Source organism: Aotus nancymaae, unplaced genomic scaffold (assembly GCF_030222135.1).
Source record: "Aotus nancymaae isolate 86718 unplaced genomic scaffold, 86718_ANA_hifiasm-v0.15.2.pri h1tg000012l, whole genome shotgun sequence".
NCBI lineage: Eukaryota > Metazoa > Chordata > Mammalia > Primates > Aotidae > Aotus > Aotus nancymaae.
This window is the reverse complement of record NW_026988423.1, coordinates 39,601,985-39,674,073: the sequence shown is the minus strand read 5'-3', so window position 1 is coordinate 39,674,073 and position 72,089 is coordinate 39,601,985.

The following is a 72,089-nucleotide window of genomic DNA, read 5'->3' as shown; positions in this document are numbered from 1 at the left end:
GAAGCCAGGATCTACATTTTTAGAACTTCCTGAGTAATAGATGTCTTTTTGTTATTTGTGGACCCCCCGGACTATATGAATTTATGCTACTGAAGTGGGCCCCCAAATAGCTTCAGGCTAAAGACCAAGAATTGGACCTTCGAGCCAGCACAGCCAATGCATAGAACATATTGCTCAGCTGAAGGAGTCTGTCTGAAAGTGATACACAGTTTATGATTCCAATGAGAACACTTTCTGGAAAAGGCAAAACTATGGAGACAGTAAGAAACTATGGCTGCTAAGAGTTTCATTGTGGGGGGATAAAAAGTTGGAGCCAAGACATTTGGGGGATTAAAATCCAGGATGTTTTAGTGTCCTGAAATTATTCCTTAGGATACTGCAAGGTGGGTAGGCACCATTATGGCTTTGTCAAAACCCAAAGCACGAGAATCCTAATGTAAACTATGGACATTTTAGTTAATAACGATGTATGGACATTGGTTCACCAGTCGCAGCAAGCATACAACACTAATTCCAGATGTTACTAACAGGAGAAGCTCTGCATGGGGAAGAGAGGACATGTGGGAACACTGTCTTTTCTGCACAATTTGTTTGTAAACTTCAAAATGCTCTGAAACCATAAAGACTAACATGTTTTCTAAAAGCATAATAACAAAAGTAATACATAACTTAGCATATGGAGGCTGTAAAGAAATCGTAACGCTTTTACACTGTTGGTGGAAGTGTAAACTAGTTCAACCATGGTGGAAGACAGTGTGGGGATTCCTCAAGGATCTAGAACCAGAAATACTTTTCGACCCAGCAATTCCATTACTGGGTGTATACCCAAAGGGCTATAAATCATTCTACTATAAAGACACATACACACTTATGTTATTGCAGCACTGTTTACAATAGCAAAGACTTGGAAGCAACCCAAATGCCCATCACTGACAGACTAGCAAGTGGGCTATCCTGTAGAACATGCTACATGTGTGTGAGGAAAGTGTGTATTCCGCTGCTGTTGGGTGGTTGTTTTCCTAATATCTCCCAGGTCTAATTTTTGTTCACGTTTTCTAGATCCGTGTTAATCTTCTCCCTAGGTGTACTATCTGCTATTGAAAGTGAACTGTTGAAGTCTCTAACTAGGAATATTATAATCGAAGGGTCTACTTCTCCCTCCAATTCTGTCAGTTTTAATGTCATGAATTTTGGAGTTCTGCTTTTAGATGAATAATGTTTATTATTGCTATACATTTTTGTTGGTTATCTCGTCATTAGGAAATGTCCTCCTTATCTCTAGTGTAATTTTTAAGTCAATTTTTGCTGATATTAGCATAACCACTCAGTTCTTTTATGATTGCTGTCTGCAAGGTATACCTTTTCCCATTCTTTTAATTTAAATGTATCTTTAAACCTAAATTACATCTTCTATAGACAGCCCGTCGTTGTGTCTTTTATTTAAAAAGGAACTGAGTCTGACAATCTCTGGTTTTTATAAATTGTTTAATTTATTCTCACTTAATGCTATTATGATACTGTCTGGCTTCTCACCTGCCATTCTGTTTTTTGTTTCCTAGTCCAATGTCACTTTGGTTCCTCTGTTCCTCATATATATTCTTCTATTATATTAAATGGATAGGCTATAATGTAATATTTACATTGTTAATGACTTTAATCTTTTTTTGTGATTGCTCTAAGGCTTACAATATACACATTAACTCTCAGAATCTCCATCAGAGTTTTATCAACTTATTGCCAATAAACTAGAAATTTTGCTCCTATAGAGCTCTATTCTCTCTCCACTTGCTTATATAATTTCTGTCATACATATTAAATCTACATACGTAACAAACCCAAGAATACATTGCTAAAACGATAATCTTAAGTCTTTTTAAAAAGTCAAGAGAAGAAAAAGAAGCAAGTATATACAGAGAGATGATCTTAACTTTGGTATTTGGCTATTCTGGTTCTCTTTATTAGTTCCCCTGAATTCAAGTTAGCATCTGTTGCCCTTTTCTGACTCCAATACGGCTCTGCTTCTGCCTGCCTTCTGTGAGCTGCTATTGCTAAATATATTATATTTCTATGTGCTATAGGCCCAACGCCTAAGAATACAATTATGTATATCTTTATACTATTGCCTTTTAAGTCAGTTAAGAGAAGAAAGGAGAAAAAAATTTGTATTTATTGTCTTTTAATTATATAATCACCTTTACTGATGCTTTGTTTTCTTATGTGTGAATTTTAATTATCATCAGAGCTCAATCGCATATACAAATCTAATGATCTTTTAATTTTTTTTTGTACAATAGATCTGCCAATAATAAATTATTTCAGTGTTTGTTATCTAGGAATGTCTATTTTGCCATCATTTCTGAGGGGTAGTTCTGAAGAATATAAAATTCTTGGTTGACAGTCGTTGGAGGTTTTCTTTGTTTTATTTTTCTTTTAGCCATTTGAACATGCCATCCTATTGCCCTTCAGTCTTCTTCATTTCTGATGAAAAGTTAGCTGTTAATCTTATCAGGGCCCCCTTATTAGTGGTAATTCAATTTTCTCTTGCTTTTTCAAATTGCTCTCTTCTAAGTTTCAATACTTTGACTATAATGTGCCTAAGTGCTGAGGTTCAACTTATTTGGAGTTGGCTGAGTTTACTCATCTGTGATGTTTAGATTAAGGTTTTCCTCAAATATGGAAACTTTTCCTCCATTATTTATTTTGATATTTTTTCACTTACCATTTTCCCCTTTAGGTGCTTGACTTTGAATACCTTGCTGCACTTAATGGTGTCTCACATTTATCTGAGTCTTTGTTCTCTTCTGTCCTTTCTATCCTCAGATTCCACAATCTCTATTGAGCTATATTCAGACTCACTGACTCTATTCTGCCAGTTCAGCTGAATGTTGAACTAGTGAATATTTATTTTGGTTATTACATTTTTCAACTCCAGAATTATTATTTGGTTCCTCTAAAGTAATTTCCAGTTTTTATTAATATTCACTAACTACTGTGATCATATTTTGTTAAATTTTTTTCTTTTTTATAGATGGGTCTGGCTGTCATCCAGGTTTGAGTGCAATGGCACAATCATAGCTGACCACAGCCTTAAACTCCTGGATTCAATCGATCCTCCCATCTCAGTCTCCTGAGTAGCTGGAACTACAGGTATGTACCACCACACTTAGCTAATTTTTGTTTTGTTTTGTTTTATTTTTGTATAGATGGTCTCAATCAATCCTCCTTCCTCAGCTCCTGAAGTGCTGGTATTACAGGTGTGAGCCACCACGCTTGACCCTTTCTTTAATTTTTAAGTATGATTTTCTTTACTTCTTTGAAAAAATATACATAGCTAATTGCTTTGAAGTCTCTTTCCTCTAAGTTCACCATCTGGGCCCTTTAAAGGCAATTTTTATCACTTGCTTATTTTCCTGTGTATAAGTTACACTTTCTTTGTTCTTGACACGTCACTGATAGTGTTGTTCGAAATTGGACATTTTAGATAATATAGTAAAGCAACTCTGAATATGGAACCTACACCCCCCAAGGGTGTGGCATCATTTTTGTTTCATTGCTTGCTCATTTGCCTAGAGATTTGACTGAACCAGTTCAGAGGCTTCTGTTCTCCTTGCAGTGTACAGCATATGATCTTTCCTCAGATTTTCCTTCTTATTTTTATCTTTTAAAACCTGGGTTTATAAACTCAATTCTGGATCAACAGAAGCCACTGACAGGTCAAATGTTGTGCTTAGGTCCACTTCGTTACATGTTTACCTTTTATTGTTTGCTGTGTGTGTGTGTGGGGGGGCTTGGAAATTAATTACAACACAAGGAGTTTATTTTTTGCTTCATTTTTTCCCAGTTACTAGAAGTTGGAGGTTCTTTCTCTAATTGCCCTGACAGGCAAAGCCTTGAACATACTCACTGTCTTCCAGACTTCTAGGGGGCCCCTGAGATGCTATTTTTAATTTGGCTTCCTGTTCAGTCTGTGTTTAGCCAGAGGTTGTGCTGCGTGGCTTTCCCGGTGTGTTGATGGGTCTGTGTGCGGCACACGGAATGCCTTCCAGCCTCGAATCCATCTGCTGTGATCCCTCCTGTGTTGCTGCTGCCTAGAGCCCACACACAGCATTCAACATGCAGAGTTCACTGTTGTCTCAGGAGGGCTCTTCTCCTGTCTCTTTTCCTAGTTCTCTGTTAAACTTCTGGCTTCTCTGCTGTCTCACTTGTATGGAAGCTCCCAGCCTTATTATTGCTTTCCCCAGTGGTACCATTGCCTGTTCTGATGCTCCCAGATGTTAGCCCTTCACTTTCAGTCCCCTCAGGAACAGCTGCTGAGCTTTTCATCCTCATGCACTGCCTTTCCCCATGTTCGGATCCCCTTCCTCTTTGCACTGGAGTTGGTGGTGGACACCTTCCTTTCTTAGAGTGACAGCCCTGCTCTACTAGAGTGATTGGCAGTTCCTGGTCTTCTTGGAGTGCCCCTATTGGTATGGACTTTTCATTGTATGAGTCAGCTCAGACTGGGCCCGTAGGAACCTAGTACTCTCATCCTGGCATGCCTGGGTTAGAGTTCCTGCCTAAGAGTAGGGGCTGGTTTGGGGAAAAGAGGTTCAGTCCTTTCTCCCATACCTACCTGGAATACAATTTCTGCAACACAGAGCTAAGGGAATGAGAAATGACTGCAGCCTGCCCTTCCACTGTGAAACTGTAGTCCTAGACTCTGGACTGGGGAGTAACAGCCCTCATCTTCTTGACTGCACATGCCCAGAACAGAGGTTCTGCAACATTGGTTAGGGCTTGGATAATGGGATCGCAGCTCAAATGCCACAGACTCTCACTGTACACCAAGATTTAGTAGATTTTCTTAAATGCATTTCTCCATTTCCCCTAGGTCCCTAGGACAATTTCCAGAGTTGTTAAGTGATTGTGTTTCTATTTGTTTGTTTTAAATAACTTTCACCAGTTACACTCTTTGGCTGGGCAAAAGGCCTGCCAAAATCTTTATTCTATTATTCAGAAGTCCTGACTTCTCTGTTTTAGAGCAGCTTCTCCAATAGCAATATTTTATTATCTAATTGGTGGAAGCACTGGTGCTGATGAGTGGGTCCTGGCTTTCTGGAATGCTTGTTGAGAAAATGCATAACAGCATCCAGGTGGGAAGTGGGCTGAGATGGCTCGGTGCTGTCGGCCGTGGGTGCGGCAGGAGAGGTTGCTGTGGACTGACCATCCTGGTGCAGGATAAAGTAAGAGCACACACTTGACCCCCTCTTGAACACAAGATTCACTTTTCTAACATCATGAGTTTCTTTTTCTGTTTAAAGAAAATTTTCATTTAAATGATTTGGAATTGGGAGGGATAGAAAGTGAAATGATATTTTCCAATTAAGTTCTGGAAATAAACAATAGTTACAAACTAAAACCTGTAAAATATGCTTCTGCCTCAAAGATCTCTGCTCCTCTGTCCTCAATTCCACATTGACAGCATCAACAGCACTAAGTCAGGGTTGAAGGTCATGGACGCCAGGCTCTGGGTTTGTGAGGCATGGATGGTATGCAAATGCTAGAGTTCTGTGTTTCTTTGGGGAAAATAGAACAGACTGACTCTTCTCCCTTTGACTGCAGAGCATATTTGTATGTTTCACTTAAATACCACTTTCTGGCTTATCCTAGTGGAAGATTTTTCCCTACTGCTCACAATAGATGGGCAATCATTTACTGTTCCCTGAAGTGACTGAAATTAAGAAAGCTGTTCACCAACTGAAAGGAAAATGAAGACCAAGAGAAGAGAAAATAATTAGGAGAAATATAAATCATTCTATTATAAGGACACATGCACATGAATGTTCACTGCGGCACTGTGTACAATAGCAAAGACTTGGAACCAGCCCAAATGCCCATCGATGATAGACTGGACAGGGAAAATGTGGCACATATACACCATGGAATACTATGCAGCCACAAAAAACTATGAGTTCATGTCATTTGTAGGGACAGGGATGAACCTGGAAACCATCGTTCTCAGCAAACAGACACAAGAACAGAAAATCAAACAACGCATGTTGTCACTCATAGGTGGGTGTTGAACAATGAGAACACATGGACACAGGGAGGGAAGTATCACACACTGGGGTCTGTTGGGGGGAAATAGGAGAGGGACGGTGGGGGGCGGGGAGTTGGGAAGGGATAACATGGGGAGAAATGCCACATATAGATGATGGGGAGGAAGACAGCAAACCACACTGCCGTGTGTGTACCTATGCAACAATCTTGCATGTTCTTCACATGTACCCCAAAGCCTAAAATGCAATAAAAAATTATTAGGAGAAATAAAAGGAAGTAAAAAGAGCTTTATCACTTCAGGTGATAAAGATTTTAAAGCTCTCAGCATCTAGTTCTCAATTAACAAATTCACAATTCAGTTCTGAAGTTAGGGTTTTCTGTGGTCAAATGGAGCAGAATTATTAGAAGTGCTAAAAAAATTGTTTTAGAAGATTTTGCGACTGGGGAGTAACCGTTTCTCATCAATAAACCAGAGCTGGCAGGCCACCAGCAGCAGGGAATTGATAACTCTGCTTCCAAAGAGGTAAGTTTTTTAAGAGGCTCTCTCCAGCCCTCCAGGCAAAGAGGATATTTCTCTAAGGCTAAGTAGTTCTTTAAAAATGAAATGAAACAGCCATCAAGGTTAGGTGCTTGGAGGGAGGAACTATAAGTGCAATGAACCCAAGGACTCTGTGTGTGAGACTAGCAAATGCATTTTCAGAAGTGCTTTTCAGAAACACACACACACACACAAACACACACACACACACAAACACACACACACACACAGAGTAAACCAGAACTGCAGTAAAACTTGTCTTTATGATAACTCATTCAACTGTGCTATTTTGATATAAACAGTTCAGAATACGTCCTATATTTTCAATAAAGTGTTAAAAATATAGTCTTTTTAATATTTTACTTTTTTGTCTTTGTGAAAAGATTCATACTTGAATATAAACATATGTATGTATCTGTCTATTCCTGCACAGTGTATACAGTACACATAAACACATAGCATAGTTACCAGGAGGCTGACTCTGATGCCAGACTGCCTGTGTTAAAATGCAGCTCCACGTACAAGCTGTGTGACCTCCAGAAAGTTATTTGAACTCCCCATATCAGTTTCATGGTCTTTCATACTCATAGACCCTGCCTCATATGATTCTCGTGAAGATTAAATGAGATAGGCTGGAGAGCAGTCAGAATCATGCGGACACAGCCAATGTTCATTGTCAGCTGCTGTTAGGTATAAACAGACACACGTGACAAAATAGGCAAATATGTGAGCATGTACATAGACACACATGTGCAGTGACACCCAGGCACATCAGCATTTAGCTGCACACACAGTCACAGACATGCTCATACACATTCACATCTGTGTGCATATAAGTGTGTTTACTCAATGCATTTATAGTTAAAGTAACTGAATAATATAAGAGGCCAAGGATTCCCCAACTTTCTTCCCTTTTTCACTGGGTAAACACCCACTTCTTCTTTGAGTTCATTTTTGTGCATAACTTTGACTCTCCCAGACAGAGTGAGTTTCTCTTTTGGGTAGAATTTATCACAGTGCATTTAGTTTTCAAGTGTTACTACAGTGTGAATTCCTCCAGGGAAGGAATTTTTTTTCTTTCTCTCTCTTTTTTTTTTTTTTTTTGAGTTATATTTTAATTTTCACTCTCTGTTGGTTGTTACCTTTTTTACAAAGAAACACACTCAATATAATAGCAGTTGGAGCAGAAGTTATAAGATCTAACAATTATTGAGCACTAGCTACCAGCATCCTATTTTTTTTACGCATGATCTTTTTCATTCATTATAATTCTTTGACAGAGGAAAGCGGATATAATTATTATCCTCAGGATTCAGATGAGGAAATAGAGACCCAGAGAAATGACTCGCTATTAGAATTCAAACTAATAAGTCTGTCTTCAGGGCTGTGCTTCTGATTTCTGCCAGATTACCCTCCATAGAGACATGATTTGTTCACCAAACAAATATTAACTGAAAACTTTCTGTGTGCAGAGTTCTCCCTATTAGGCACATCAAGGGAAAAGATTGAGACACCAAAGTTCATCATCTCATGACAAGGAAGTTGAGTACATGGGCATACAAGAAGTTGGTTTAGGAGCAGAGGTTTTAATATGCAAAAGAAAGACATAGGAGAATAGCTCTCTCTCCTGAGAAACAGTGGGGCATCCGAGTGGAACTTCCAGCCCACAGCAAAGCACATTGGCTTTTACAGACTGGCTTCAGGAGGTGGTGTCTGATTTACATAGGGCCTAAAGATTGGTTGGATTAGGTGTGGACATTTACACAGCGCACAAGGAAGCTGGCTGCCCCACATTAATCTTTTATTATGCAAGTGGAGCATTTGACAGCATCACGTTGCCAATTTCTTCCTCCTCCTCTTCTTCTTTCTTCTTCATCTTCTTTTTCTTCTCCTTCTCCTTCTCCTTCTCCTTCTCTTTCTTTTTTCTTCTTCCTCCTCCTCCTCCTTCTTCTTCTTCTTCTTCCTCTTCCTCTTCCTCTTCCTCTTCTTCTTCCTTCTTCTTCTTCTTCTTCTTCTTCTTCTTCTTCTTCTTCTTCTTCTTCTTCTTCTTCTTCTTCTTCTTCTTCTTCAAATTATACTTTAAGTTCTGAGGCACATGTGCAGATCATGCAGGATTGTTACATATACACATGCCATGGTGGTTTGCTGCCTTCATCCCCCCATCACCTAAATTAGGTATTTCTCCCAATGTTATCTTTCCCCAATATCCCCCTGCTATCCCGCCCCTAGCTCCCCCACCCCCTAAAAGACCCCAATGTGTGATGTTCCTTTCCCTGTATCCATGTATCCTCATTGTTCAATGCCCACTTATGAGTGAGAACATGTGGTGTTTGGTTTTCTGTTCTTGTGTCAGTTTGCTGAGAATGATCATTTCCAGATTCATCCATGTCCCTATAAAGGACATGAACTCATCCTTTTTTATGGCTGCATAGTATTCCATGGTGTATATGTGCCACATTTTTTGTATCCAGCCTATCATTAATGTGCATTTGGGTTGATTCCAAGTCTTTGCTATTGTAAACAATGCTGCAGTGAACATATGTGTGCATGTGTCTTTAGAATAAAACAATTTATTATCCTTTGTGTACATACCCAGTAATGGGATTGCTGGATCATCAAATGGTATTTCTATTTCTAGATCCTTGAGGAATCACAACACTGTCTTTCACAATGGTTGAACTAATTTACACTCCTACCAACAGTGTAAAAGTGTTCCTATCTCTCCACATCCTCTTCAGCAACTGTTGTCACCAGATTTTTTAATGATCGCCATTCTAACTGGCATGACAGAATTGGAACTTCATATAGAACCAAAAAAGAGCCTGCATAGCCAAGACAATCCTAAGCAAAAAGAACAAGGCTGGAGGCATTGTGCTACCTGACTTCAAACTATACTACAAGGATACAGTAACCAAAACAACATGGTACTGATACCAAAACAGAGATAGAGACCAATGGAATGGAACAGAGGCCTCAGAAGTAACACCACACAGCTACAACCATCTGATCTTTGACAAACCTGACAAAAACAAGCAACAGGGAAAGAATTCCCTGTTTAATAAATGGTGTTGGGAAAACTGGCTAACTGTGCAGAAAGCAGAAACTGGACCCCTTCCTTACACCTTATGAAAAATTCACTCCAGATGTATTACAGATTTAAATGTGTAAGACCTAACACCATAAAAACCCTAGAAAAAAACCTAGGCAAAACCATTCAGGACATAGGCATAGGCAAGGACTTCATGACTAAAACACCAAAAGCAATGGCAACAAAAACCAAAATAGACAAATGGGACCTAATCAAACTCCAGAGCTTCTGCACAGCAAAAGAAACAATCATTAGAGTGAATTGGCAATCAACAGAATGGGAAAAAAATTTTGCAATCTACCCATCTGACAAAGGGCTAATATCCAGAATCTACAAAGAACTAAAACAAATTTACAAGAAAAAAAGAAACCCCACCAAATAGTGGGCAAAGGATATGAACAGACACTTTTCAAAAAAGACATTTATGTGGCCAAGAAACATATTAAAAAGTGCTCATCATCACTGTTCATTAGAGTTTTCATCTTCGTTCCTCTAGCTGGGGCCTAAGACCTCCTGTCCACCATTCCCTAACACCTCACACATTGAGGTTTGCCTTTCAATCAGAATGTAATGCATTTTTATGAATGAACAACAAGCAAATGAGTAAGAGAAGAGTTGAGTGGGCTTCAGTCCCCTCATGGAGGATGCTTCTCCTCCATGGGACTTGTTGGGTGTGTCAAGAGAATGCCAGTGAAGTCAGCAGCGCTGCAGGGCCCATCAGTGTGGCTGCTCCCCCACTGCTCACTGGCCCCTGGCTGTGCCTGCTGTATTGAGATGTGGGGGACAACCCCTTATGTTTGCCAATCTAGACCTAGTGGTTTTCATACCGTTTTCCTCCACAGTAAAAATTATACTTTCATTTGACACATCTGAAGAAAAAGTCATTTGTTGTGTATGTCAAATTTCAGAATCACAGTAGGCCAGAAAGGTATGATTCCAAGCAGAAGCTCACAAGAGGGGAGCCCAGGACAAGAACCCCGTGGAAAAGGATGAGGGACGGCTGCACACATGTGATTGAAATGTTTGGACACAGGCAAATTGCACCGTCATTTCTTTTTTTTTAATACAGAATTTGGGGGTGGTATTTTTTTTTCAGCTATACAGAAAGGTAAAAAGTGCATTGTGAGGGGGGAAAAAGCAGAAATTAAGCAAATTGTACATACAAATAATCTGTAAACTTGTCTAAGAAAAACCAGTTCAGATTCTGCTATTAGAAATTCTGATTTTATTAATCCAAGTGGTTTTTACACCTAACATGCCATTTGCATCTCACAGGATCCTGGAGAGAGAGAGAGAAAGTAAAAAGGGAAAGAGAGAGAAAGGGGGGAAGAGAGAGGGGGGAGAGAGAGAGAGAGAGAGAGAGAGAGAGAGAGAAAGAGAGAGAGAGGATTGCTGTTCAAAGAAGTTGTATCCCTAGCTCCTAACATAGCATTTGGCAAAGAGTCAAAGCTTAGTAAATAGATGCTAATTGACTGCTTACAGAATAGTTTTTAGTACTTTTGAGTCCACAAAACACTCTTGCAGATGCAGCCCTCACTATCTAGATCTATCTGGCTTTTGGTTCAGAGAGTGAAAGTTAGGGTAACAAGAAATGCAATATCATCATTTGGTTTCTGAGTTTCATAGGGAAACACACATTCAGAGAATGTAACAAGCCATGCCCAAGTCCAGAGATCATGTAAGTGTCCCCCACAGCCCAGGCCTTACTCTGACTTTCCCTGCTGGTGTCTCTCTACCTAAAGCAGAAATTTGCCAGCCCTTATGATCACTTTCCTCACTTCCTCCAGGGAATGAAAGGCAGGGCTGGAACAGTTTCAGAAGTACAGGATGGTAGAGCTGGATGTGCCTTCAAAGCTGAAGGGCACCCACAGCCCACACTCACCATTCAGGTGAGAAATTTGCTCACCTCACGTGCTGGTCAATGACCTTGAAAAAAATCTCTTCTCTCTGAAGCTCAGTTTCCTCATCTGTAAGGCTGTCACTATAGTATCTAATTCATTGTGTTGCTGCAAGGAATAAATAGGACGCACATGAACATAGCACCTGACTCAAGGTAGATATTCCAAAGTTGTGAATGTGAATGTCAGGGATGAGGTTAGAACACACTTCTCTGATTGTCAGCCCAGTCTATTTACTACAGCAAGCTACTTCTGGAAAGAAATCACTCCCACAGCACACACACCCATTGCTACATAGTGAAACTTGGCAGGAATCAATGTTTTGTAAAGAGCAGTGGCTCAGACCTTCAACACAGCAGAGGGGGGCACTGGGCAGGAGGCGTAAGACCCAGGCTCCAGTTACAGATCCACAGGGGGTGGTCTGCTGGGCGACTTGGGCGGGACTCTTAACCCTTCTGTAACTTCCGTTCTCATTTGTCAGACAGGATCAGAATGTCTGCCTTGATAACTTCACAGGGAGGGCACCTCCTTAGACCTAAGACAGTGGAGCCCTGGCCCAGAACTCCATGCCTCAGGGACCCAGCCTGGAACTGCCTTGAGCAAAATTTTCTCAATCTTCTCTCTGTAGTTAGGACCTACCAGGGTTGACAGTGTCTTCTGAACAGGATGCCCTGAACGCATACCAGGACCCACTTCTTCCATGGGAAGGCAAGCTCCAACCCTTATGTGGTTGACCAGATGCCTCAAGGAGGAGCTCTAGGACTTGTTTAACGTGGTTATTCCAGGTCCCCAGTCTAAGAGGGTAGCCTGGTGAAGAGATTTCTCATTGGGTAGATTAGAATTTCTCGCAAAGAATCACATAAGACTGGGCTACTAGAATGGTAACATACTAATTTTGGGTGGCTGTCACCTTGGGCACAGGATGAGTTGGTTCACGGCTCCAGCTGCAGATGCCCCACCTCTAATACTTGGGGTTGAGTCATGTGGGAGCCCATGAGTGGGCTCTGGCCTGTCTGTATTCTGACGACAGTGCTTCCTCTAGACTACAGTTGTGAGGGTGGCCGGTCTGGTGGCAGGCATCCATTACCCTATGCATCCTCTCCCTCTAGTATGCAGGGACATCACCTTCTACATGGAGACATCAACTCATGCACCATGGAGGTTTCTGGGGGTGGCCACAGTTAGCTCCTCCAAGGACTTTGGAGGTTTTGGCCCCATCATACTTATGCATCCTTTTGATCAATGTCCTCTCTTGCTTCTCATTGCTACAGTGAATTTGTTCTCTTCCAGGCTGCGCCCAAGCCCTGCTTGAACAAGAAACATGCATCTCACGTGAGAGTGGGTCCACAGCTCTCACTGCTGCATGGGCCCCGCCTCGCCTCCCTGCTGGTGCTGAGTGGCAGGCAGGACCACAGCCAACACTGCAAGAGATTACATCTGGCAACATCATGACTATGGCCTAAAGAAATAAAAGAAAAATGTGTTGTTCTCCATGTGTGCTGTAAAATTCTGGGTTAAGTTAACGTGGCCAGAAATTAAATCATCGTTCACATCCTGCATACTCTGGATACACTTGAATCTGTGGTCAATGTGAATAAAGCAAACAACAAGTTTTTGGAGAGTTACTGGCATCCAGTGTTAGCAGCAGCATGGTGGGTGACACAGCAACATGAGTGAGACTGACCCAGCATCAGATAAATGGCATTGGAAGACTGCAGAGGCAAGGCGACCTGTATCGTTTCCATACAAATAGGTTCTGAAGAGCCACAGCACTGTGAGTAATGACAGTATTGCTGCCCTTTTCTCCCACTGGGACATATGAAATTACCCAGGAGTGACACATCTGACAAGAAAGAAGATAATTGAGAGGAAGAGATGGTGCTATGCTCTACTAGAATCGTCACACACACAGTAAGACATGAAGCAAACATGCAGTGTCTCTCATCTACCTCATTGCAAATTCTTTTTGATAATTCCCTCTAACTCACACAGGCACGAAAATTGCACAATGTATCCTTTAATTAAATGTTTATGCTGACAGGGCTCTGGACACGAGGTGGCTGCTCTGCACAGAGATTTTGAATATCGAATAGGGAAGTAGATGTGAATGGTTATAGAATGTAAACAATGCTGACAGAATTATCAAGATTATACAGTCTGATCTGATGGACACAGGATACAGAATTCTGACTTCTTCTTGGGCATTTTCCCTGAGTCTTTCTGAGGGCATATCATATTGAAAAACAAGAGACATAGACAGGCTCCCAGCTGGGCTGTTTGCCTGCTGAAAATCCTTCTGTTACAATCCCACTTAAGGAAATGGCTTCCATTTGTCAGAAAGGGCAACTTTGTAAGGTAAATTACATTGGCATAATCACTTTTTTAAATAAACCTAATAAGGTTCCATTTTTACCTTAAAAATGAGGATCATGATGGCTGATCTGCCTTACAGGAAAACTGTTAAACTCAGTAATGATTATGATGATTATAATAATGATAATGCAAGTAGTGGTGGTAATGTTGGTTATGGTGATGATGATGGTGAGGATGATGATGTTGCTGAGGATGTGTGTTGGTGGTGGTGATGGTGATGATGTTGGTGAGAAGGATATGCTGGTGATGGTGATACTGGTGAGGATGATGATGTTGGAATGGTGATGATGTTGGGAATGGTGATGATGAAATATTCGTGATGGTGATGAGTGATGGTGATAATGCTGGGGATAGTGACGATGTTGGTGAAGATGATGATGTTGGCAATGTGATGATGTTGGTACTGGTGATCATGTTGGTAGTGGTGATGATGAAATGTTCATGATGGTGGTGAGAGTGATGGTGATAATGCAGGGGATAGTGATGATGTTGGTGAGAAGGATGTGCTGGTGGTGGTGATATTGGTGAGGATGATGATGTTGGTACTGGTGATCATGTTGGCAATAGTCATGATGAAATTTTCATGATGGTGATGAGAGTGATGGTGATAATGCTGGGGATAGTGACGATGTTGGTGAGGATGGTGATGTTGGGAATGTGATTATGTTGATGAGGATAATGATCACAGCAACAGTGCATTTGTGAAAACACCATTTATGGGGAGATACGCAGTGATAAGGGCTACTGAAAGCACTATTTAGTCCCCACAACAATGCTAAAAAGCAGGTATTAATGTCTCACTATCTCAGACGAGGGCAGTAGGTGCAGAGGATCTGAGCAGTGTGCCCAAAGTCACCTCGCGGCTGGGATGACAGCAAGTGCAAGGCAAGTATGTTGTGTGAGAACAATCGAAACAGAAAAGTCCCAGCAGATGTGATGTTGTCCTCCAGGTGGGTCACGTGAACCACATAGGAAGCTCTGACTGCCTGCTGGTCTACCTGCCTCATCCTGCCCTGAATGTCTCCAGAAGCACTGGTTCTTTTGTGCACAGAAGGAGAGTAGCCCATGCCCTGGATAACTATGGCTTCCCTCCTGGATTAGGCACTTGTGCTTAGGATGCCTTGGCTCCGGATGGTGAAGACAGTGCAGAAAGTGGTGAAGCTCAGCAGAAGCCCCTGGCAGAGTTCATGAGCCCCCCATGAGTTCTGACTGCACAGTATTATTGCTGTTGGTCAACATGTTGCCTCTGTCACCAGATGGAGAACTCTGCCAAGTTGGCAGTGGTTTATTTACCATTCAAGCCCACTGAGTGCATAGCAACTCAGTGCAAGCTCTGTGTAGCGCTCAGAAAGAGAGGTGGAGTTGTCTTCTGGAGAAGCTCAGCTGCCCTAGCCCTTGTCGTGAGGTGGAGATGATGGTTTCAAATAGGCTCCTATGAAAATGGAAGGAATTTTGCCCAGCTAACAGGAGGGGCTGCAGGAACCCAGGCCCTGCACTCTTCTGGATAAGGTGATACCTAGAAATCCAGCTGACTGGCTGGTGCCCCCTTGACACCTCAAGAAGCTATGCCAGAGTCTTGTGCCTCCTCTGTGCCTCCCCTGGTAAATGGGGCTGATCACTTCCTTTGCCCCATGGAAACAATGGGCTAGGCAGTCTGATAAAGGGTAAGGGGTGAGACTTGGGGGCTCTAATTTTCGCTTTCAATAATTGCTTCAGCTTCTCACTCACTGCCTTTTCTTTGTTCCCTTCAGAGCGGTTCCAGAGTTGCATGCCATGGTGTCTCTGAAGCCCCCACCCAAGCTCCAGCAACAACCTTGTTCACCAAAGGGCCTTCTTCCCCCAGTTCTTTGGGCACTCCTGTGGCTGCGTGGACAAGTCCTGAGGCCAGTGGTCACCAGTTATGCCTGTAGGTTATTCCCCATGCCCCAAGTCCACCATGCCTCCCCATCAAGGCACAACCCCTTGGCTTCATTGTGCAAACTGAGTGGGGCCCTTATGTGAAGTGTAATGAAAAATAAAATCTTAAGCGCCCCAGTTGACTGAATGGACTCTCTCTAGGCCGGGGGAAACCTGAACGACTGAATTCCCAGCCATAATGTGAAGTGCAGTTGGACATGCCTTGTTATGCCCTTGTAAAGCATAGGCACAACTGACCAGTATTAACATTAAAAGAGAGATCCTAAGACTGACTAAACAGAGGCTTTGTGGCAGTGAGATACCAACTTCCAGCCTGATTCTGGTATAGCATCCTATGTCAGCTAGCAGACCCTAGAGGAGATGAAATAAAAATATTTTACCCTGAGATAGATTTCTTTTATGTATTTTGAAATGGCCCTGCAAAGCTGTCTTTTGTGGAAGAAATTTGCATCTGTAGAGAATCTCCATTCATGCAGCCAGGACTCTCTTTCTAGGCATTTCCCAGATCTCAGAGAGATTAACTGAGAGCCTCACACCTCTAAAGTCTGAAAGAGACATTCGCCACCTATTCTCTCTGAGGGCTGTCACCTAGCGGTTTCATTTCCATAACAACATTGGCCTCCACTACCCCCTTATTTTAGCTCAAGCATTCCTTCCTACGACTTCAAGTCTTTAGACAGTTTCACTCTTTCAACCAGTTGCCAATCAGAAAATCTTTAAGTCCGTCTATTACTTGTAGGCACCTCTCTACAAGATATCCTATCTTTTTAGGCTGAACCAATGTACACTTTCCATAGATCATAGATTGATTTATGATTTTAGCTACAATTTCTGTCACGCTAAAATGTATAACCCCCTTGGGTTACAGTTTGGTGCGCCCTGAGCATACTTTCTCAGGATCTCTTGCGACTATACCTCGGGCCACGGCCACTCACATTGGCTTGGAATAAGCCTGTTTACAATATTTTACAGAGTTTATTTTTTTCCATTAACCAGAGTGAAGGTCCCATCTCTATCTGATCATTTTAATCTTTTTAGTTTTTTTATCTCTACCCACTAAGAGGCAAATAAAAGATTTTCTACATTACTATATCTATAATTTAGTGTATACTTTAAAAGATGATAATTTATATGAAATAAATGCTCTATAAAGCTATATTTTAATATGCCTAAAGTGGTGGGAAGTGGGCTTATTGGAAAATTCTTATTCCATTTGATTATCTGAATTTTCTTATGTCTCATGAATAGGGATGTATATTTCTTACAGTAACCACAAAATAAAACGGTTGGAGAGAACATCCAATGCAAATTAAATAAGTGTGTTAAAAGCTTTCTGGGTCTCTTCCTGTTAAATGATCCTCATGGGAGTGACATGAAAGCCCTATTCTTCCGTGTCTGTCTGTTGGCTGAGTTTCAAGTCTAAGGGCAACATATGAAAGATTGGGTTAGATTCTGAAAGGACCTCAATGCCTGGTCTGTATCTCCTTCCTTGACCTGCTCTGTCCCCAGCAAACCGAGAATGTGGTTTCTGTGCAGCACTGGCATTCCCAGGGCCACCACCTGCCCACCTGCCCTGAGCAATCCTCTGCTCAGCCACAAGGGCTGGGCTCCCTGGCCACAGAGAGCATCCTGGACAGGCCAAGTGGGGCACCAGCAAGCCAAGGAGGAGGCTGTGTTCCTTCTGACAGGCGAGAAAAGGCCTTCAGAAAATCATCTGGTAAGAAACGTCAGTCCCAGGGCTGAGGCAGAAGGAAGGTGTCAGCAGCTCTTGCTGCATCCAGGTCCTAGAGACAGAGAGCCCAGCAACTCCCAGCATCCCAGTGCAAAGAGTCCACAGAGGCCCCTGCAGAAGGAAGTGGCTGGACAGCCCCTTGGGGCCTTCCCCATTCTGTCTGCATTTCATCTTCACAAGTGGGCATCAGCATGTCAGTTTGAACAATCAGAGCAGGGAGAAATGGAAGGAGATCTTCTGTACTGAGAGAAGCAGGGCACCATTCAGCTTGGGGTTTTCACTGTCCTTTGCTGTTTCTGTTTTTGCTTTTGCTTCTATTTATTTATTTATTTTTTCCAAACAGACCAGGATGCTAGGCACTATTATGTGGCCTGCAGATTGTGGGGAGGTGGGGAGTGGAACAGGCCTCAGCTCAGACCTACTTGGGGTCATCCACCCCTAGCCTCATGAAAACCTTGGCCTGGGGCTTTGGGCCCACACCCTGCTATCTTAGAAGTCACAGTGAAGCAGGAGTTCAGCAGGACTGGTTTCACAAGATACAGGTCACAAAGACACCGCTGACAAATCGGGAGGCAGTGAAGAAGCTAGCCAAAACAGTACACAGTCTACAAAGGGCTGACCGCTTATAAATGCCATGGCAATGACTGGAAGCCACCCCATGTGGTCTGAAAGAGACAAGAAGCCTCAGTCCCGGGAATTGCTTACTCCTTTCCCAGAAAATTCATGAATAACTCACCCTTGTTTAGTACATGATCAAGAAATAATCATGAAAATAGCCAATCAGCAGCCCTCAGGGCTGCCCTGACTGTGCAGTCACCACTCTTTCGTTTCTTTACTTTCTTAATAAACCTGCTTTCACTCTACTCTAAGCTCACTCTTGAATTTCTTCCTGTGTGAAGCCAAGAACCCACGTGGCCTCTCAGGCCAAACCCTGATTACGGGGTTCACACTGTGACAGGAAGACCAAAGGCATGTTCCTGGGGGTTCTTCAGGACAGGCCTTCACACAGCCAAAGAGGAGCTAGAGACAGGAAAACCTCAAAAGACGCTTTTCAAACAGAAAGGCAGAAGGAGAGCAAACAAAACAGCAACGTGCAATTGAGTCATTGAACCTCTGTGCAAACTAATGAATAAACCAGCCCTGACAACCTTTCTCAACTGCCTTTGACATAGTTATCATGCTTAATATATTTATTGTCATGTTCTTGTCATGTCTGGCTTCTGCAAATTGGATGAGTTACAGTCCTGAGGATTTGTTTAACTGCAGGTTAGCTAAACTACAATTAGCTGGGAAGTTAGTCTTTTTATTTGTTTACTTTTACTGTTGTATTCCCCCACAGGAAAAAAATAAACTTAGAAATTTATTTGTATGGATTGTCTTTATTTTTTAAATATTTTTCTGTCCTCTGCAGAAAAAAAAGGAAATAGTGTATTTTCTGAGAGGTGATGCTCTTATCGACAGTGGGAATGAGGGAAGAGCTGGTAGAGTTTGGGGCTTCTGGAAATCTCCTTTCTTCCGAGACCGGTGTGCTGCCTGTGTCCCTGGTTGGCCAGACCGATCTGAAACATGCCCATCTCAAGATGCCCATCTCATCACTGAGGGAACATGAGCTTGCAGGACTGGGCCAGGATGTGGTCTGGAGCAGTAGGTGGGGTTCAGACCAAAGACACATGTAAAGTAACAGTCACTCCGCAATAGGGTTGGGAGAGCCTCGAGCAGGGCCTGGGTGGGAGTGGTGTGCTGAAGGTGCCTTGGTGAATGGGGCAGGCCAGCTCCCTGGTTCTAGGTTCTCAGTGAAGAGTAACAGCCCGGCACTGGGGAGGGGTGGAGGGGCCAGGATGTGGAGTCGGGAGCAACCGTCCCTGTTTCCAGACCTCCCGACACTTGTCAGGTACCTCTCTGGGTACTGGCTTTCTGAATCTGTAATAAGGTCTCAGAATTCCTGCTCAGGGGGCTGTCAGGTTAATTCATGCACATGAGGTCAGACTATGAAATGTGTCATCATTTCCACACACAGGAGATAATTCTCACCGACACTGAGACCAGAAGAAAGTGTCCATGTCGAGGACTAAAGCAAACAGCCCCCACCCGCAGCCACGTGGGAGATCTGGAAGTGGGTCCTCAGCTCCTCGGGCAACTGCAACCCTGGACACCAGCCTGACCATGGCACCAGGAACCCCTGAGCCAGAGCCTGGATCCTGGCCTGCAGAAACTAGGGGGTAAGAAATGTGTGTTGTTTTTAGCTGCCACATATTGTTACACCAGAGTCAATAGTTAATGATGGGAAATGACAATAAAATTTCAGACATTTTGGTTTCTGCCTGCTCCTGACTCAACAGCTCAGACAGCCTAGTCTGCTCAGCAACAGCCCACCCTGGAGTCAGCTGGCTCCTGACCTCAGTCACTGAGTGACCTCTGGAGTGATACGATGTAACACAGTGTCCCCACCCAAATCTCATCTCAAATTGTAATCTCCATGGGTCGAAGGAGGGACCTGAGATCTGGTTGTTTAAAAGTGTGTAGCGGGCCAGGCGTGGTGGCTCATGTCTGTAATCCCAGCACTTTGGGAGACTGAGGCGGGTGGATCACGAAGTCAAGAGATCGAGACCATCCTGGTCAACATGGTGAAACTCTGTCTCTACTGAAAATACAAAAAATTAGCTGGGCTTGGTGGCACTTGCCTGTAATCCCAGCTACTCGGGAGGCTGAGGCACAAGAATTGCTTGAACCCAGGAGGCGGAGGTTGCAGTGACCCGAGATCGCGCCATTGCACTCCAGCCTGGGTAACAAGAGCGAAACTCTGTCAAAGAAAAAAGTGTGTGGCACTTCCCCGGGCTCTCTCTTTCTCTCTCTCTCCCCTACCACAGTGTAAGATGTGCCTTCTTTCCCTTAGCCTTCCACCACTATTGTAAGTTTCCTGAGGCCTCCCCAGTCATGCAGAACTGTGAACTAATTAAACTTCTTTTCTTCATAAATTACCCAGTCTTGCGCAATTCTTTATAGCTACGTGAAAATGGACTAATCCATGGAGCATGACCCATGTGGGGGGTGAAGGAGAGCAGGAGAGGAGTTTAGTTAGCCCCAGAAACTGTCCTGCTCTGTGAATGTGCCTGGGAAATGGTAAGACATGAGCTAGCAGAGGAGGACTGCACAGGCCTCACAGCAAGATGGGGGATAGGTGGCCATCTAGTGAGCCCCTGTCTCAGACTCAAACACTAGCACTCTCCCCAGCTGCCCTAGGGTTGAGACCTCCAGGAAAGAGGCTCCTTAGGGGCGCCTTCAGATAGGCCCATTCTGGGGACCCAGAGCCACCACTGGGAGCACAGGGGTAGCTTCTGAGAGCATCTGGCCTCAGCCTGCCCTTCTCAGTGGTCAGGCTAACCTTATGTCTCAGTTCCAGAGAGGGCCAAGGCTCATCCTCAATGCTAGGAAACTCCAGCAGGGAGGAGGCTGTTCTTCCAGACAGAAGGTCCTCTCCTTCAGTGCCACACCTAGCCTTTGGCACTTTGGGCCCTGCCCTCAGCAGGGAGGCTTCTGTGCTCAGTGATTGCAGGGCCACCTCAGAGGCACCTCTGGCTCATGAGATTCAAGAACTGATTTGATGTGTGCTACTCCTACTCCAGGAAGACATCCAAAAGATTGTCAGCTTTTCTTTTAAACCTTCAAATTATAACGTACTGGATTATGCATCCATTTTCATAGAAACTAGAGCTACTTGCCCACACATCCTAAGTGATAACCTCCAATGGTTCCAAAATAATGTCTTACACGTGTTTTGCTGTTAAGGCAATATTCAGTCTAAACTGCACGTGAGACTCATCTGGGAGCTCTAAAATATGTGGGTAGTACAACTCCACCCCGGGAGAATCTGACTTAATTATCTGTCCTGGATAAAAGAGTAAATAGTATAGTAAGCGCTATTAAATTGTTATTATGTGCCCACCTCACACTCATCACACCTATCAGGAGAGCCCATGGCTCGAATACTGGGTACATCTCCAGCCAAGTGATCTTGCTGAAACCCCTGAGAATGGGATTTGTGTGGCCAGATGACCAACCACACGCCTGTAGGGAGATGTAATATCCATTAATGACTTTGGAAGGTGTCACCTCCTGCCTGGCTAATGAAGGAAAGTATTTTTATTCCTCTTGATTGCAAAGCTATTGCCTTGTGTCATTATTACATGCATATTGTTTTCTATTATCCACACTAAATTAGTGCAATTATCGGTCTACCAAATGCGTCTGGAAATGAACAGGCATAAATTTCATTAGAATCTGGGAAAACACTGCTCTCTGCCCATACTTGAATAAATCCTTTATTAAACAAAGAAGGGCATGGGGATATCAGGGATGTTTTTATAGATGGAAAAGAAAACAGAAAAAGAAGGGACTGCTGGTAATGGTGGAAGAAACTGCCAAAAAAGAAAGAGATGATAAGAGCCTTTCGGGTCGTTTGTCCTTGTTTTAAAAATAGTGCATTTTTGCAGCTGAATACATGTGTGGTCTGGCCCTGTAGGGCACAGAAGTCTGACAGTCTTCCTTCATTTTGTCTAGTTTTCTATGATGTTACTGGTCACAGTTGGCAGTGTTTCTGTTGGTGTAATCCCATCTGCATTCCTCGCTATTTTTTGAGATGGTTGATTAAGCTTATGTTTCACATTTGTACTAGTCTTCTTATGAAATAGTCACTTGGTAACACCTTTAGTGTTCTGTTCAACATATTTTTTCATTTATTGCATGATGAATGGCTAAGAATTTTCCAAGTCTTTAAATTCCAGTTTCTTTTAGTTTAACAATTGCATCTTCAATGCATTTGTCTCCTCTTGCATTTCACTCTAAGAAGTCAGAAGGAGCCAAGCTACTCCTTCAACACTTTGCTTAGAAATGTCCTCAGCTAAACATCTAATTTCATCGCTCATGAGTTCCACCTTGCACAAAACTCTAGAGCACAGACACAAGTAAGACAAGCACTTCACCACTTGTAATAGGGTCATCTTTCTTCACTGTCCAAGGCCATGTTCATTTTCACTGGAGACCTCATTAGCGTGGCTGCTGTTGTCCACATCCCTACCAGCATCCTGCTCATGATTACTTTGGTACTCACTAAGAAGACAGAAGATTTTTCTATAGCTCTCTTTTTTTTTTCTAACTGAACCTCCACCAGATTTATCTTTAAGAGTGTGTTCACCACAATTTAGACTTTTTTTTTTTTTAGCATACACCTCACAACCTTTCTGGCCTCTATGTATTACTCAGCTCCCAAATGCTTCCACATGCTTAGGAATTTTTAGGTATTTGTTATAGCCAAAGCCCCACCTTGGTACCAGTTTCCTGCCTTCACATCACAGTGAGGGTGGCTGTTCTGGACACAGCCAGCATCAGACACAGGGACAGAGAAACACAAACAGCATCCACAGGGCCCAGAGCTGGCTGAGGCCCAGGCCCCCAGAACATGATCTGTGAGGAAGCCACAGTGGCTTTGCTGACTGTCACCCTTACCTCCTAGAATTTCCAGGAGCTCAGAGTGCCCTGCAGTCAGCATCACAGAGGAGCAGCACTGGTGTCTCATCTCATCAACTCTCATTTTACACTTCACGGAGCTGAGGCCCAGAGAGGTCTAGGGACTGTCCAGAGCCACCAAGCCCCTGGCAGGAGGGCTGCCCTGGGCGGGGATCTCTGTGCATCAGGACTCTTGTCTCACCACCCCCACTTGCAGTTCAGGAGGTCTAATCTGGGGCTCCTCCCTTGTGCTTCTATCCCACCTTCACCCGAAAAATTGTGCTGAGCACAAAGGCAGTGTGCTGCCTCCTTTGGAGCTGAAGACCCAAAGAAGGGCTGACTGAGCCCTACCTCAGAACTATTCAGCAAGCCCTTATAGGAGTCCCCAGGAGGTGGCAGGTTCTAATGGGAAGGCTGCAGGCTTAAGAGACAAACACACCTGGCTTAAACCCCAGCTCTGCCACCCACTGGCAGCATGGTCTGGGATGATGGTAAGTTAGCAACTTCTCTCAGCCTCAGATTTATCATGTACAGAACTTAGACACAATGCCTACCTAGAGAACTGAGATGATAAACCAAGTAACCAATCAATCAATCAATTAATCAATCATTTTGCTTCATAAAGCAAACTACAAGTAATTGTTTTACATAAAACCTGTAATTGCTCCTTTCCATCAAGGGGAGACAGAGAATTCATGGAGAAAAGTTAACATCTGAGTCTCATCACTCAAGGATGTATGAGACTCAGGACCCCAAGAGAAGGTGCTGAGCAGAACGACCAGAGAGGTAGCCATCCCTGAGAAGCTGGCAGAAAGGAAGGCTGTGCAGGAAGCGCCTCATCTGGGTTGGGGGAGAGAGTGGAGTCCTGCAGACAGGGGAACAGAAGGCAGGTTAGAGAAACCCAGAAGAGGGAGACAGTGGGTGTGTACCCCTCCTGCCCCTTTCTCAGGGCACTGGGTTGGGTTTATGCTTGGACCTGACATATGTTGAGCACATGACCTTGGCAAAGTAATTTACCTTCTCTGAGCTCCTGTGTCCTCAAAACTGTGAAATATGATACATACACATAGAGTTGGCAAGAGGGCTGCGAGAATGCAGGCAGAGGCCTGGATCCCTGCGCACAGCAGGCACCCAGATGCACTGTGCAAGGACCCTTCCTATCGCTTCCATCAGCCTCAACCCACTGGCAGCACAGGCACCCTGGGAATCCTCGGTGCTTGTGTCTAGTTCACTTTCCTTACTGTATAGCTGGAGACACAGGTGCTAGAAGGTAAGGTGCGGAGTCCAAAGCCAGCCAGGGTGAGGTGCTATGTCCTAGGGAGGAGCCCTGGGAGGAGGCCCTGGGCTCCCAAGCTCCCAGCACAGCTGTTTCTCTGCCCTGGCTCACAGAAGCACGAGAATGCTGCCCATGCTAACCTTCCATCAGCTGTCTGGTTCTGGGCCACCTTAGCACACTCCCACCCATCCTCACACCACATACTCAGACACAGATCCAGAGGTGGGCCTCAGCTGGGGAGCACACTCTAAAAGTGTCCAGAGCAGAGGTGGGTGGTGGGAGCAGTGGTGTTTCTGACAATGGCAGCACCTCCGCAAACGGCTCTTCCTCTGTCAGGCTGACCAGTGCAGTGCCATCTGCTGCGTGGTGCCAACTTTTTAATTAACTTCTCCATAAACAGCCTGATGTGCCTTTTTTTTCCTACTCAACAAACAATTCTTGGGAATCTGTGCAATTAGCTTCCATTACAGATAAGAATTACCTATTAAAACTAAATCAGCAACAAAGCAAAGGGAGGCAGTGATACAACCGATCAGCTCTCAGCGCTGCAGGCCACTGAGGGCTGCGCCCCTAGCGGCAGGTGTAACAGGGAGTGGGTGAGAGCAGAAGGGCTCCGGCTGGGTGCAAGGCAGAGGAGCTGGGGCCTCTGAGGGAGCCTGGGGGACCTAGCAGGCTTTTCCTGTCTGGACCCCAGGCAGGGGTGCACTTCAGGCTCCAGTTTCTGATGCAGACCTGGAAAAGTGCTCTGACCTGCTGGGGTCCTAAGGAGCGAGGCACTGTGAGCAGCAGCCCTGCGGTGGCTGCAGCTGACTGCTTTTTCAGCTCCCCTCCCCTTGCTGTCTTTATCTTTAGCAGCATGAAATCTGGCTTTCCCTCCATGCACAGGAAGAAAGCTGGCAGATATTTTCTGGGAAATAATGACTTCTCATTAAGGTACAGGCTACTTTTATCTAAGTCCTCTAATCCTCCCTGTGTGAGTTTCCTGCTTGCCCCTGAGTCCAGCAGAGTCCACAAAGATGCTAAACAGGATCTTGACTAGCTCAGGTCAGAAGATTCTGCTAATAATATTAATAGGTGCTGTTCTGAGTGTTTACTTCTACCAGTTAACCAGTCACACAACAATTCTCTAAAGCATGTGTTACAATTAAGCCTATTTGATAGAGGATTAAAAGGAGGCTCTAAAGGCTGAGTGATTACCTGATGCCACTCACCTAGCAAAAGCCTGAGCTGTGAGCAAACCCAAGCCCTATTTCAAAGCCACAGCGCCGTGGTCCTCATCCTGGCATGTGAGTATCCTGGGGCACGGGTTAAAAATCGAGCTGGCCCGCTTTGTAGACCCTCATCAGGGAGCGGCACTCTGTCAGGCGATGATGCCTCCCTGGTTTCAAAAAGGCTCCTGCCTGCCTGAACCTGGATTAAGGTGGAGATTCCAGACCCCTCGCTTCCAGGTTAATTACTGATGGCACATGTAGAAAGTGAAATCCCCCTTTTTACAGGAAATACTTTTCTCCACAAATAAAACAAAACAAAATGAAGATTGCAATTGTATCCGCCTGTACTTGGCATGTATTACCCATTCTAAAATAAGGCAGACGAATGATCTGGAATCCTTTTAGTTTCCTTTGTCTTGAATGTATTTTAATTAAGTCATTCACCAAACAAACAATTATTAAGCATCTATTGTATGCCAGCTACCTGGTGAGGCCAAGGAACAGAGTGGTTTCTTCTCCCGGATGAAAAAGACAGTCACTTAAGCAACAATGACATCAGAGATTCAAAGGCTATCATAGGAATACCACTGACTTTTGTATATTGGCCTTGTATGAAACAATTTTCCTAAACTCACTTATTATTTGAAGCTTCCTGTAGGACTTTTAAAGTTTACAAAATAGACAATTGTGTTGCCTGTAAATGGACCCTGATTCCTGAATTCCTTCACACTCTGTATGGCCATGTCCTCCCTGGCCTCTTGCCCTCGCTAGGACTTTCGGTAGAAGGAAGTGGAAAGGATTAATGAGAGGTGACATTCCTGCCTTGTTCCTGATATTACAGGGAAAAAAGTCAGACTCTCATCATTCAATCTGATGTTAGTAATGTTAGTTAGTTTTTTCATTATTGTTATTAATAGATTTTATTTTCTAGAGCAGTTTTAGCTCTGGAGAAAAATTGAGTGACAAGTAGACAGACTTCCAATACGTCGCCTCTCCTGTGCAGTTTCCTCCATTAGGAACATCTAGAATCATGTGGTATATTTGTTACAACCAAAAAGCCAATATTGTCATATTATTATTAATTAAAATTTATAGATCACATTAGGATTCAAACTGTTGTATATTCTATGGATTTTGACTAATATAAATGTATAATGGCCACTCACCATTAGCGGATCCTACAGAATAGTTTCACTGCCCTAAAAGTCCGCTGAGTTCTGCCTATTCATCCCATTCTCCCTCCTCCTGACCCTCTGGGAATCCCTGAAATCCATACTACATCTATATGTTTTCCTATTGTAAAATGTCATATAGTTGAAAAACAGTGTGCATTCTTCTCAGCTTGGATTTTGAAATGTAACAATATGTTTTAGGATCGCTCCATTTAGTTTTATGACTTGATAGCTCATTTTCAAAAAATCACTGAATAATATTCCATTGTCTGAAGGTACCAGACATCGTTTATCCATTCACCTATTGAAAGGCATCTTGATTGCTCTCATGTTTTGGCAATTATGAAGAAGTTCCTATAAACCTTATTGTGAAGGGTTTTTTCCAAAAAATCAGTTTTTATTTTATCTGGGTAAACACCAAAAAGTGTAACTGTAAGTTGACATAGTAAGAGGATGTTTCATTTTTTAAACAACGGTCCAACTGTCTTCCAAAGTGGCTGTACCATTTTACACTACCAACAGCAGTGAGTAGACTTCCTGTTGCTTCACAGCCATGCCAGGTTGTGGTGCTGTCAGTTGCCTGATTTTACCCAATCTGACAGATGTGCTGTGGTATATCATTGTTGTTTTAATTTACAGTTCACTAACCACCTATGATGTTGAGTTTTTTTCATGTGCTGATCTGCCATCTGCATATCTTTGCTGAGGTATCTTTTCAGATCTTTTGCTTATTCTTTATTTGGGTTGTTGGCTTTCCTGTAGTTAAATTTTTTTTTTTTTTTTTTATTGAGATGGAGTTTCGCTCTTGTTACCCAGGCTGGAGTGCAATGGCACGATCTCGGCTCACTGCAACCTCCGCTTCCTGGGTTCAGGCAGTTCTCCTGCCTCAGCCTCCTGAGTAGCTGGGATTACAGGCATGCACCACCGTGTCCAGCTAATTTTTTGTATTTTTAGTAGAGACAGGGTTTCACCATGTTGACCAGGATGGTCTCGATCTCTTGACCTCGTGATCCATCCGCCTCGGCCTCCCAAAGTGCTGGGATTACAGGCGTGAGCCACCACGCCCGGCCCTCCTGTAGTTAAATTTTAGGAGTTCTCTGGATGCATTGGATACAAGTCCTTTATCAGACATGTCTGGCACATACTGTATTTCACTCTGTCGCTTTTTTTTTTTTCATTCTCTTTTGTGGAGCAGAAGTTTTTAAGTTGTTAGTTTTGTTTGTTCAATTATTTTCTTGTTGTGAGGATGAGAGTGATGATTTCCAAACTCTTTACCTGCCAGACCAAAAACCAGTCTTTAGCTATAAGTTCCTTACGGTTGTCCTTAACTAAATTCAGGAATTTTCCATTTTTAGTTTGCTTGTGAGAATTTACCATGACTGGATATTTAATACTGTTGAATGCTCTTCTGTATCTATATGGTAACCATACAAGTTTTCAATTTTTTAAACTAATGTATTAACAAGGTGAATTATATTAACTGATTATATAATTACATTAACTAATTTTTAAATGTTAAACCAGCCTTTCTTTCCTGGGATGAATTCTACTTGGTTGAAATCTACTTGGTTGAGCCCCTGTGTCAGAGTAACAAGGTTTTCTTGAAGTATTAACCGACTCCTTAATAAAGGCTATAAAATTTATAAAAAGTTTATGGAAGTTACATCTTGTGGTCAATATTTAAATTTTATAGGTTGTTTATAAAATTTTAAAAAGCAAATTTTATTGGCTTCATGCTGTTTATATTAGGCCTTGTTTGGAAAATTAAGTCTCCTCTCTCAAAAAATAAATGTTTTTGTCTTTTAGCAAAATCCTTGAGTCATCACTTTGGTCAAAGGAATGACTTATTTTACAATGACCTGTGATATCAAGTGTTTTAAACCTTTGATATTTGACGAACTTTCCAAAATCAAATTATGTTTCCGAAAGTTAAAAAAATAATGTCATTTGATTTATCTGTTATAAAAATTAGACACGAAGCATTGTCAAATATGAAATGTTGTTTGGTTTTCTTTGGGCTGGATTTTTATAAATATGCTATTGGTATGTGTTCCAAAATTATGAAAAACTTCTGTAATTCTAATATGATATAATGTACATTATCAATAATAATTGCAATTATTATGTTAAATTATTGTGTGCCACAGAGGTAACAAATTTCCTTGTCAATCGTATCCTTGACTATGGCTTTCCTCAAACTTTTTGTGATCCACAGACAATTGCTGCCTTGTTTTGGTCCTCTTTAGGAGTTGTTTTTATAATCAGCTATAAAACTCTAATAGGGGCTCTTGAACACAAGTGTCTGATAACTGTGGAGACTGTGACATCGTAACAGAAGAAAAACTTTCAAGACTCATGGAGAGCTGAAATGGTTATGAAGATCAGGCAGAACAGGAATTAACTTCATGGACTGACCTAATAGAAGATTGAAGTAACATTTTTGACTTTTTACTTAAAACGTTGCTAATATTTTGTTTCTTTTTTTTTTAGCCAATTAACTTTCTTTTAAGCTATTGACATCTTTTAACAGTTTAGTATACTCCTATGAATAAAATTTGTAGCACATTTGTTTCTCTCTACCTGATTTCTTCAGAATTTGGAACCTGTGAGTATTCTTAACTTATGGCAATATAGTTATTTTCATAAGTGCAATAAGAATCTGTTTTCATTTGTAACAGGACACAGCAGGAGAAACTGGTTATTTTACCAAGACTTTGACTGGAATGGTGTGCTTTCCTTTAAGGAATCCAGCTTGACTTATGGATCCAACAAAAGCTCCTTGGGAAAACTGGTTTCATACTTTGTCTATACATTCCCTGTACAGGGTGTGTGACCTGTGGTTAGTAAAGATGTCACTTCTGACAGGCCCAGGAGCCCCAAGTCTATCTTGGGACCTTAAGAAAAGAGGATCACCCTACTCATAGGTATTTGGTGGTACAAATCCATGGCAGGGCTCAGCTTTTAAAAAGTCTTACCTGAGATTCGTTCTATGGAACAAAGTTACATCAAAGTCAATTTAAAAGCCTATTTATAAAATATTCTAGCTGCACTGTGTACAAATAATCAAGCCAAGTGTAATAAATGAAATCAGTCCTACCATGATTTGTCATTAGTAAAAACAGGAATCTGGAGAAAGAAAAATTATGTTTTAGATTCTAGTCTTGCCTAACGTTTTTTAATTTTAGCCATTTTCTACAGTTTGAACCAAATTCTAATTTTTCCTGGCTACAAGTCTCCAGGATAAGGTTTTCAAGTTTGTTTTCCTTTGTTCCCCCATTTTTCCTAATTTGGAGTTACTGAAAACTGAGCTGTGCTTTTGTAAAGCCCTGCAAACTGAAACTAGATAACTAACTTCAGGAGAAAATAACAGCAACCTATTTACATACATAAGCCACTTTCATACCTGCTCACTGATGTATGGACTTCAGAGTAACACGCCTATATTGATTTTTCTAGATTGTTCTTTTGTTTGTTGTTGTTTCTCTTCTTTCTATCTTCTCTTCACAGGACATGAGACTTCCCACCAGCTAAAAATGAGCTTTTGGGCTGGGTGCAGTGGCTCATGCCTCTAATTCCAACATTTGGGAGGCCAAGGTGGGCAGATCACCTTAGGTCAGGAGTCCGAGACCAGCCTGGCCAACATGGGCAAGCACTGTTTCTACTAAAAATACAAAAATTAGCCAGGCGTGGTGGTGGGTCCCTGTAATCCCAGCTACTCTAGAGGCTGAGGCAGGGGAATCACTTGAACCTCGGAGGCAGGGGTTGCAGTGAACTGAGATCGCAGCATTGCACTGCAGCCTGGGCAACAAGAGCGAAACTCCATCTCAAAAATAAATAAATAAATACGTAATTTTTTAAAAATGAGCTTTCCTAATAACCTGGGACTACCCATCTAAGAATAAACCATCCTAGCCATGAGAGATCAGACAAAACCTCAGACCAGAGACTCATTTCCTTTGAAAATGCTTTCTCTAAAACTTTTGAAAAGAAAAACAGGGAGAGCAATGTAAAAGGAAAATAAATCTTGGGTTCCAAATCACTAAGCTAGAGGGAAAAACTCAAGCTGGAAGCTGCTCTCCCCATTTGAGCTATCCACGTCTCTGCTGAAAAGGGCTCCTACAATACTTGGCAGAAACCTGGGAGTACGGGGTTCAGTATGCCCAGAATATGGAGCAGGGGTTAAATTCCTTGCTCCAGATCCTTGCAGGTAAGTGGTTTTCTTAATTGGCTGCTCTTTAGTCCTCTCTTCAAGGCAATTTTCCAGTACCTCCCTGCAAAGACGTGATATAACTAGGTCATCAGATATCAAGTGTGCATTCACACACAGGCCTTCCGGTCATGGTGGTTTTGGATTCTGCCTAGTTCATATGAAGAAGGAGACTCGGGCATCTGAGATCAACTTCCCCTTTGACTATCACACTGCATTTCAATAGAAGAAAAGGTTGACTGGCGCCTCCTGTTTCACCTTTCTGTAGGTGGCCGGCTTGGTCTTGGGGAAACTCTCCAGAAGGCACTATTTTTACTTAAAACAAGATCAAACCAGAAGCCTTTACACATGTGAGTCCTAAAACTGTAAACTGTAACCCTTTCATATGTGATTCCTGAAACTGTAAACAGAGACCTTTTGACATGTGAGTCTTAAAACTGTAAACCAGAACCCTTTCATATGTGATTCCGAAACTGTAAACTGAAACCCTCTTCATATGTGATTTCTAAGGCTGTAAACCTAAGATTCTTCCATGTGTAATATCTAAAGTATAAGCCTATATAAAGGCAGAACCTTCCTTTGTTAGATGAGCTGAATTTGGCAGATCATTTCCTCAGCTCCTGGCTGTAATAAACCCTTTCCCTTCCCATTCAGTGTTTGGGAGCTCTGTTTCTTGCGGCCAATCCTGCTACACATAGACATCAATCTGGTCCTGGAAATCTCACCAACAACCCTTGCCCTCACTTGAAGTTGGAAGAGCAGGCAGGTGCTGAGAGCATCTTGCACACACCCGGGCTCTGAGTGCCAGCTGCAGAGCTGGGAGACTCTCCCCAGCCTTTTCAGGCTGACTCGATGCACATCTTATACATATTGACTGATGTCTCATATCTTCCTAAAATGTGTAAAATCAACCTGTCCCCCAACCACTGTAGACGCATGTCATCAGGACCACCTGAGGCTGTGTCACAGGCACGTATCCTCAACCTTGACAAAATAAACTTTCTAAATTAACGGAGTCCTGTCTCAGATTTTTAGGCTTTACAATGTGTTGTTTTGCTATATGTGTACATTGTAGAAAGAGTAAATTAAGTTAATTAACTATCCATCACCTGACCTACTTATGTTTTTGTGGTGAGAACATTTAAAATACACTCTTTTAGCAATTATTAAATGTATAATACATTATTATTAACCATGGTCAACATGCTGTGCAATAAATCTCTAAAATTTATACCTCCTCTCTTACTGGAACTTTATACCCTTTGAGCAACATTTCTTCTTCACCCATCCCCTGACAACCACCATTCCAAGCTCTGCCTCCATGAGATCATTTCTTAGATTCACATCTGTGTGAGATCATGCAGCATTTTTCTTTCTGTGCCTGGCTTAATGCATTTTACATACTGTCCTCCATGCCATTATAGCCATTCTAACAGGTGTAAAGTGATGCTGTGGTTTTAATTCACATTTCCCTGATGACTAGCAATGTGGAGAACTGACAAAGACTTTTAGAGGCTTGAAAAGGGAAGGAGTTACTGCTGTGGCTTGCTGGATTTTCATTAAATACCTCCAGACTAGTTTCTCTGGGATGTAACAAAGTGAGCACATTTGCCTCTCCCCATCATCATCTCTGTGACAACCCTACTCATTCTTGCTGCTGTTTTGAGTTACAGATGCCCTGCAGGGCTCCTGCCTTCATCAAGTTCATTCATGGAAGAATCAGCATCAGTCTCAGCAGAATAGCCCCTCTCTTCACTAGCTGGAGGGAAGCTGCCATGGTGAGGCTAGAATTCTGATGCCAGCCAGGTTGGGGCTCCTAGAGACAGAAACAGCTGTCACAGGAGCCATGCAGGGCCCTCCCAGCCTCACCTGCCAAACTTGCACACCCCGTGACTCCACCCTCCTGCCCATGCCCCATGAGGGCTCCCAGTGCCTGCCTCTCTCCTAGATGAACTACCCATGTCTCTGCTGGAAAGGCCTCCTACAAAACTTGGGAAGCCTGGGAATACAGAGTTCAGTATGCCCAAAGTACGGAGCAGGGGCTAAATTCTTTCTCCAGATCTTTGCAGGTGGGTGGTTTTCTTAATTGGCAGCTCCTTTAGTCCTTTCTTCAAGGCAATTTTCCAGTACATCCCAGCAAACGTGATATAATTAGGCCATCAGATACTAAGTGTGCATTCACACACAGGCCTTCTGGTCATGGTTTTGGACTCTGCCTAGTTCATAGATTTCAATCTGGTCCTAGAGACCTCAACAACAACCCTTGCCCTCATGTGAGGTTAGAAGAGCAGGCAGGTGCTGAGAGCATCTTGCACATACCCAGGCTCTGAGTGCCAGCTGCAGAGCTGGGGGACTCTCCCCAGTCCTCATCTGGAAAGCAGCAGAAAGGTTCTTCCCAATAAACCCACAGACCCCTCTGGGATGAAAATATTGTCTTGGCCTAAGAAGAAGTATTGATCACTCTTCCAGTTTGGGCACCAGCAGTGGAGAGACAATGTCAGCTTACCCCATACAGAACTGTGGCACCTCCTAAGAGAGCAATTAGGAGCAGAAGTAGCCTCTAGATTCTACATGAACTTCCTTGAAAAGTATCACACACCACGCATAGTGGCTCATGTCTGTAATCCCAGCACTTTAGGAGGTTGAGGTGGGGAGATCTCTTAAGCTCAGCATTTCAAGGCCAGCCTAGGCAACAGGGAGAAACCCCATCTCTACAAAAAATATAAAAATTAGATGAGTGTGCTGGTGCATGCTTGTAGTCCCAGCTACTTGGGAGGCTGAAGTGAGACAATCACCTCAGTCCACAATGTTGAGGCTGCAGTGAGCTGTGATCCCACCACTACACTCCAGCCTGGGTGACAGAGTAAGATTCTGTCCCCCCCCCAAAAAAAAAAGAAAGAAAGAGAGAGAGAGAAAGAAAGAGAGAGAGAGAGGGAGAGAGAGAGAGAGAAAGAAAGAAAGAAAAAAAGGAAAGTGTCAAAACAGTCTCATTTGGGTAATTTTGCCAAAAGATTGTGTCTCTTTGGCAAGAAGGAAGAGGCAAAAGCACATGCCTAGGTGTAATGATGGAAGAAGACAATTTCTGTCAAAATATATTTAAAGAGGTTTATTCTGAGCCAGTATCAGTGAACATAGCCTGGGATTACCCAATCTCAAGAGGTCCTGAGAAAATGTGCCTGAAGTGGTCAGGTTACAGTTTGCTTTATACATTTCAGGAGACCAGGAATTGCATGTAAAATCATAAATACATGGAAGGTATACATTGGTTCATTCCAAAAAGTCAGGGCATCTCCTAGTGGGGTAGAGCGGCTGCACTTACATGTCATAGGTGGGTTTTAGGGATTCTTTAATGGACAATTGGTTGAGAGAATTAAGCTTTGTCTTATAGATTTGAAGGAGGTAGGAAAGAATATCTGAGTTAAGAGAAGGGAGTTGTGGGGCCGAGGTTCTTGCTACATAGATGAAGCCTCGTACGTGGTGTTCCTCAGAGAGAATAGATGGTGAATGGCTCTGCTCAGACCTTAAAATGTGTCAGGCTCTCTCCTCAATCCAGAAAAGGTCTGAAAAGGGAGGTCTGGCTGCAGGAATGGAAATTCTTTACAGATACAAGTTTCCCCCACAAAAGACTGTTTGCAGGGCCATTTCAAAATATATCAAAAATATACTTTGGAGTAAAATATTTTTATGTCCTTCATGGTTTGCTATCTGTCATGTGATGCTATGCCAGTCAGACTGGAAATAAGTCACATTGTACCAGATTAATACAAATCTGCCTACCTAGGTTTTATGGTCTGTAGGGTGTGACTCCCCAGACCCCGTAGATAGGAATTTGAGCCAGAAGAAAAAGTTTGAGTTCGGTTCTGTCCACACAAAGAGCTGAAATCTGAAATATTTGAAGAGATTTATTCTGAGCAAAATATGAGTTACCAATGACCTGTGTGTGCCACAGCCCCAGGAGATCCTAAGAATGTATGCCCAAGAAAGTTTGGCTGCAGTGTGGTTTTTATACACTTGAGGGAGACATGAGACATTAATCAACACATGTAAGATGTACACGGGTTCCACCTGGAAAGCTGCGGCAACCGAAAAGGCAGGAGCGGCTTCCAGGTCACAGGCTGATTCAAAGACTTTCCAACTGGCAGCTGGTTATTAGCTAAAGACCCAGAATCAATAGAAAGGAATGTCTGGGTTACCATAAGAAGTTACAGAGACCAAGGTTTTCTCATGCAGATGAAACCTCCAGGTAGCAGGCTTCAGAGAGAATGGAGTGTAAATGTTTCTTATCAGACTTAGAGTCTGTTCTATTAGTCTTAAGGTCTTGCATTGATATTGATGCTGGTTAGCTGGGCCTGAATTCCAAAAGGGAGGAGGTTGAGGCATGTCTGACACCCAATTGTCATCAAGGTCTGAACTAATTTTTCAGGTTAACTTTGGAGTGCCCTTGGCTGAAGGGAAGATGCATTAGTCGATTTGGGGGTTTATAATTTTTGTTTGTTTGTTTTTGGTTTACAGTCCTCGGGCTGTAACCAGAACCACCTAAGATGGGGCTCTCTGATCCTTTAATAAACTACCTTGTCTGTGTGGGCAGTAAACCCAATGGTGTAGGGGAAGAATCCCCTGTGCTTCTTCTTGGGCTCAGCGGGCTGGGGAGTGAACAGCTGAGGCTAAGTGTGAATTTGACAGAGGCGTTGGAACCAGAGAGACTCCATCTTGAACAGGGGTGGGAAAAATTAGGCTGAGACCTGCTGGGCTACACTCCCAGGAGGTCAGGCATTCTTAGTTACAAAATGTTTGCAGCCAAGGGAACATGTTAATAATGTTTACTAAAGTGATCCAAGACTTCACAGGCCCAGGAAATGTCCTGATTTCCTGAGAGCTTAAGAGCAGAAGTAGGCCGGGCATGGTGGCTCAAGCCTGTAATCCCAGCACTTTGGGAGGCCGAGGTGGGTGGATCACGAGGTCAAGAGATTGAGACCATCCTGGTCAACACGGTGAAACCCCGTCTCTACTAAAACAAAAAAAATTAGCTGGGCATGGTGGCTCACGCCTGTAATCCCAGCTACTCAGGAGGCTGAGGCAGGAGAATTGCCTGAACCCAGGAGGCGGAGGTTGCGGTGAGCCGAGATCACGCCATTGCACTCCAGCCTGGGTAACAAGAGCAAAACTCCGTCTCAAAAAAAAAAAGAGCAGAAGTACTCTTGGTTTACAAATAAGTTTCTGTTTAAAGATAATAATATATTTTCCTGTGGAAGACAGTATGTACACAAGATAAACAATGCTTTGTCACAAGCTCTCATAGTGGAGCACATTGTCCCTGACCCATGATTTCTGCATTACTCTCTTACATATAGACAGGCATTGGACCTGAGGCAGACGTATTCCTCCTCTTGCCTTTGGGAACACCCTTCTCTGTCTATGGATTAGCCATTTTTTAATTCACTTATTTTCTTAGTAAATTTACTTTACCACTATTCTGTGGACTCACCCTGAATTCTTCCTCTCTTAGGGTCTGGATCGGGACTCCTTTCCAGTAACAAACTGATGGGTGGACAGATGATGTCTGCCATGCAGCCTGTGCTGAGCCAGGCTCAGGGAAAGGGGGCCGAATCCCACAGTGGACCCCCACTGAACTCTTAGTCTGGAAGAGTCACAGCCACACAGGGGGGTATGGCCATGTGGTTGGGGGGGTACTTTAGGAGAGGGGTGGGATGAGGGGAGAGGTTCCAGAGGTGAGGCCTGCAGGAGAAATGCAAGACCTCCCAAAGAATTAGCAACTGGCCTGGTGTGTCTCAAGGGGTGGGATTCTAGTCCTCAGAATGAGGATGTGTGCCCTACAGCAGCCTTGGGACAGAGCTCAAGAAGGAGGCTCACCCAAGCAGCTGTGGCTTCTGAAGCCGCACAGTTGTTTCTTCCCAAATGAGACACACAGAAGTTTTATTTTCATTGAATTTTATTGGATTCTTGACTATGTTAATCTGGGGCAAGGGGTGAGAGACAAAACAAGAACACGCTTTTTAAGGGGCCCGTGGACCTCAAGCATGGAAATAAAGGAAACTCCTGAGTTTCTTCAAGGGAAATTCCAGGCAATCAGCTAGCCCCGAGAAGTAAATAGGTGACCTGTTAAACAAGAAGGTAACAGTAAGCTAAAACAATAGCTAAAGAAGTTAGAGTCCCAGAGATGTTATCTTTCTCTATAGAAACCAAAGGTAATCTCCTAGCATATGTTCCTGATGGTGATTCAGAGGCCTGGACCCCCACGGAAGACCCCCACAGAATGGATCCACCTGCACACCCCAGATAAAGGGGAAATGAAGTCTAAACTAACTACCAACCTTGGTTCTAAGTTTCTTCCTGAGGGACTTAAAGAAAGCCACTCCCCATAGCCAGTTAACATTCTTCTACAGACCCCAAATGTTCAAACAAAGCTTCTCTACTTTAACCAACGGCAAATCAGGATACTTGAATCTACCGATGATCTGTGTGCCCCCACTTTAAAATATCTTATCCTTTTAGAGCAAAACCAATGTATAACTTCAGTGTATTGATTTATGATTTTGCCTGTAGCTTCTGCTTACCTGAAATGTACTCCTGGTTTTAAAATCCCTTACCTACAAGCCACTGGGAAGTTTGGATCTTAAGCAGGAGCTGCCCAGATTCTCCCTGCTTGGTGCCCTGCAATAAACGCCTTTCTTTCTATCACTGCAAAGACCTCGGTGTAGGTATCTGGTTTTACTGCACTGGGCGAGGGGACCTGAATTTAATTCTATAGCAGAAGCCCTAGGCATTCTCAGGCAGCCAGGGAAGGAGGCAGCTGCTGATTCTTCCCCAGTCTCTGGGGAGCATCAATCCTGTAGGAGGAGAGTCCAGCTGGGAGCCTGAGCAGCAGCAGCACCTTCTGACCGACTCCATGGGGTCAACCTCAGGGCCTCCCAGGACCTGCCCAGCCCAGAGATCAGCCTGAAAGCTACAGTCTTTCTTCCTGCAGTGGGTGTGTGTGCATGTGCACATGTGTGCAAGTGTGTGGTGTGTGTGCAGCATGCCTGTGTGTATGTGCATGCCTGTGCCTGTGTGCACAAATTCATTCCGGACCACTTCTTTCCATCTCTTCTGCCCGTCCTCAGGCAGTGGTCTGTATGGCATGGGGAGAGCGGCCATGAAATGTAGTAGGTAAGGATCCCTTCCCCTCCCCACCCTTTCACATCCACTCTCTTATTATCTCAGAACTGGCATATGAGCCTGGGGATCCACAAATCCAATGCTTTAAACATCAGCTTCAGAAAGTGAGGAGGCGATTCCCTTCCTCCTGGGTGTGGCAGCTAGAAATCTCTGGAAACAGATGTGCTCAGAGTCCTGAAGAAGACAGGGCAGGGCCTGGAGCCCCAGACATGGAGGGGTCCTGGATCACTGTTCCATGCTGGAAGTGCTGGTATCAAGATGGCCTCATCTTCAACTCAGTGAAAGGGTCACACACACTCACGTTCAACTCAGTAAAAGGGTCACACACAGGCCCCAACCTTCTTCCTCTCCTTTCCCTTAGTCTATAGCCTTGAGAGCTAAGAGCTCTCCCAGCCTTTCATCAGTCACTGCTGTGTGCACATGCGATAGTGTGAGGGGTAGAAGGTATGTGAGTTACTGGTGGTGAATCCATACGAGTCTGCAGCAACCTCAATTCTTGCCTCCTCAGAAGAAAGAATTCAACTTAGGAGCATAAGGCAGAAAAGAGACTGAGGCAAGTTTTAGAACAGGAGTGGAAGTTCATTAAATATCTTTAGAGCAGGAAAGAAAGGAGAGTACACTTGGAAGAGACCCAAGTGGGCACTGAGAAGGTCAAGTGAAGCATTTAGCCTTCATCCTCGGACTTCACATGCTGGCCATCTTGTGTCTTGTGCCCCTTTATCATGATTCCTCCCTCAGCAAGTGCTCTCCTTACTACTTGGGAAGTGAGCGTGAGCAGTGTGTTCAGGAAGTTGTGCTCAGGCACATCTGGGACTTTCTTCCCTTTTCCGGTGGAGTGCTCCTGGAAGGTCATACTCCACCATTTTGTCTCTTAATGCCTGGCCTCACTTGCCCAATATCTGAGATTTTATTATCAAATGCAGATTTTTTTTTTCTGTTTTGGAAGTTACTTCTCCCTGGTGCTTGCGTTTAATCAACACTTCAGTGTGACAGCTGTGGACCATCAAGAGATTGTCTCTCCCCGAATCCAGCTGCCAAATTATCAGTTTTAGAGAGGCATTGTGATAATTGCTGAACCACCACCTGATGATCACCTGACGTTTCTGGTGGGTGGGTAGAGAGCCCTCTCCTGCCCAACTTATGCCTCTCGAAACTACCTATAATAATAGTGTTTGTAGATTTTTCCATCACATTTGTACTCTCATATCTATTCTACAGGAAAAAATATATAGCCATTATCTAAACTATAAGACAATAAAAAATACATAAAGTCAGCTCTTCATCATTCATTCAGTGAATATTTATTGAGCACTATGCTTTATCAGACACTAGGAATGCAGCAGCCACAATGCCTGCCCTTAGGAAGCTGACATTCTAGTGAGAGACAGAGACACAAAACAGGTTAGTGTGACGTTACCAAACATGGCACATGCCTATAAAGAAACAAATAAGGTTCTGGAAGAGACAGAATGTCAGGGCATCTCCTAAATCCTTTTCCATACCCATATCCTTAAAATCAAGTGTTTTTCAACGGTCTATTTTAGTGATTTATAAATCTTAGCTGAACAACAGAACCATCTATGGAATTTTTATTTTTATGTACTACAGAAATCTATACCTCATCTGATCTCCTGAATCAGAACTTTCACCAAGGATCTATATGTTTCCAAGCTCTGCAGACCTTGAGACACACAAGGTTGTGGACCACTGGCCCATGTTGGAGGCCAGGCACACATGCCTTCTGTTTTTCTGTAGTGAAAATAGAGATGAACGCAACACTTCTGATCTTGCATGCCTTTCAGATGTCTCCATATTATCACCTCCTCGGCCTGTTCAGCCTTGAACTGTGGGGTTCTTGTACACATGGCCATGTCTCTTGCATCAACAGTGCTTTGGTGAACTGAGAGGGAGAAGCAAAGGCACTTCCTAACTGATTCTGGGGTGCAGGAGGGAGGCACCATGTGAGGAAGTTCTGAGTGGACACACACAGGATATTGTTCTATTTTGGAATCCTGTGTGTGAAGACGTGTGTGTGAATGTGCACCTGTGTATGTGTGCATGTGGGTCTCTACTCGTGTACACATATGTATGCATGGTGATATCAGTCTATGTGTGTGTACATGCCTGTGTGTGCCTGAGCATGTGTGTATGTGTGTCTCTGCATGTCCATATGAACAACTGTGTGTCTGTGTGTGCATATTAACTAATTGAATATATTTTTAAGGCACCCATCTTTTAAAGCAAAATTTAATTGACTTTGACTACAAATATTGTCAAAGAAAGACCATTTTATTTCATGGTAATTTTTATAAGTAGTGGAAACGTGAACACTTACTTTTTTAAATTAATAGACTAGTTTTAGAGCAGTTTTAAGCTTACATGAAATTGAGAAGGGAGTACACAGAGTTGCTAAGCATGCCTTTCCTCCAGTTTCTCTATTGTCAATGTCTTGCATTAGTGTGGCACATTTGTTAAAATTAGCAAAAATTAACAATACATTATTGTTAACTAAAATCTATAATCTACATTGTTAGGGTTCAGTCTTTGCGTTGTGCACTCTAAGAGTTCTGAGAAATTCATAATGTCACGTATCCACCACCATGATCCACAGCATAGTTCTACTGCCATATAAATCCCTTGCTTCACCAATGTATCTCTTCTCTCCAAACACTCTTTATTTTAAGAAAGGAAACTCTATTGATTGAAGAACTGTTCTGGGATTTGTTGCATCTGTCTTTATCCAAGCACAGGTGGAGTGAAATGTGAATGTTGACTATTCAATTGCCTTTCTGCCTGAAACCTCATGGAGTTGGAAGATAGTTTCACTTTATGCAAATGAAAGTCAAATAAAATAGAGAAAAGGAGAGTGATAAGAATGTTAATTGGAGGCACTGAGGAAGCAGCTAGATGTGTTATCCTTGATAGCTAAAGGAATATAGTTAAAGGTCTCTTCTGAGGGGACTGAGGGAATTGCTTATAAAAGAATTTCACATCAAAAGCACTTCACGTCCCTCTACCCTTGGGCTCTATATATGCTCCCGAGAGGCTGTTACTCCCCAGATAACCTTCCAGGTTAATTTGCACTTTTCATTACTTTCCCTAGTTCCCTTACTCTGCAAACCAGATCCAAGCTCAAGATTGTTAGAAACCATTGTACTATAGTTCAGATTTTGATTGTTACCATGATCTAAGTGTCTCGAACAATTAGTAACTGGAGAAAAACTGTCCAATTATTTTTTGAAAATTAGTGATCACTGCAGAGCATCAATCGTATGCTCCTCTTCTCTGTTTTCCACACCCAACAATAACTTAGCTTTAGAGACTGTACTGTTAACTACTCCTGTAGTTAGCTTCACCTGCGAGGAAGGCCTTAGGTGCTGCTTTCCCATCGCCAGCCCAGGGTGAATGGTAGGCTCCAGTGTCCTGGTGTAGAAGCGTGTGTGCGGGTTTTCACTGCAGGCCCTCCCTGCACACCACAATGAGGCCATGTCCCTGGGGCTGTACAACTCTTACAGCTATGGGCATGTGCAGGGGGTCTGGGACCTCCCAGGGGGTGGCAGGAAGCAGAGAGGACCAGGGCCCACTCAGGAGACAGGGCATTGACTGAGAAGAGACTTCCAAGGAGGCAGCTTTAGGTCTTGGGAATCAGGGTGTCTGGAGAAAAAGGGGTCTGGGAGCAGAAGTCCTGATGAAATCTCCTAGGGTGTGTCTCTGGATTCAGAGAATAAAAGCTGCAGCCCTGGGCAGCCTCTTCTCCTCCCACTGTCCCCACCCAGGACAGCAGCCAGGGCAGGTTTTGTCATGAAAGAGGTGGGCACAGGGAAGTCCTGGCCATGAGACTGGATCCAGGTGCAGGGCAGCCTTCAAGCTGTCCCTGAGGAGTCTGGGATGTGAGAAAGAGGGAGAGGAGCAGGCCAGCAGACCTGGACAAGGGAACCGGAGGAAGCCTCAGCACAGACTCTGCACAACCAATGTTGAGAGAGGCTGGCACTCAGAGGGGCCTGGAATTCAGGCTTCTGACCCTCCCCATGACTCTCCCCTCCATTGCTCCATTCCAGGGACTTCTCACAGGCCATAGACTATGGCTTTTGCATGGCAGGCACCTTCTGGTGTAGGGGAAGGTGAGGTGTCTGCCTGAAGAATATCCCTCTCTGATATGCTTTTCCTCATCCTCCCACCTGCACCTTCCAAGGCTCTGAAAGTGTAGGGCAGATGCCAAAATGGCCATGTGGAGTCAAAAAGACTAATACAAGTTTTCCACTAATTTGTATGTGACTTTGGACAAATAGCCCAGTTTCTTTATCTAGCAAATGGGACATTTCCCCCTCTCCCAACTACCCTATACAGGATCTCTAGATGTCTTATAAAAAAACAAAACTAGTTTTTAAACTGTAGTGTGCCATTTGTATGCACATTATGATTACTCTGATTATTAGAAGGTGAGCTGAGGTTAACTGTGTAGAAGAGGAAACACTAGTCTAAAAATTCACATTCACAGATTTTAGTCAAAGTGCTGTCACCAGCTGTTCTGAGTCTTAGTTCCATAATTTTTAAAATGGGCTTGTCAGGAGTGACGTCAGTGACAGTGGACTGGAAACTTCAAAACTTTGTTCCCCATGGAAATACTAGGAAAGCAACTAGAGATGATAAAAACTTTATAGGAGATCTGAAACAAATCCAGCATCTACAGCAACTAAGAAAGCATCAAATCAAGAAAAAGTTACATTTAAGCCAGCAGGAAATGCTGTGAAATTTATATTCACCCTCGCTGTACCCCTCCTTGGCATCTTGCAGCACAATTCCCAATTTCCTCCCTCAGGCTGGAAGAAAAATAGTAGCACTAATCTATAATATGCTACTCTGTATGTGACTGCCCAAAGGACTGGTTTCTGTTTTGCCTGGCTGGGAGTTCAGGTGGAGAATGGTGCCGTGGCTTGGATCTCAGGCTGCTGGAAGCCTTGTAAAGCAATGGCAGACACCAAGGCACGGGAGAGCTAAAGGGGAGGTTGCAGACTATGGACACCTGGCCAAAGGAACATAAGCAGAAAAATACAATAGAACATCTCAGACCTGAGCCTGAGAGAAGCTGAGTGAGGGTCATTAAGACATGTAAAAGCAGCTGTTTATATGGGAACAATTGAGGAAAGAAAAAGAGAAAAGGCATACACACACATACAGGCCCAGGCAGGACACATGCACAGAAAATACCTAAAAAGAACTTAAGGCTTTATCCCAGGCTGATCCAGACTTATGACATGTTTTACTAATTAGCAAAAGTCTGCCACACCAGTCTTTAAAGGCTGAGAGAGGCATCTGTTTCTTTAAGTGCCCAGTTTTTAACAAAAGATTACAAGGCATACAAAGAAACAGGAAAATATCACCTATTTGCAAAAGCAAAATAAGTTTTTGGAAACTCTCTTGGAAGAAACACACACATCAGACTTACTAGATAAAAAATTTAAAATAACACTTAAATATGCTTAAAAGAGTTAAAGGAAAACACAAATGAAGAATGAAAGAAAATTAGAAAAGCAATATATAAAAATACATAAAAATGATAAGAAAATAACCAAAATTATTTTTAGAAAAGCAAACAGAAATTCTAGAGCTGAAAAATACAGTAATCAAATTGGAAAATATACTAGAGCTGTTCAACAGCAGATTCAAAAACTCAAAGGGAGGAATCGGCGAACTTGAAGGCAGGTCATTTAAGTTATGAGTCTGAGGAACAACAGCAACAATAAATAAAGCAAAAGGAGCTCAGGGACTTAAAAGGCACTGACAAGTGAACCAATATATGCATTATGGAAGTCTCAGAAGAGATACTGAGAGAGAAAGACAGAGATTTTTTTTTTTAAATAATAATGGTTGAAAATTTCCCAAGAAATACTTGGATCTACAAATTCATGAAGCTCAATGAGTCCAAATAGAATCACCGTAAGAGACCCACACTGAGTCATATTATATTTAAATTGCCTAAAATCAAGTAAAATAGACAGTCTTGAAAGGAGCAAGAGGAAAGTGACTGGCCGTGTAAAAGGGACTCCCTAGAAGATGCTCAGTGAATTTCTCAGTGGGAACTTTACAGGCCAGAAGGCAGTCAGAGGACATATTTAGAATGCTGAGAAAACAAATAAGGAAACTCTCAACTAAGAATTATATATCTGAAAAAAAAATCCTCCTTCAAAAATGATGGCACAATAAAGACATTCCCTAAAACACAAATTCTGGAAAGTGTATTACCACAAGACCTACCCTACAGAGAATGTTAAAGGGAGTCCTTCAAATCTAAACAAAAGGGCCCCAAAGAGTAACTGGAAGCCCTGGCATATAAAAATAATGGTCTCTGATCAATCACATGTATGAGCAAATATACACACATGCACATATACCATATTTTGGTTTGTAATTCCATATTTATGTTGTGATAAACCAATCACAAAAGGTCAAATAACATATAAGTTTACCTATATGCGGTACCTAGAGTGGTCATGTTTATAGAGACTAAAAGTAGAATGGTAGTTGCCAGGGTCTGGATTAGGGGAATAAAGAGTGTTTAATGAGGGCAAGGTTTCAGTTAATGGAAAAGTTTTGGGGATGGAAGATGGCGATATTTGGCCAACAGTGTGGATGTACTTAATGCCACTGAACGTTGCACTTAAAAATGGTTAAAATAATAAATGTTATGTTATGCATGTGTTACATATACACAAAATACATACATGCAATGTATACAATAAAATAATGATTTTATAATAATTTTCCAATACATGCAATACATATTTTTTGAGATGGGACCTTGCTGTATTGGTCAAGCTGGTCTCAAACTCCTGGGCTCAAGTCATTCTCCCACCTCAGCATCCTGAGTAGCTGCAATTACAGGCATACATACAATTTTTTAGTGGGCGTACTTCAGAGAACATGTTCCTATGGTTTACTGCCAGCAAGAAAGACGATAAATAAGTAAATAATGAAAACATTGGGCCAATTTCAGATAGTAATATGTGCTGTGAAAATATCTAAATAGGAGCCAGGCACCATGGCATGTGTCTGTAGGTTCACCTACTAGGGGGGCTGAAGCAGGAGGATCCCTTGAGCACAGGAGTTCAAGGCTATAGTGAGCTATTCACACCTGTGAATAGCCAATGCACTCTAGCCTATGCAACATAGCAAGACCCCAACTCAAAAGAAAAGAAGAAAAGAGAAAGGTAATATAAATCTAGAGTATAAAGAGAGATAGACCGAGGTGGGAAGAAATGTCAGGTTCTGACTCGTGTTGTTGGAGGCCTTTCCCAATGGGTAGAAAGCAGTGGCTATGTGTGCAGCCCTTGGGGGAGGACTCCAGGCAGAGAAACATCCCTGAGATGTTGAAAGAGGCCAAGGATGTGTGTGCTGGGGAATGGTGAGGTGTGGAGGTGAGCCGATGACTCGGGAGACTGGCTGTCTCGAGCCCCGTAGAATCGTGTTCAGTGTGTACTGGAGTCATGCAATCTGATGCACACTTCAGAAAGCTGCTCTGCCTTCTGAGAGAATAATAAATTTTTATTTCAGAGGGAAGAAAGGAAGCCAGACAAGAGGTTGTTGCCTTGTTCAGGCAAGAGATGATGGTGTGCTGAATGGCACGGGTTGCAATGGAAGATGGTTGGATTAGGAAAAGACTTAGAAGGTAGAATTCAGGAGAATCTCCTCTGGGCCAGACCAGTGTTCCCAGGGAAAGAGAAGAACCATGGATGACTCCTACTGTGTTAGTGTCAGGAATGAGCATGTATTGATGCCATTTACAAAAATAAGGAAGATGAGTGAAACAGTTTTGGATGTGTAAATTCAACCTTTTTTTTTTTTTTTTTTGGATCTTCTCAATTTGAGATGCTGGCAGAGGTGGTAGAGGCAGATAGATAAATGAACCTAGAATCCAGGAGTGAAGTCAGGGCTGAAGTTACAGATGTGGCCATTACTGTGCAAAAGGAACACTTCCCAGAGGGAAGGGGCAGAGACGGGGAAGTTTGTAAGAGACTGAAAGAACTGCAGGTGGAGAGTGTGGGATTCTGGAATCCTGGAGAGGAAGTCATTTCAAGCAGGAAAGAGATGAACAGTGCTGAGCTGTGAAATATCGCTGACTCCTGTGAGGTAGTATTCAAATGTCAACCACAAGGGGCTCCTTCAAATGGAAATGGAGTGGGTGGCACAGGCAGGAAGGAGCTCCAGAAAGTGAGAAGCTACTCAGAACTCCAGGAGAAGATGCTCAGCTAAGTTCAGGTATCACCAGGGTCAGAAGTCCAGGACAGTGTCTATAATCCAGTGACTGACCCATGAACCTGCCCTTCTCTTCTTACGAAATGCTGGGACTCTTCCTGCTTCTGCTCAGAATTCAGAGACCTGGGGAGACAACTCTAGGGAGAGAGAGCTGCCTCTCTCCCCAGAGCTTTGAGGATGGGATGTCTTCGCTGACCCAGGGAGGCCTGCCGAATGAGCCTCCCTGGACTGCTAAGGCCTGGAAGTCCCTGGGAGACAGCTTCTTCTTCCTCCAGGATGGGCATTTCTCCATAACAGCCCAGAAGAGAAAACTCTGGGCCTGTGCATGAAGCACCTCCAGGCCAGTGTGCACTGCTGCAAGAGGCAAGAGAATGGACTCACACAGATGTGATCCCTGCTTTCAGGAAGATTTACAGTCTAGAAAAGGTGGCAGACGCTGAGGAGAGTAAAGTGCCCTGGTGACCATTGAACAGAGAATGGAGTAAAAGATTCCTTATTTGAGGAATTTAAATGGGAGCAAACACCCCCTGGCGACCATCCAACAGGCCATCTGGAGGCAAAACTCCTTATCTGGGAATATAGAAGTAATTAAACTTGTCTAGTATCTAAAGTCGGCATCTGGTTCCAGGCCTCTTTCAACTTTTATAAGTAACTTAAATATCTATACATCTCTGAACTGCCATGTGGAAACTCATTTTGCAATGCTTGCTGATATTAAGCCACCAAAATATCTAGAAATGTAATCACTTATTATGACCTACATGGCTAACGTGACCCAAATTACCCTCAAGCTCCCCTCTTAAGGTCCATAAATGCTCCTAAGAAAAATTCACTCAGGCACGCTCAGTCCTCTCTCAATGAGGCACCCCACTGTACCCTTTTGCAGTCTGACTTCTTTCTAATAAACTTTCCTTTTTTAAACCTATACTGTTGTCAGTAAATTCTTTTTACCAACCCACAAGTTGACCACTTCCCAGTACCAGGGTTCTGACACCTTGCCAGGCAGATGCAAGTTAAACAGTCAAGCAATAAAACAAGTGGGGCAGACTGAATAGAAGAAAGGCAGCTGGCCTGGTGGCTCACCCCTGTAATCCCAGCACTTTGGGAGGTCGAGGCAGGCAAATCACCTGAGGTCAGGAGTTTGAGACCAGCCTGGCCAACATGGTGAAAACCTGTCTCTACTGAAAATGCAAAAATCAGCTGGGCATGGTGGTGGCCACCTATAATTCCAGCTACTCAGGAGGCTGAGGCAGGAGAATTGCTTGAACCCTGGAGGCAGAGGTTGTAATGAGCTCAGATTGTGCCACTGTACTCCAGCCTGGGCAACAGAGCAAGAGTTTGTCTCACAAATAAATAAATAATAAATAAATAAAATGTGTCCAGTGCCTGGGACTCAGACAACCAGGGTCACAAAGAACAGAGGGTGACCTCAGGCAGAACTGTGGGTGGTCCTACTACTTCAACTCCTGGTGAGGGCAGGTAAGCAGTTCAGAGAGTCTTGGCAGGTCAGGACGCTGGAGGGCAAAATTCCAGATCTGGACTTCATCCACCTCCCCCAGGGCCTCCCACAGCCCCACACACACCCCCAGGTGGACTCTGGGCTCATTTTGCCCATCATGGATGAGGCTAACTCTCACTGTCCATCAGCTTCCAGATGGAGAGTGGCTTCAGGCCAAAGCAGGAGGCAGGTTGCCACTGTGGAACGCATGTTGGCTTTGCAGCCTCAAGATTGGGGTGGAAATCCAGCCTCCCTGCTGGATTTGGTCTTCAACCAAGATCTGGTCACCCAAGTGTGTGTGTTTATTGATGTTCCTGGGTGGCTTTGAGTGTACTCTGGGAGCCCCACGCCCCCATGTGGGACTTGGTTCACAGGTTACTCCTCAGTGGGCTTGGGTGCAGGGCTCTTGTGGGTTTCACCTGCTTCCATGCAGGCCCATGGGATAATGGGAGCCACCAGGCTGGGAGTTCCTGTGGTCAGCTGCGCGTGGCCTTGACCCCATGTGCATGTCTCTCACTGGGTCTGTGCCATGCTGCCACTGTTCATGTGTGGCCAGGCATGTAATTTAATCTTGCATGTCACTTGCTTCTGTGTTATGACCTCCCTGTGGTAGTTTGGATTTCAGAGCAATGAGGGAGCCAGAAATTAAAAAAGTCATCTTTGAGACTTCTCTGCAGCTGGAGCTGGGCAGGAGCGGAGGATAAATATATCAGACCTTGAAAACCCTTTCATCTGCAGACAGTTACAGGCTTCTCAGATCCAAACCTTTGAAATCTTCTCTGATGTTTCATTGCAGCATGATTAAAGGTGTGTGTGTGTGTGTGTGTGTGTGTGTGTGTGTGTTTTGAAGAGTTTTCTGGCTTAGTAATCACAAGACTTTCTAATAAAGCTCTTCAGAGAAGTTCCACATGGGGCTGTCTTCTTGAATTGAGTGATATTTCTTCCTGGGGAGCCTCCAGGCACTGGGGAAGCATTTGTGGGATGGGGCTCCATGAGGGTGAGATGCAGGCTCCTTTCCCACAGTTCCTGAAGGCTCAGCTCCATATCAGGCCACAGAGCACATTATTAAAAGGACTGCAGTTTTTTGTCTGTCCTCCAGGCTGATACCTCTGAATGGTTTAGAAACCCATGAGATGCTCATAGGTTTTATACTTTTTAGTGGAGATTAAGGCTAAAGATTTTACCATGAGAAGAGGAGTTAGAAAAAGAAAGACAGTGGCTCAAAAAAATTTTTTTTCAGTAATCTTCCCAGGTTCCAACCCAAAGCCTGCTTATCATCACCTCTTCAGGAAGCAACACAGGACATGGTACTCAGAGATGAATTTTGTTCTCTCTTCCTGGGGCAGAAATGCAGATTGTCCCCATCCCCCTATCCCCATAGCTCTAGGAGCTGTCGTGTCCCTTGATCACCTCCCCCAGTCCAGACGTGCCTCACCTCCTCTGTGCCATGGCCCTGCCCCCATCTGTGCTTGTTTCCAGGTGCATCTGGCTCTACCTTAAGAGAATGATAGCAGCACGACAATGACAGCAATGCTGTGAACACTCACTATGCCACACACTGCAATCCAGGCTTTGCATAGAGTATCTCACTAATCAACGCTCTAAATGGAAACAATTAACTGTTCTTTATAGAGGAAGGAGTGGAGACTCAGAGAGGTTGAGTGATTTACCCTGTGTCACACAGCTGGTAAATCTAACCAGGGCCTGACTGACTCTTAAACCCAGTATGTCAATCTCTGTGCTGTGCTGTGCTGTGCTGTACTTTACCTGCCATCCTCTTCCCCTCCCTCCTTCCGAACCAGAAGGCAGAGAGCAGATGTCAGTGTCTCTCTGTTGCAACCCAACTGTCTCTGAGACCTGGCACTTGGGGAGCTGACACAGCTGGAGGCTGGCCTGGAAGGTCAAAGTGAAGCTAAGGTGAAGGTCAGTGTTGGTCAAAGCCACCAGGCTTGTCACCTTGTCACCTTTTCATGGATAGACTTGAATAGGTGCCCACAGAATAGAACAGAGCTCCTCTGTGCCTGGGTGGAGAAAAAAGGTAAGTATGCTATCTTCCCATCTCCATCAACCTGTAAAGGAAGAGGCAAGGCAGGTGCCCCTTCATTGAGGCAAGGTGCTTAGGGCCTCATTAGCTTGTGCTTTTCGAGACGTCTGTGAACAGCAGGTGCTCAGAGCTAGCCCAAGGGAGAGAACAAAGCTGCCTCCATTCAGAGCACAGGGAAAGCATCAATTTTTTATCTTGTCCAGATGGATCTGCAGCTTCTTTAAGAAAAAGAAAAAAAGCCCAGTAAAGTCAGTCTGCGTTGGTCCACCAGGAACGGTATCGATCATCTGTTTCTTACTTCTTGATAATAGTTCATCTGTGACCCCACTTTTCAGAGCACTGATGGGACTGTAAAGCCATTAGTTCAAAGGATGAGATTAAGTGGAATTGGAAAAGAGATGCTTCAGGCTTTCCCAAATCCCACCAGGCTCCAGAGCTTTGGAGGTGGTAAGTCAGGTGCAGCGCTCTCTGGCCAAAACAGTAGCCCTGAGGATGCGGGCTCCTGGCAGAGTAATCAGCCCTTTCAAGTGTGGGCTTCCGCTCTCCAGACTGATGGTGAGCTCCGTCAGCACAGGAGTGGTTCTAGTGCAACAGAGCGGAAGGGGACCTTTACACAGCTCAGGCCATTTCTTCATTTACGGGTTTGCATGTGGAAATCCCAAAAAGTGAGTTCACCTGTGAAGGTTGTGGACCCAATTCCCTTCAACGAGTGTTTGTGGTTAATTTTGAACAAAAGTCCCGGGACCTCCGGTTCATGTCTAAGTCTTTTACACTTTGTAATTTTCATTTTATACCCACATCTCTCTTAGTCCCAAGTTGTTAGACCCTTGTTTGGTACTCAAAAAGGCATGCTAATTAAATGGCAGGGAGAACAAGATGTAAAGTCAGCTGCTGCCATTGGGAAGGTGCCAGGTCTCTTCTGTGACAGACAGAATCCTTCTCAGGTTCATTCCCTGGGAATCTCTGTGTGTAGCGCTAACAGCCTGGACCCTGTACGGCAACCTGCATATGTAACTTCCTGCAGCCAGTAGCCCTTGCTGGCCACAAGCCCATCTTCCCCTTCCTAAGGAGCCGGACGCTCCTTGTCCTCCCCTCCTGACCCTGCTGAAGCCCCTGCACCTACCTGGGGACCACTGCCCACCTGGATGTCCACTTCTCATGGGTCACAGGGTCAGGTAGGGACTGAGCTCCAGGGAGTGGGAAGGGCCTCTTGGCCCAGGTGTGGGAATTAAGAGAGGATTCTGTACACAAGGGCTGAGGGAGGGGTGATGGTAGCTCTCCCAAAAAGTAAAAACGACGCCCAGAGGGAGGAAAGACCCGGGAGGGGACTTTCCCTTCCAGGTCTGTGAACAACAGAGGCAGCACTTGCCATGAGTCTTTGCAGCTTTTCTTGCTTTGAATGCTCTGATTTTTCTCACTGCTGAGCATATTGAACAGGAAACAACAGACTCAGAGAAGATGAACATTCATCGAAGCAAGGAGGGACATTGTAAGCCAGAGACATTACATTTTGGTAGCCAAAGTCAGAAGCCACTGGCAGTGGTGGCAGAGGAAAGAGAACAGGTGGGTTTTCGGAGGGATCTCGGAAGAGAAGAGTCTGATGACCTAGGATCTAGAAGCCTCCACAGAGCTCTGTGGCAGAGTTCTGCTGGCTGCGATGGTCGCCTCCCACCTGCCCAGGCCTGGTAGGGAGACTCAGGGGGCAGTGTGGACTCAGTGTGAGCTGCTTAGCACAGGAGCGAGGTGACCCAGGTTTCTGCTTACTCACCTACAAAATGCTATCGTGATGTCTTCAAAATTCATTCAAACACCCCCCATAACAAAAACAGTGTATTCTACTGAGAATGTTTTTTAATCCTGTCCTTTTCGGAAAAACACTGATTGCTCTGTGTCCATAGTCAGAGGTGACTCTGCCAGTCTGGTTTAGTCCCGCTTAAGAGATTGAGGGCAACTGACCCTCTCCCTGGCCCAGCAGCAGCAGAGCCATTTCAGACGCCGGTAGAGGAAGGTGCTCCCTTGCAAAGCAAGCCACTTGTTCTCTACTTGCTGCCATCCAGGGCTGGGGTGAGCATGGGGTTGGGGGAGAAGTTCAGGGCTGTCGCATGGGGAAAGACTTCTGGCAGAGGCAAATGAGCTGCACTGCGTGCTCAGGAGGGAGTTCCCACACCTGCAGCATGGCCAGATTTCTCAAATACAAACAGAGGACACCAAATTTAATTTGAGTTTTAGATAATGAATTAGTTTTTGTATACATACGTTTCAACCATTGCACGAGACGTACGCTCAAAAATCAAATCTGCCATCCTGTCCTTTCTGTGAAAACCCTGCACTCCTGCCACTCAGCTACCCTGGTAAGTTTAGCTGGACTGTAAGTGGACTGGTAAGGTTGCAGGGTCACTGTGGGCTTGGGAGAGTGGGGCCATGCTGGGGGTCTGGGGTTCTGGTGGATGTGCCCAGGGCCATGGGAGAAAGAGCGACTGGTGGTCTTGAGATCCTCTGGTGCACAGCAGCGTCCTGGAGGGGCCCTGCCTCTGCAGAGCTGGACTCAGGGACACTGAGAGCCACAGACCCTGGGTCAGGCTTGGCTAAGATGAGGTGAGCTTCTGGGGCTTTGAGATGGGCCATGAGGACACGGGTTGAATGATCCACATGCAGTACCTCATTTTCATGAAATGCTTAATTCAAGCGCCCTTTCTGCTCGGTTCTTTTTTTTTTCCAATCTCACAGCAGCAAACTAACTTACCTTGTTATGATGCTTAAGTCCCTTTGGGTCTGGGAGATCTGCATCCTGCAGTGCGAGCTGCCAGGACCAGAAGCAGCTGATGAGAAAAGCAAGCAGAGCAGGGCTTGGCAACGCACCTGGTAAGGGGAAATGCCGACTTAGGTACTCTTCTTTTCTTAGCTTTACCTGGCTTGCTTTGGACACTTCCACAAGGGAAAGACATGGCAAGGGACCCTGGACACCAGGTGGGTTTGGGTTAGAAGACAGAGAAGCATTTTCCAGATCTCAGCTGAGCACCAGATCCTCCATAAAGGTATTCAGAGCCACAACTTCCTCCCTGCTCCAGGCCCTAGACGTCCACACTGCAGCCTTGAGGATGAAGGCTGTGTGCCCCAACATGGCCCACCAGACCCCTGTCTCTGTCTCCATTCCCAGCCTCTCTTGGGCTTTGTGTGTGGAGGGAAAGGTGTACAAGGAGCCTGGGAAGTCATTTTCTGCCAGATCCAAGCCCACTACATTCTTCTTCCTGAGGAAGAGGCTGGCAGAAGGCACAGGCAGGCAGCTTCATCATGCCCTGTCTTGTCTGGGACATAAGCCTGGGGTGGGAGCTGGTGGGAGACCCCCGTCCTATTGCCCAAACCTCCTGGGGACAGAGGAGCCATTGGCATCTTCCAGGGGTAGGGCTGACTCCTCCAGCAGCCCTGCGTTCTTATGCTCAGGCTCAAGGGCAGCTGGGGAGCTTCTCTCCCACAGCTGCCTCCCCAGGCATTTGAGATTCTTTCCTTGGGACTAAGCTCTCAGTAAAAGCTAAAGCCTGTGACGAAGGCCTCTTGGACAGAAACGCAGTGAGTGACCTTTGTGGAGGTGAAGCTGGGTCCTAGGGGAACCTGGAAGACAGGTGAACCAGTCCTGAAAAATATCTCCTTTCACTTCTTTTTTCCCAACCCTAGATGCCGGCACCTCATCTGGCTCCAGCACAGCAAGCAGCCTGTGAGTCTTCCCAAAGTTTACCGTGGTCTGAGCAGTTCTGACACCATCGTTGGCCCTTCCAGGATCTTCCTAGAGAATCACAGAGCACTGGGTGGGACTCAGCAGATCTGGGGCTTAACCAAGACTGAATGCCCGCCTCAGCTGTCCCCCTGTGCATCAGCGAGGCTGCCCTGGCCCTGCCTGCCTTCAGCACAGCAGACAGAAAGGTTTGGAGGCTTGGAGACATTTGCCCTGGTGGCCCATGAGGAGCCAGGGTGGACATTGCCCTGGCTCTGTGACATTGTGCAGTCTCACAGCCTAGGATGGGCCTGATGAGTGAAGCTATCCCTGTCCTCAGCTCAAGACCCTGGTTAGGACCTGGCCTCCTGGCCAGGCTGAGTAGCCAAAAAACACTTTTTTTGGTGACCAGTTCTTGGAAAATTGGATGAGCACCCAGAAAGATGCTCCATACCCATGCACAGCCTTTTACATGCACTTCAGAAGAAAGATCAACTGTGTGCTCTCACCCCTGTCACCCTGCCGCACAGTGCCCTGGGGTCAGCAATGGGGAGATCATGGCTGTGGGCAGCGGAGGGGGTGTCAGGGAAAGCACTTGGCTGGGCCTTGGGAATGGGGTAGGACACAGAGCAGGGCTCCCCTTTGCTCAGGCTTGGAGGGGGCCACAGTTCAGGATGTGTCTGCAGAATACCCATAGAATCTGTCATCTAAGTTGGACATTTTTGTGAATGACAGGGATGCTATGAACAATTATCTGAGAATCATCTAGGAAAGATTGCACTTTATGGTTACCTAAGAATATGAAATGGAGAGTTTGGGGGTCTGGCAGTGACGATGAGGAAATACAAAATAAAGTTGTGGGGACAACACAGAGTAGACCAAAGTACATGGCCCCTCTTCAGCATGGCAGTGGGTGTGCATTCCCATCAGGTATTGGGAAGATAAGGCTTGGGCCCTGCCTGTAGTGTGGGGAAAGAAGGAATGAGGTTGGAACAGACTGGGAAGGCCCGAGTGCCCTTGGATAGTGGAGGACACGGAGGGTCCTGGGCACAGTGGCAAGGGTAGTGCAGGCTTTAGGATGTTCACTCTGTCATCAGCAAGCTGGGTGGAGAGAGACACTGCATCCAAGATGGAGAAGCCAAGCCAGGCCTCCAGTCCAGGGGTAGGGGAGCCCTAAGCAGGGCGTGAGCCAGGAAGTGGGGCACATTCTGGAGATTTGTCCTCCAGGCTCCTCAGGCCCAGAGCAGGGGGCCCTTCTTGAATGGGGAGCTAAAGCTACACTATGTCCCCTCTAAGGCCCAGGCTGTGCTGTGGGAGCAGCTTCTTGGAGTAAAGCGGCCCAGCCAGGTTCTGCTAAGGTGTTGCTGAGGTCACATAAAGCAACAGTCCCCAATCCAGCTCACCCACACCCCTTAACAAAACCAGCCACTGGCTGTTCCAAAATTCTTCTCAATGGGTACCCCCACTGGTCTGCTATTGCAAAGTATAACAGATGCTCACTGAAGCCTGAAAACGCTAGTCTCCTGTGCCTCAGTTTCCATAGCTGAAGAGGATAGCTCTTCCCCCTGCCACCCTCAATATAAACACTTGCCAGATGGCTGCAAGCAGGTGACTCCACTTCACACTCCTGAGACCCAGCTATGGAAGTCCAGGGCAGCCCCTGCAGGGTGGGGTGTGGGTCCTACAGGCATCACAGCAGGAGGCCTGCAGGCACACAGTGGAGCCCGTCTGAGGCTGCGGGATCCTCATCCGGGAAGGAGTGTAACCAGGGGACAGGAGATGGGCTGCAGGGGCATTCCAATGATGCTCAGTGCTCCCTGATCAGTTGTGTTTTTCCAGGTCCTTAGGCTCTCACTCATCCAAGAATGGGGAGAAGACCCAGGGGGCACAGTGATATTGTTCAAGTAAATATTGGAAACAAAGAGCTTTGCAGAAAAGCAATTTATTAGACAAAGAGAAAGAGAAAAAAAAAGAAAGAGAGAGAGTGAGCTCCCATGCTGTCATGGGAGGGGATCCAGAGATGGAGTCTGCACAGGTAAGGGGTGGGGGTCTTTTAATCTGGGAGTTACTCCCACCCCATTCAGGTTCTTGTCCCATGAGAGGAGTTCCTTCAAACTTCCGCTGGAGTGATTGATCTTTGACTTTGATATTGGATTGGCTGCCTGGCCCACAGTCCTCCCAGAGCTTTTCACGGGCTTTCTAAACAAAGGAAGTTCACCTGAGCAGTCTACCTTCCTGTGGGTGGGAAAGTCAGACAAAGAACTCTAGGCTCCCAGATGGGGTGTGGGGGTGGATAGAGGCATGGTGCTGGGAAGTTCTTGCCTTTGAAACCATGCCCCTTGTGGACCCAGGAAGAGAAGTTAACACAGTCCCTCAGGAGGACTCTGAGAGGCAGCTTCCATGAGTTGAAGTCTACTCTGCAAGGCAAGTGAGGTCAGAGACTCTCATTACCCAGTGAGACAATAACTCTTTGAGGGGATTATTGGGGACAGATAGGAGGTGTCATGTAAATTGCACAGAGCACATCTAACACCGTTTCCATCTCTGGAAAAGGCAGTGGGGACATTTATTGCCTGGTGCGCCCTGGCCCATGGCCCCAGATGATACCAAACCCACAGGCAGGATTAGGGGGTGAGGTTTGCAGGCAGAATGAACCATTCAGCAGCTGGCTCTCCTTTGCTTCCCCCATGCATCTCTGTCTCTGTACCCCTGGAGCTCAGAATACCTGGCTGTGACACTGGGTAGAGCCTTCCCGGCCATTTGCTGAGTGTCGGCCCCTTGTCAGAGCTGCACTGCAGCAGGGTCCTGACCCCCGAGATCCATATCGCACCCACTCCTGCAGGTCTCCCAGCCTCCACCTGTGCCTTTCTCCCCAGCTTTGTCCCCGGCGCACCCTCTATGCTCTCAGTACTTCAGTTACACTGACAATTTGGTTTGCCAAGTGGCTTCCTGAGGGTCCTGTGGGTCCTTGCCTGGCTCATGCTATTCTCACTGCTGGAAATGCACCTTCCCTCTTCTATTCTTGACACCTGATTTCTATGCATTTCCACAGGAGTCAGTGCCATGAAGGTAGATAAAGTATTAACTTCAGAGACAGACAGATGTGGGGTTCACTTTGCCAAACAGGCAAGTCCCTCAGTCTGGTGAAGCCCATTGTCTCAGGTTTTCTGAGACAGCAATTAGGACATTTCCTCAGGGGCTGCAGTGACCCAGTGGAGATAAGACACACAGCACTTAGCTCAGTGCCTGGCACATCCTACAGTGCTTGGTAACTGCCCACATGGTTGTTATGTCCAGGAGAGCACCTGGCACGGGGCTGGACGTATCCTAGATGCTCGGGCTGATGGGCTCCTTTACAAAATTCCTGCAAGGAGTCCTTCCAGTTACAGGTGCTGTTCTAAGTGTTCTGGGCTTGATTCAGCCCAGCCCTGGCTCAGCCACCCAGACAGACCATCTCCTGTTTCCCAGGGTTGCCTGTGATTGGTCACAGCCCTTCCTCCAGCTGTGCCTTGTATTGTGATGGCAACCTCACTAGTCATCCCACGCTGTCTTTGCACAGTCAATCCTGTCATTCATTATCCATCCTTCTTACCTGGACATCCCTGGGCTTCAGTGTTGGATTGGGAATAAGGATATTAAAAAAAAAAAAAAAGAGTAAAAGGCAACCCTACTGTCGATACAAAAATTTTATTTTTCTTCTTTCTTGTCTTCCTTTTAATCCTTCCGTATGCCTTTCTCTCTGAAGTTACACATTTTTTCTTATTTTTCTCTCATATGTTCAATGTTTCTGCATGATAGGAAACCTCTGTCAGACTCTTAGAATAAACTATTATGATGCTTAACTTCCTTCATAGTCAGCTTGATTTAAGCAAACAAGCAAGATGGGGTCAAACAAAGAACAGAACAGAAAGCAGCACTGCTCTCCTCAGGAGAAGACACCCAAGCAAAGGTAACCATGCCCCTAGAGCCTGTGGAGAAATAGATGGAAAACTCGGAACTTCCTCAAGGAATAGGCGGGGGCTTTCTGGGTGACTGGCTGCCGAGGATGGTGGCTGGATTTTCTGTTTCAGTTCCGCTGTCACTATAGCTGAAGGGTGGGGTGGTCTGTGCTGATGGATGTGAGATGCTTGGTTCTGTGTCCCAGAAACAGCCATGGACAGCACACAGAGTCTTGTCCTAACTGAGTCTCTGCCCTGAGCTCTGGAAGGACACATGCTTTGTGTTCTGTCCCAGGAGAACTTGCCCCAGGGTGAGTAAGCTCAAGGTCACCTGCTCATTTCTGGTCTTAGACCATATCCACGTACACTCTTTACTATGGATAGCCAGCTTCACATGCTGGCTCCTCAATTCACTTCTTGCAAATGCAGGCAAATGGCCAGATGTGAGCCACATCGGGATGCTTGAAGAGCATTTGAAAAAATGTCAGGTGACACCTGCCACCGGGGGCTGGGTGTGACCTGGGAAGCAGGAGGGGCTCGCTGATGGCGTTGGAGGAGGACCACAAAGAACATGGCCCTAATCTGTAAGCAACTGCACACATGCCGAATGAACTTACGGATGAGTGACTTAAATTAATTCATGAGAGAAGCTTCGTGAGAGAAGGGGCTTTGTCTGTCATGTTCATTATTATATCTATTATATTATGTCACATTCATATCATATTATATATTGGAGACATAATAACCAGGTCAGTGTTGCATAGTAGGAGCTTAAAAAGTGTTTGTTGAATGAATGAATAAGTGAATTCAGTACTCAATGGGTAAGCTTTATGCGCCATACTTTCTGTAAGGCAGTGCTTTACAGAAATGCCCACATGCATTAGCGGTGCAGGGGCTGCATACCGTGATGCCCAGCTGAGGAATGGTTGGAGCAAACTCAGCAACGCCTGCTGGAAAGAAGGATGCAGGATCTTGATTCAGGCTGCCCCACTGAGGGTCCTTTCCCCCAGGCATCTCTGATAGTGTCTGCCCACCCCCATTGGTGTCGATGTGTCTCTGAGTCTCTGAGGTGGCTCCTGAGTCTAAGGAGGCCCTCCCTGCTGGAGACTGCTGTGCGGGCTGTGCCCTCTGTTCTTCCAGGGCAGCTGGCCAAGGGAAGATGAGTGTCTCAGCTGGGGGCTGTGACTCCAGGGACAGAGGACCAAGGACCAGAGACTTCTGTTCTGCGAAGCTCAGAAACAAAGTGTTAAGGAAAGGCCTTGACATCCCACCCTTCCAGGGAGAAGGTGCACCTGGTAACTCCTTGGTGATGGCCAGGAGCAGTACGGGCAACATTTCCTCCATGACTGTGTCTCATGGCAGGGCCATTAGGATAACACTATGATGCTTTCCACATCAGCTGCACCTCTGCCTCATTTGTGTGATCTGTCAGCTCCTCTGCTCTGGTGCTGAGAAATGGCTGGGTGGGTATAGTAGGTGGTGGTTTGAAATGAATTAGCATAAAGTCATTTGGCAAAGTCATGCCTGGACCTGCTGGGCCCTCCTCTCCATTCATCTTTGCCCTCCCTCCAGGCTGGAGGTGGCTGGGAGCAGACATTCTTTCAGGTAAACCTCAGCAGACATTCCTGCAGGTACACTTTTGCTCCCGCCCTACTGTATCTCTGGCCATGACCAGACTGAGACATTACACTGAGTGCACGTGGACACTCATTTGACATAAAGCAATGGTTCTCAGAGTGTAGGCCCTGCACCACCAGGATCAGCATCGTCTGGGGACTCGTTAGAAAGGCAAACTTTTGGGCTCCACCCCAGGCTTGCTGAGTCAGAAGCTATGGCAGGGAGGCCCCACGATCTTATTTTAACAGGTAATCCAGGGGATTCTGAGACATGTAGAGGTTTGAGCTATTGTTGGGGAATAATTTCAGTCTTTCAGAGGAGCTCCTGACTGGGACCTTGGGAATGCTCTCATGGCTTCATGGAGAAAGGGTGATTTGGGTTACAGGTTTCAGACAAGACTAGGTTAAAAATCCTCCCTGTGCCCTTCTCACAGTGGGTCGTATTTGGTAAAAGACTATACACTCAGATTCTCAGTGCCCTTTCTTGTGTATCTGGGACAATACTTTTTGCTTTGTTTTCTCTGTGAAGTTAATAAAATGATCAAAGGGGAGACTATGGCAGAAAGAGCTTTACAAATCGTAAAGTATGGCATAAATGTCATTTTCAAAAGGCAATCAAGGGTAGTGCCTTTGAGCATAAACTTTGAAACTGGCCTGCTTGATTTTGAAACTCAACATTGCCACAGATGACTGTGGTCTTTTGATGACTTAACTAAGTTCTCTGTGCAACAGTTTCCTCACCTGTAAAATACAGATGTACTCATGCCAACCAATGATGTGAGGGTCAAATTGATTAATATAAATTAAGCACTTAGAACCACGTTTGGCACATAATCATGTTATATAAAGGTTTGCTACAAGGATGATTATTATTAGTTATCACTGTTGTTTTTGAAATCTGTGATCTGATTAGGACAATTCACACATGTTCCTGTCTTCTTATAACTGCCAGTCCCAATGGCCATTAGAAGTACAGGGTTCTGTGCCTTCCTGGTATATCCACAGAAGCATAAGTTGCAGCACCTGGAAGGCTGGGCTACTTCTCCTTTGCACATGGATATTCTTCACTGAACACCCACTCCATGCCAGGCTCTGCCATGACAGACCCTTGGCCCCATTCCAAACCTCAGAGTGACCCCACAAGGTAGGCACTGTTATCTCCGCTTTACAGGTGAGAAACCTGAGGCTCATGGATTCAAAGATACTTACCCCTTTCCAAATTCTAGCAGGAGGTAGAGTTGAGATATGATCCCAGACCTGTCCAACCCCAAGGCCTAATCCACATGCATGCAGACTTCTTATGTACAAATGTAGACACCAATCGCTGGAGAAGAGAGGTGACTGCCCAAGGAGGAGAACTTATGTTCCTAACTCACTCCCACACAGATGATTCTTCTGGGGTCTGGGTTTTCCAAATGCTTAACTAGAAACAAATGCCAAGTCAACATTTACTTCTGTCTTCAGTGCAGGCCCTTTTGTGCTATTGTGTGGTCCCATTGGTCATGAAAAGTGGCTTGCCATGTGAGTGGGAAGTGGGCTGGAACTGTCTTCATCATCTGCGGAGCTTCATGACCAAGTGAGGTGAATGCCTCTTTCAAGCCTTGATCCTTTTGGACTTGGAGAAGCACATTGGAAATACTAGAAAAGTGTGGCTATCAGGACTTTGACATTTAGATTGCTGGTTCTCCAGACAGTGAAAACTGTGAAACTTACAAAAATGAGAAGACTTGCTATGTCCAAAGTTCTCTTTTGGAGTAGTGATGAGACTTAGCAACTGCCCTCCAGTAAATTCATTCCATTTGAGGCAGCAGAAACAGTACAGCATGGTCCAACGTTCCACAATCCCAGAAAGCACCTGAGTGCAGAACCAGGCCATCTAGGTTGTGGTTACACAAAGAGTATGATTTCTTTCTGTTTAACAATTTTACTGTCTCTCCAATTGCTCATCCATGCATCCATTCACCTATCCATTTATAGATGCATCCATTCATCCATGTATCCATCCATTCATTTCTGCATCCATCCATCCATCCATCCATCTATCCAATTATTCACCCACCCATGTGTTCACCCGTGAATCCATTTGTGCATCCATCCATGCATCCATCCATCCTACCATCCATTCATTTCTGCATCTATCCATCCTTCCATCCATCCAACCATCCATCCATCCACATATCCATCCATGCCTCCATTTATCCATCTATCCATTCATGCATCCATCCACACTCCATCCATCAATTCATCCATCCATTTATTCATGTATCCATCTATGCATCCATCCATCATCCATCCATGCATCCATCTATCCTTCTATTTATCCATTCATCTATCCATCCATTTGTGCGCCATCCATGCATCCATGCATCTGTTCATCCATGCATCCATCTATGCATGAATCCACACATCTGTCCATGCATCCATCTATGCATCCATCCATCCATCCATTCATCTATCCATCCATCCATCCATTAATGCATCCATCCATCTATCTATGCATCTATCCATGGATCCATCCATCCATTCATGCATCCACACATGCATCCATCTATCCATCCACCCATCTATCCATTCATCCATCCATCCAATTATGCATCCATTCAGCTGTCCATTCATCCATCCATCATCCATTCATACATACATCCATGCATCCATCCATGCATCTATCCATCCATTTATCCATCCATCCATCCATGCATTCATCCATTTATCCACTCATCAATCCAACCATGCGCCTATGCATGCATCATCTAGGCACCCATCCATGCATCATCTATGCACCCATCCATGCATCTGTGCATTCATCCGTGTATCCATCCATCCATCTATCCATCCATTTATCTATGCATCCATTCATCCATGCATGCATGCATCCATCCATTTATGCATCCATGCATCCATTCATTCATCCATTCATGCATGCATCCATCCATTTATGCATCCATGCATCCATTTATGCATCTTTGCATCCATCCACCCATCCATGCATTCATCCACCCATCCATTTATCCATCCATCCATTCATCCATCTGTCCATCCGTGCATCCATCTACTCATGCATCCATTTATCTATTCATCCATCCATCCATTTATTACGACACAACATATTCAAAGATTTTGCCCCTATTCTTTCCTTAACCTGAAAGTCTCTTCTTCCACAGGTCCACATGGTTCATCTCTGCTTGTTTCCTGAATGTGTTCATGTTTTCCTGCCTAGTGAGGCCTTCCCTCACCACCCTATACAAAAATATCAGCTCTCCCACTGTTCCTCTTAATCCTCCTTATTCCATTTTAGATTTTTTATATCATTTTGTTGATACTCTATTTCACATTATTTTGTTTATAAGAGGACAGAGGATTTGTTAGTTTCATTATAATTTTACCTAAAACAGTACTAGATCTGAAATAAATACTCAGTGTACATTTGTTGAAAAATTGAGTCGATGAATGAATGAATGTTGTAATTAAGTACATGCTGTCTTTAAGAATCGCCCTTTTGGAAAATTATATACTTATTCTAATGGTGCCACTCATAACTTTTTAAATTTAATAATTACTTGTGTTTAGCACCAACACATGTTACACATGTATGCATGTTTATTTCTAACTCATGATACAATGCAGCGGGCGGGTGATGTTATCTCCACTGTTAAGATGGAGAAATGAGGCTTCCCAAGGTCATATAGCTCATGGATGGCAGGCTCAAGCTTCTGACTCAGCCCATCTGCAGCCAGTCTCCTTTCCTACTCAACACTGACTCTCAACCAGTCATCCAAGACTTTCTTTCACACAAGCCTCCCATATCTGTTTTAAGAGCTACACACAGAGCCCAGCTCTATCACTCTGAAGCCACATCCAGCCCTTCATCATATCTGTCTGGGATCCTGATTCCCCACCTTGCCTGATTTGGCACCAGATAATTTTGATTATTTCCCAAAATCAAACACCCCATAAAAAAGTAAAACTGTGCCTGAAGACAAGACCTAATGTGCTCCTGAGGGCAATGCCAAAGGGGCTGGTCCCTACACGATTATAAGAGTGGCCTTCAAAGGGAGAAGGCTTTTGAAGGCAAATACATTTCAATATAAATATTATGTTGTGTGTTTTTTTTTAAAAAAAAGGATAGTTCCAGACTTTACACTGATTCTGTGTAGTGGTTTTCCAAAAATTACTAAAACAATTGGGGAATTGTCAAGTAAATACTAAAAGCATTTGTGTGTTTTACATATGATTTATCAGTACAATCACAGTCTATTCATTGGCACCAGTTCTAAGAATTAACAGAAGTCTGTCCATTCCTGAGCCTTATGCCAAACAACTTTCTGGGTTGTTTGCTTGCTTGCTTGTTTTAAGGTCTGGAAGCAAAGAGACAGTAGCATCACTAAGATTTTTTTTTTCCTGACATTTCTAATATGAAGGGCCTCAATTGATCAGAAGGCTTAATGAAGCTACTCTTGCTGGAGAAATGCCTTTTGGTTCAGCAGAACACTTACACAGGATATGGCCAAATGCACCAGGATAGAAGACTCAGGGTCTCCGCCCTGGGGGTATTCAGGGTCTCACTCTGGTAGAAGAGAGGAATGTACAGCCCATTTACATTGGAACGTGACAAGGGCTGCACTAGAGGGCTCTCCCAGCACAGGCGAAGGGAAGCAGTCACGGCAGAGAGAGAGAGATGATCCTGAAAAATGTGTCTGAGTGGAGTCCTCCGTAGCGTCAATACGAATGGGACAGGTAATGTATATTGAGCCCTTGCTGTGAGCCAGGCACTGTGCTGAGTGCTTAAACACATGTTTTCATTTTATTCCCACTGCCACCCCATGAGATGGGAATTATCATTATTCACATTTTATGACTGATGACACTGATGCTCAAGATCACTTTATTGGTACCAGGTGCTCCTGGGATTCAAGTCCAGATCCTGCTGAGCCCAACTGCACTCTTCAGCCCTGCTCTCTGAGCAAGAGTTGGCTAAGGCTGAGAGGGCTGCACGGGCCAGGGCCTGCAGTGCAGAAAGGTGCTGGCCGCCAGGTGTGCTTGCCAATGAAGGCTTGCCATGCTTTCTCTAAGTGCCTTAGGTCGGGGTCTCCAACCCTGGGCCGCAGACTGGTACTGGTTGGTGGCCTGTTAGGGACTGGGCCACACAGCAAAAGGTGAGTGGTGGGTGAGTGAGGTCTGCTGCCTGTCAAATCAGCCAGGGTATTAGATTCTAATAGGAGTGACTGCGCATGCAAGGGATCTAGGTATGATCGCTATGGAATCTAATGCCTGATGATCTGAGGTGAAACAGCTTCATCCAGAAACATCCTCCTGTCCATGGAAAGATTATCTTCCATGAAACCGATCCCTGGTGCCAAAAAGGTTGGGGACTGCTGCCTTAGGTGACTAAACACATTTAATCCTTAAAACAGCCTACGGAGAAAACATTGTCTCCAGGTCACAGATGCAAAGCCTACAGCACAGATAGGTGGAATACTTGCCCTCAGTCATCTTACTGGTAAGGCAGGACCAGGTTTCAAGCCAAGCTGGGCTAACATCAGATCCTGGCTCTCAGCATGGGCATCCCCGCATGAGCATTTGGGAAACAACATGCAGATCTGTGACGTGAAGGGAGCATGTGCTGTGGTGAGTGCCAAGACTGGAGGGATAGTGGGTATGGGGGAGACCTTGTCCAGCGGGCCTGTGCACTGTGCCTATGAGCTTAGACTTTACCTTCCAGGAGATCAGGGTGGGGCGCTGAGGGATTTGAAGCACCAGGGTAACATGGTCCAATTTGCATTTCAGTGAGATCCAGTTGGATATTTTGTAGAAGGCAGGCTCATGTACACAAGTCTAGACACAAGAAGACCAGCCAGAGGGGTGGTGCAGAGCCCTGCCTGCCAGTGAAGGCGATCTGAGCATGGGTGTATCAATGAGTAGGAGGAAATGAGGGAGGCAGGGACGAGTTGACCCTTTTCGTGCATTGGAAGGGCTTGCCCTTAAAGAAGATGAGAACTGGCTTTTTGGCAAGAGCCCAAAGTCTCTGTTGCAGAAGGGAGGTAAATAAGGCCACATTCATGTCTAATTTGAGATGATTCAACTTTCCCCTTCTACCCTCCATTAGCTAACAGGAGCTCAACCCTTTGTATAATTATTTTCCTGGCACTTTCCTGAAGGTGTCTAGGTTTCCTAGCTGACCCATCAATGTCCATTCTCAGCCTCCTTTTCCCCCTAGTGACTTTCCATTACAAAGCCTAGGAAGTCACCGACCCAGCCTCACAGCTCAGGTTCACAATGAGACCCAACCCTTAGCCATGACATGCCAGGGAACATTTGCCTTTTTGATAAAGAAAAACCCTCCTCCTCCCTCAACTTCTCTCTGCCTTGGATGAGGATGTAATGTCCAGGGCCATGGCAACCACATGACAAGCAAAGTGGAAATCATAGGAATTGCAGAGATTTGGGTCTGACACCACCGAGCCGCCACTTACCCTCTGAGTTTTCATTACATGAAAAATAGAAAGTGCTATTTGTTTAAGTTACTGTTGGCCGGTGGTTATTTCATCCGCTGCTGAAAACAGCTCCAACTGATGCCTGTGCACCACTCCTCCACCCTTGACTGTCAACACTCACTCCTGCTGCCTGGGCTGGAGACACTGGCCTCACCTCCTGCTGGTCTCTGAATGTCTCACCAAAGAACAAGGGATGTTCTTGCAGAACAGGAAGTCTTCCTTTTTCTGTTTGCAGGGGAGGAGGTCCCTATGTAGGGCCATTTGGTAGTCACTCTCAGTTTACCCGCAGACTTTATTTTCTGTCCAAGGCATACATCCAGTAGGGGATCACTGGCTCCAGGGAAAGATAAGTAGCAGCTGTCACCTGGGCTTGAAAGCCACCCCTTCTGTCCTGCCCACTCTTACTTAGAGAATTTCCTGGCAAATCACAAGGGCCCTTTGAGTGTGAACAATTAATCTGCCTGTGTATATGATTGTGCAGCCTTGCAGAATCATCTCTGAAGTTCTCACCTGCATCATCTCTCAGGGTTTTTGACAGATACAGGAGAGCAACCACACGTAAATCACCTTGCATGGGTCAGGGCTCGCCTGCCACGTGCTGTGTGGGAACTTCATCCCTGGTCTTTTCCAACAAGACTTTTTATAAGATCTGGAGGCACCAAGCAGGAGGTGCTGCCTCTTCCTGAAAAAGGCTTTCCCTGTCTACCCACATCAGAAAAGGTCTCATTTGGTTAATCCAAATCTTCCATGCTGATTTTGAAGGCTATTTTCTGTGGCTTCTTTTCTGGCAAATGGAACACAGCCAGTCTCCTGTGCAGACAGTTGCTGATTTTGTGTAGTGTGAGAGATAACTTTCAGCTATTATAAGCATCTGTCAAACTCCACTCCAGTGATCTTTCTCAGTAGTATTTTAAACAGAATTCAGGCTGAGCCCATCCCTCCAAATGCAGGAAATGAGTCCTCTTCCCATTTCCTGAGCCACTGTACAGGCTGGACTTGTCACCTTCTGAGATAATTGTTGGCCAAAGCTCTGAATTAAGTCCCACAATGAGCAGAGAAGCAGGAAGGACCGTGAATGGTGGCCCACGTGTTGGAGAGATGGGAAAGCAAGATGCCATTTGAACCCCTGCCTGGGGGCCAACCCAACATGAGCAGCACCCAGAAAGGAAGTACTCTTGGCCTCTGAGCTTAACCCCAGTTAAGCTCAGTTACTCTGAGACACTGAGCTTAACCTCAGTTGTTTCTCCTTTTCAAGATAAAGCTGCTCCGGGAGGCACATCCGCTTCTCAGTTTGGACCAAATTCAAACCTGGCAGCCATGTGACCTTTTTATTTAAATCCAGACTCTAAGCTGGTTTAACCCCACAGTCCCAAGGAGAGGTATCTCCCTTATCTCCCTTTTCCTCTCAAAGCCCTCCTGGCCCTTTCTGATGCAAAGCCTCAGGCCTTGTTGCAGCAGTAGAGGCCAGACGCAGAAATGATGCCTCTTTGGGAGTCATTGAACACAATGCATTAGGGAGGTTTGAAACATTGGCTCACTTAGAGCTTCACAGGGCTCCACGCTCCATTTGGGAAATCAGATGCTCCTCTGCCCTCACAAATATGCTTCCTGTCCCTCATCATATTTAGTAACTTCCTGTAATAGTCAGGGCTCTAGAGAACCTGGAGAGTATGTCTATCTCTCTCTCAACATATTTAAGATAGATGATAGACAGATGATAGATGACAGGTAGATGATAGATAGATGACTGACAGAGAGATGATAGATAGATGATAGGTAGATAAGTAGATCACAGATACATGGATAGATTTAGATGTAGATACAGATATATAGACACACAAATATAGATGTGGGGGCTGGAAAGTCTGAAATCCGTGAAATCCCCTGAGTCTTGCATGATTCTGAAATTATGGTAAAGAGTAAGAAGAAGAATCTGAGGAACTCAGTAATATTACCCAGCCTCATAGAAAATGAAACAGCTAAGCTGTCCTTATATGGGCTTAAGATTCCCTGAACACAATAGATTCCCGGGGCCTGCTGCATTTGTTTTACAAGACCTCGGCTTGAACTGACTCTCCCTCACATAGTCCTCCCTTTTGACTATGAGGTCTTGATGTTACAGGGGTTGGATCTCTATGTAATATTCCAGATGCCTGTGCTGTAATCAGCTGTCAGACTATGCCCCATTGTTAGCGCATACAGAATGCTATGCAGTTAAATAAATAAAGCCATAGGAATTTAATTCGATCTGAGTTCAAATCCTGGTTCTGTTTCTCACTACTGGGATGACCTTCATCAAGTGCTTTACTCTTCCTAAAGGCTCAGTTTTCTTCGGTCTATCATTACACTGGAATTTCTTTAGGCTTGTTGTGAAGAGTTGATAATATGTAAGTGATGCCTGATGAACAGGTAACAGGTAAGGAGTGTTCAGTGAAGCACGATTCTCCCTCCTGTCACCACTCACAACAAAGTGACAAAGCATTTTTAGTCTAAAATCACTCGAATCTAAAACTGTAACTATTAATGTTCGTCCCTGCTTTTTTTCTCTAGAAAACAGGAACTTCAGGCAAATGTGCTGGGCTCTTTGTCCATGCTATTCGGGTCTGCTCACTACAGTTTGCCGTAAGCACGTTCTTGTCACTGCTGGGCAGAGCAATGGAGGAAGGAGCAGCTCTCCACGGTGAAGGGCCCAAATCCTCCACACAGACTGTGACCTCAAGCCCCTCACAGAGGCATGGTGAGCAGAGCCTCTGGCACTTGCTTCTATTCAGGAAGCTCAGAGACAAGTTTGATGTTTAATTAGAGCAAGGATGTATTCCTTAGCTAAGCTGATGCGTGACCTCTTCGTTTCTTTGGTTCTGAAATTCATTATATTCATTTCCTTTTTTAGTATCAACCTTCATGTAAATGATTTTATTTGTGAAAATGGAACCAAGTAAGATATGAATAAACTTAGTAAATCAAAATAATCCTGGTTATATACATCAATCGCCAGCCAATCCCTGGATTACTTCCCCTCTAGATGCCGTGGCATCTAATATAACAATATACACGTACTTATGTTTGTATATATACACGTAAGTATGTGCCAGCATGCATGAGTATTCCTAAGCTTCCTGTTTTGTTTTTCCTAGGCCCCTGCTTAATGGAATCAGATAAAGTGCTGATTTGGATAGAGACTGTCATAACCCTTTGCAAAAAGAAGATAATGCACTCAGGAAACAGTTACAATGATATCAACTGTGCTCATAGAAATAATTTCATATCAGAATAAATACACCTAGAGAAAAGCATGCACACAGGCTGAACAATAACTTAGGGTTTGATCAGCAGTGAAAGAATTTCCACACTGAAGAAAATGGTGAGATGCAGCATGCACCACCCCTTCCTGCGGCTTCACTTTTCTCCACTGGGGTGAGATTTCCTGCCTGAGACCAGTGCTTTCATTGCACTGGGCAGGAGAAGAGAGAAAATGAGTTAGCTTCAATTTTATAAAAATCCACAGAAATAATCGAGAAAAATCTGAGGTTATGAAATCTGTGTACACTAGCTTTGATTTTATGGTGGTGACATAGCTGAAAATAATTGATTTATGTTAAAACAAAAAAGCCTATTCAATTGTTAAAGAAAAAAAGTCAATGATGTTTATATTAAAAAAATGCACTTTTGTTTTGATCTTGTTTTCTCTTTTCTCCAACCTGAGTAACTCAGTTTTTCTCTCCAGACTTGGACCTCTTTTCACTAAGGTGCTGCCTAGTTACCCTGCTTGTCTCTGTCCAGTGCTGAAAACAGCTCCCTTCCTGACCCTGATTTGTAAGCAAGAGTTATATGATTAGCCTTGGAAAATCAGCAAATGAGTCTTGGCTCTCTGAAGCAATTTTTTTTTTTTTTCTGCTTCAAAGAGTCCGAACTCTTTGTAACCTATAAATAATCAAGACAAAAATTATAAAAGTTTAGGCCTTCACAATCAAGGCTGTCAATGAATCACTAGACCTGCATTAAAGATAAGAGTGCCCAAGCTGGTTTTTACTTAAACAATGCTTCTTATTAGCTCAAGCACATAGAAAATGCAGAGTAGCTGTCATTCTTTTACTTTCTGCACCACAAATAGCATCATTTAACATCCATCAGAGTACTGGAAAACATGTCTACAAAGTATTTGCTCTGTCACATTTTAGAGGCCTTCTAGCTTCAGGAATCTCCTATTCAAATGTAAATACTTCCAGAAAAAGAAAAAAACTAAGTTTTAGCCAGCATATACATATTTTCACATGTACACACAAGCTGAAGAAGGATGGTGGCACCCAGCTGAGCTTTAAAGTATTCTTGAGTTAAGTGGTCAGGTGAAGGACCTAAGCAAGGTGCCAGAATAATTAAGGTGAAGGAAAGGTCTAAAAAATATGATGGATATGTTCTATAGACAAATGTCATCCAATTCACTTTTCTTATTTAGAGCTTGAAAGTCTACTTGTCTTTCACTCATTCATCCAGCCCAAGTGTGAGTCTATGCCTAACCTTGAGATCTGCCCAAGAAAGAGTTTTTGCTACATTTAGCAATGCCATGGGTATAAAAGTCTCCAGGAAGGAGGAGTTGTAGTGATGGAGAAGAAGGTAAAGAAAGCTCTCCTCTAGATCAGCCTCTGCCACTACCTTGTGCATGTTTCTTAGCTAATTGTCCTGACAACTCTACTGGGCTCTCTAAAATGGGCTCTTTCCCATTTTAACACCAGATCTGGGAGATTTAGTTGCAAGCCCGATTTGCACATTATATAATTGGGTCTAGAATTTCAATATACATTCAGCTGTAAATTAGGAATTATTATTTTCTCGGAATGCATAACCTAGAGATGGGCAGCTGATGGTGTTATTTTAGAGCTAGCTGGTGTGAGGGATGGCCTCTCTTTGTTCTCTTGGTCTTTATTATGTGCTCGTGACTTTGCCATGACAACATGGTACCTCCAACTCAAAATTATAACTCCAATTAAAGCAAAAAATACAAAAGTATTAGTTTTAACTATTGTATCTGGAAAGAAAACAAATGTTCTAGACCCCCCAATAATCACATATAATTCATTTGTCTGAAAAATGACATGACACTACTCCTACTGTCAAAGAGGCTTAGGAAAATAAGTATTGAGTTTTCCAGCCCCTATAGTGAAGTAAAAATAATAATAATATGTGTCTGTATTTGCCTAATTAGTGAGCTAAGTAAATCGTCTGCCACGTGATAGACAAGGAATAAAATCTGGGTCATTAAATACAGAGTCTATCTATTCTCCCCTACCTCCTCCTCCACCACATGCACACACATACTTTCCACCGTAAGATTGCTGGCTTGTTTTCTGAATCTATATCTGCTGTTCCATGAAATATATATATTTTCAAAGAAAGGTCATTTTCCATTCCAAGTTGCTGCTATTTTAAAAACAGGCTACGTTACCTATCTAGGCAGAGCAATGCATAATGGAAACTCACCATGTCAAGAATCAGGACCCCTTGTTTTTTATCGTGATTTGGTAAGAAATGGAAGATTTTTGTCCATTCTATGCTTCAGATTTACCTGTAAATATGAAGAAGCATTACCTTCTACCTCCTTACATAAGATATATTTTGTGTGATATATTTATAAATGGATTTACAACAGTGTATAAGCTCTATAGATTGGAGCGATACCAATAATATCACTGTCCACTCCTGCATACAATATCTGCTCATAGCTCCATAGCTTAAAATCACTTTAACATGCGTAATCATATTAGAGCCTTTCTTCATCCATTTATATGCTTACTCTGAGTAGGAAAACATCTCACAGTTTCATATCAGTCAACAACACCTCTCACAAAACACACACTTTTCATTAATTTCAATTGAAATTGAAATAGCTTTATACATCTTGTTTTGTACAGTCTCATTAAGAGTCTCTTAGAGTAATAAATGGCATGATGCTTCCTTCTCTCTTCCATTATCTGCCCCCTGCCAATAAACCCAAAGAGAGGAACAGATCTGTCACCTGAGTGGAAAAACTCTAGTGACTTGAAGATAGTGGTGCGCATTTGTGGAAGAAGTGGTCCTGGTTGAGGGATGGTTTCATGAGAATGTCAGCAAACAGTTCAAAATAACTGATTCTGAACAAGATTCATTGTTTTGTCTGGCTGAGAAGCAAAGCATTTGTTTACCCACTTAACCATGCCCAAGCTGCTACCTTCCTTGGTTAGAGTGCAGTTTTGGTAAAAACTGGAGACTCCACATGGTCTGACCTCCCCCTCCTGCTGAAGTCAGGGGCCTTCTGTGTCTTCTGCCATTTAGAAATGCTACTTACAAAGTTCAATTAAAATGCATGAATTGGGCTGGGCACAGTGACTCACACCTGTAATCCCAAATCTCTGGGAAGCCGAGGCAGGAGGGTTGCTT